This window comes from Durio zibethinus, chromosome 4 (assembly GCF_047325235.1).
Source record: "Durio zibethinus cultivar Kanyao isolate XHJ-2024 chromosome 4, ASM4732523v1, whole genome shotgun sequence".
In the NCBI taxonomy this organism is placed as follows: Eukaryota; Viridiplantae; Streptophyta; class Magnoliopsida; order Malvales; family Malvaceae; genus Durio; species Durio zibethinus.
This window is the reverse complement of record NC_143165.1, coordinates 1,026,844-1,098,932: the sequence shown is the minus strand read 5'-3', so window position 1 is coordinate 1,098,932 and position 72,089 is coordinate 1,026,844. Positions and strand designations below refer to the sequence as shown.

The 72,089-nt window shown below is 29.3% G+C and overlaps 4 protein-coding genes and 2 pseudogenes across 9 annotated transcripts; 2 read left to right on the top strand and 4 right to left on the bottom strand.

Annotated features, from left to right (window-relative positions):
• Window positions 1-7,229: 7,229 nt before the first annotated feature.
• On the bottom strand, window positions 7,230-10,527 carry LOC149519009 (putative disease resistance protein At1g15890 pseudogene; annotated as a pseudogene).
• A 16,182-nt stretch (window positions 10,528-26,709) lies between these two features.
• Window positions 26,710-30,108, bottom strand: LOC111288416 (disease resistance protein SUMM2 pseudogene; annotated as a pseudogene). Its single transcript, XR_016341330.1, has 2 exons — window positions 27,150-30,108; window positions 26,710-27,052 (listed from the first exon to the last, which is right to left on the bottom strand). The product of XR_016341330.1 is annotated as a disease resistance protein SUMM2 pseudogene (transcript).
• Window positions 30,109-35,581: 5,473 nt separating this feature from the next.
• Window positions 35,582-40,380, top strand: LOC111294749 (zinc finger BED domain-containing protein RICESLEEPER 2-like). Its single transcript, XM_089758949.1, has 4 exons — window positions 35,582-36,548; window positions 37,545-39,657; window positions 39,751-39,821; window positions 40,165-40,380. The coding sequence occupies exons 2-3, from the start codon at window positions 37,555-37,557 to the stop codon at window positions 39,790-39,792; spliced, it is 2,145 nt and encodes a 714-aa protein (XP_089615075.1). The 5' UTR covers window positions 35,582-36,548; window positions 37,545-37,554; the 3' UTR covers window positions 39,793-39,821; window positions 40,165-40,380.
• Window positions 40,381-48,661: 8,281 nt separating this feature from the next.
• On the top strand, window positions 48,662-53,603 carry LOC111287122 (transcription factor bHLH153-like). 3 transcript variants are annotated; one of them, XM_022877370.2, is made up of 6 exons: window positions 48,662-49,201; window positions 50,862-50,985; window positions 51,655-51,720; window positions 51,967-52,032; window positions 52,678-52,725; window positions 53,066-53,603. In XM_022877370.2, exons 1-6 carry the CDS (start codon window positions 49,182-49,184, stop codon window positions 53,216-53,218), a joined length of 477 nt encoding a protein of 158 aa, XP_022733105.1. In that variant the 5' UTR covers window positions 48,662-49,181; the 3' UTR covers window positions 53,219-53,603. The 3 variants fall into 3 exon arrangements, with proteins under 3 accessions (XP_022733105.1, XP_022733108.1, XP_022733107.1); XM_022877372.2 differs by having other exon boundaries at window positions 48,664-49,201; window positions 50,867-50,985; XM_022877373.2 differs by lacking the exon at window positions 51,655-51,720.
• Window positions 53,604-54,668: 1,065 nt separating this feature from the next.
• Window positions 54,669-57,793, bottom strand: LOC111287121 (uncharacterized). Its single transcript, XM_022877369.2, has 4 exons — window positions 57,545-57,793; window positions 56,509-56,567; window positions 55,464-55,645; window positions 54,669-54,998 (listed from the first exon to the last, which is right to left on the bottom strand). Exons 1-4 carry the CDS (start codon window positions 57,720-57,722, stop codon window positions 54,923-54,925), a joined length of 495 nt encoding a protein of 164 aa, XP_022733104.2. The 5' UTR covers window positions 57,723-57,793; the 3' UTR covers window positions 54,669-54,922.
• A 1,284-nt stretch (window positions 57,794-59,077) lies between these two features.
• Window positions 59,078-70,788, bottom strand: LOC111287396 (BAG-associated GRAM protein 1-like). Of its 3 annotated transcripts, none has more exons than XM_022877933.2 (18): window positions 70,374-70,788; window positions 69,375-69,425; window positions 69,201-69,298; window positions 67,900-67,975; window positions 66,840-66,968; window positions 66,689-66,735; window positions 66,398-66,521; window positions 66,137-66,253; window positions 65,816-65,845; window positions 65,617-65,716; window positions 63,954-64,060; window positions 62,471-62,614; window positions 62,287-62,391; window positions 61,750-61,896; window positions 61,476-61,529; window positions 60,330-60,393; window positions 59,580-59,641; window positions 59,078-59,475 (listed from the first exon to the last, which is right to left on the bottom strand). In XM_022877933.2, exons 1-18 carry the CDS (start codon window positions 70,590-70,592, stop codon window positions 59,350-59,352), a joined length of 1,800 nt encoding a protein of 599 aa, XP_022733668.2. In that variant the 5' UTR covers window positions 70,593-70,788; the 3' UTR covers window positions 59,078-59,349. The 3 variants fall into 3 exon arrangements, with proteins under 3 accessions (XP_022733668.2, XP_022733670.2, XP_022733669.2); XM_022877935.2 differs by having other exon boundaries at window positions 69,375-69,444; window positions 70,374-70,781; XM_022877934.2 differs by lacking the exon at window positions 66,137-66,253 and having other exon boundaries at window positions 70,374-70,781.
• Window positions 70,789-72,089: the final 1,301 nt, after the last annotated feature.

Genomic DNA, 72,089 nt, shown 5'->3' with positions numbered 1-72,089 from the left:
AGAAATAATGCCCTTTTAATATCATGTAAGATTAAATGACTTATTTATTTCTTTCAATCATAATTTATAATTTTATAAACTACTTTAAATTTCACAATCTTTAAATTAAGATTTATTGACCTTAATCAATGACAAAGCAGGCAATTATCTTTTTTGTTGAAGAAAAAAAGTATTTGGAACCAAATTTAGGATATTTTAGCAAACAATTACTGTCAGCATGCATGAATAATTTAGATAGTATAGTGAATTAGTAATGTAGAAAGAGAAGTTTTTGGCATTTTATAAGTTATATTAATCAACAAAGAAATAAAAACAACTTGTAATTTCAATATTGTCACCAAATTAATATTTGCTATTCTTATAAAGAAAAACTTACCCTAATGAGGAGGGAGCAACCAAGGACCTAATATATAAACAACGTAGGCCATTGGTTAGTTGAACAAGAAACCAGACATGGTTATTTTTGGATTAAATATGGTGCTTATAATGGTTTAAATCGAAAGTCAAGAAAATGAATAATATTTTTTTGTTCCTTTATTGCTTTTTTAGATCAAACGAACTTAATTTTGACAATTATTTTTAATAAAATCATAAAATTAAAATTTTTTAAAACTAAAATTTTATAAATTTTGAATTTTAAAATTTTAAAATTTTGAAACATATAAAATATAAATATATATTTTAATAATAGTTCTAACTTAAATGAAGAGATCAATCTGATCAATTAATTAATCTTCATCCGATTCAATTTATGGATACTTTTGGAAACTATGCATATTGAATTCTTGATCTTGATATATGTTTAAGGGGGGTGGTGCGGGGTTCTTAAGTTAGACCAGATCAAACTAAGTCTAAGCTAGAGCATTGGCATTTAGATTGAATTTCTTGCACAAGACAAAAATCACATGTTGTCTACATAATCTCAATAGTGAACCTACCCTCACAAATCTAGAGGAGAAAATATAAAAAAATTGATAATAATAATAACAACGATAACATTTAGCACATGTTTAGCTTTATCATGAAAAGAAAATGCAACTTGTAACTAATTATGCACCAGCTTACATATAGGAATGGTAATGGGTTGGAGTATTCTTTTGCTATACTTGATTTTGACCCGTCCCTTTAATATTTTTGTTTATATTTGATTTAATATTAAAATATTATTTTTAATATTTAATTTAATTTGAAATTAATTTAATAATTTTAATTTGATATAATATTTATAAAATATTTTTAATATAAATTATATTTTAATTATATATAAATATATCTTTTTTATTAGGTTAATATCTTAAATTAAAATGTTAAATAATAATTTTATTAATATAATATATATAAATATAAATTTTAAAAAAATAATAAAATATTATATATATATATATATATATATATATAGGTTTGATAGGAATAGTGCCACCAAAAACCCAATTTTGATTCAAACTTGACCCAATTTTCGATTTCAAATAAATTCAATCCTATCTTAACAAAATAAGTAAGAATTCATCGAGTATAAATTATTTTATCATCTTTACTTATGTATTATTATCTTTAGTTTTATTCAAATTTTCTTGATTTTAAGATTAAAAAAAGATAAATTGTATTAAAAAAAATTGGTACTATTAATTATTTAGAAAATAAATTATTAAAGACTATTTATTATAAGTTAAAATTTTATAATTGTAATTAAATTACATTAAAATTTCATAATGATTCTAATGAAATCGATAAAAGAGAAATTATTCATCCACTGTTAATAGAATTTTAAAATTTACAAACAAAATTAATAAAATAAAATATATTAAATATATTAAAAATATAAAATTAATTATAAAAATATTATATATAAAAAAGAATTACTAAATAAAAAAATGAAAAGGCAAACTCAATAATTAAGCAAGTACTGAGACGGTAGCACCGGATGGATCGCCGAGCAAAGCAAACAGGACGAGGATCAAACTTCAAAGAGTTAACAGGCAAATATCATAACCGTGTGGGTCCCTCACTTTCTTTTGACTAAATCGTCGTGGACTTTTTGGCTCATGGTTGCCAAACCCTTAACATTTTACCCCATTCTTTCTACAGTGGTCGTGACTCTCACGTCCGTATATTTGCAAGCCACGTGTGGATAATAGGCGGGGAAGTGAGTTAAGCGAGTGTGAGAAACACAGATTGTTGATTTAGGAAGAAATGTGATTGCAGACAAGGGTGGAACCCACCCGAATGCAGAAACTTCTCCGAAAACGATTTCCTGCCAAATTAGAAACTCAACAGAAAAACAGAAAATTTAATACTTTGGTCCCTCGACAATAGGTCTGTTTTTAAAATGATAATTAAACTATTAAAATTTTTTATTTAATCGTTAAAGTTTGAATAAAATTTTGTTGTTTTATCACTCAACCATTATATTTTAATGGGATATTATTGTGATAATTACATATTAATTTTCAAATATCATGCGTTATTATCACGTTCAAAAATTTTATTTTTTTTAAATTTATAATATCACGTTAACGATAACATATAACATATTAAATGATATGATAATTAATATATTAATGCCAAATTAACACATTAATAGAAACTATGATTAACGTGGTAACATGACACAGACTGATATCAACAATGGTAATATCACGCAACATTTACTATTGATGCAGCAATGTCTTGTCAATATTTTGTTGAGATTAACGATTGAAAAATAAAAATAAAAAAATTAATTGAAAATTTAGTAATTAAATTAAAAATTTTAATAATTCTGTGACTATTGAAAAAAATTACTTTACCCAAAATATTAATACTCCTTAAAAAAATAAATTAGTTTTAAATGTTTCTTAAGAAAAAAGGTTCATAATTACTAATACAAATATATATATAAAAAAAGGATAACTTATATAGTATAAAATTTTTTTAATATTATACATTTTTTAGCTCTTGATTTTAATAAATTCAAAAGATGAGAGAGACAAAAAATAATTTAATGTCATCTCTTGAATTTTTTGAAATTAATGGTTAAAAATATATAAAATTAAAAAAATATATTACATTGTCTTAGTTGATCCATCCTCAAATAAAAAATACTATTATAAAAAAATTTATAGACTAGAAACATTTGCTTATATTTTAAGAGGGATATACATTCAATTTTAATATTGAAAAAAATTAATTTAAAAATCTCAAATTAAAATATTAAAATTGAAAAGATGAAACTTATGAAGTAAAAAGTAAGTTTATATTATACATAGTCCAAAATTTCAATTCTCTTTGTTCAATTAAATCAAAATCCTTTTATTAATTAGTAGTTCATCCCATAGCTGCTCAATTGTGTTATTCATCCCATTTTAAACCTTTAAAAGGATCTTTCAAAATTTGTCAAGTATGTACATAAATTAAAAGTAAATAAATAAATAAAATATTTGATTTAACGATAAGTGTATATATTTTGTTCAAAGAAAATGAATTCAATTTTTTTCAAATAAAATAAAAGAATTAAAATTCTAAACTTTTCTTCCATAATCTAACTTATATGAATAAGAGTTAATTACAAATTTTTATCTAAATTTGAAAAAAATATAAATTGGTACTTAAATAAATAAAATATAAAATTTGCACTCAAAACTTTCCATAATGTATTATTTTAATCGAAAATTTAATATTGTTAATTTAACTAGCCTATATATGATATGTAACTATTATAATTTTATCATATGTATATTATTTACTAAATAAAAGTGTTAAATATATTGTAAAAATATTATGTAGATACCACATGATAAATAATAATTGACCTATCCTAAATAATTTTATGGTTTAACTAAAAACATAATTCGAAAAAATTTGTCAAATGCTATGTATATAAGTTAATATAATTAACATATTACTAATAATTGATTGGTTCAATCGGTTAAGGTTGTTCTCTTTGATAAAGAGATATTATGTTTGAGTCTTGTTGGTGGTTATTTGTTGAGGTCATCTCGAATACACGACTTACAGCTACCTGTTTTAGGTTGTCAGATACGACATATCTTATCATGACTTGAGTGACTGAGTAGCTTATCTACCATCGGATTTTTTCTTACAAAAAAAAATAATTAAACATATTAGAGTTGGGATTAAAATAGTACATAATTTGAAAATTAATGGTACAAATTATACATTTTATGAAGTTCAGGGAGCAAATTGTATATTTTATTTTTTGGATACCAATTTATGCAATGTTGTTTTTCTACAATTCATGTACTAAAAATGTAATTAATTTTATAAATAAATAAATCACAAAAATTAATTTAAATTTTTTATTTTTTTATTTGAAGTTTTGGTTAGCTTTGGGATACTAATTATGCGAGGAAAGATTCACCTCTATGTATGTCAACTAATTTCGCATATTTTAACTCATTCAAGACATTCAACCACAGTGCAAAAAGATGGAAATATATACCAACTAAAGCTTGGGTTTAAGTTTTGATGTTGTACTTTGGATGTTTGATTTGCAATATTTCATTGAGGCCAATGGGACATTGTGGTTTGCATAAAGCATTTCTATCTTTTTTATTTATTTATTTATTTATTTTAAATGAAAATTTCAAGAAAATAAAAGTTTGAACTTTGAATTTTTAATCTTATTTTTCTTCAAAATAATATATATTAATATTAATTTAATTACTATATATATGTGATATTTGATTAATATTATTGATCATATCATGTGTACACAACATAAAATAATATCCTTTTAAAAATTAATTTAAAATGTATTTTTTTACATAGATAATAAAAATCTCGTTCAAAATCGGCCAATTGTTAGACGTCGTGTAAAATTTACATGAAGATTTCATAAAATATTTAGCATTTTTCTTTAACACATGGTATGCTCATGACATGATTAAAATGGTCATGTGTTGAAGAAAAAAAATATTGAATTTCAAATTCCTAAATTTTTCTTTAGGTTTTAGTTGTAGAGGGATATATGTTTAGGTCAAATAGCAAGATTTTCTCTTTATTTTGTGAATTTCATTTACAAATTTAATTAATTTTGGTGGGATTGTTTAGAAAACTGGAAAAATGAAAGTAATTTTCAAAGAATTATTAATATGGTGAAAATATGAAATTCCCAAATTGAAACCTTGAAAGGAGATTTTTGAGTTTGTGAGATAAAATAATAATAAATATTTGTATTTGCTGAAAATAAAATTCATGCTTTTTGGGACTTTTGCATTTGAAATTATTCTTTTGATACATTGGATTTGAAATTAATGGTATACAAATAAAAAAATGTCAAATTAAAAGAACTTGTATACTCCCTTTAAAATTTAAAAACTTGCAAGAATATAAAAAAATTGATAACTATTAAGACTTTGTTTCTCTTAATTATTTATTTGATTTTATGATATTTATTTTTCTTAATTAAATTTAATTTAGACATTAAAAGATAAATTCTTCCATTCTTTCACCTAATTCACTTGTTTTAATTTGTTCATAATATTTGGAAGTTTCTTTCTTTTTATAAGAAAAGATAAAACTACCTTCTTAAAGAACATTTTTTTATTTGTATTTTTTATTTTTTTATTTTAAAAAAATTATAGACTAAAAATATAAAAAATATAAAATTTTTAATGTTCAGATTTAAATTTTAAAATAATTAAATAATATATTTAATTATATGAATCAATTGAATTAAATTATTTTATTTTATTTTATTTGTTAATTAAAGAAATAATGTAATTGATGAAAGCCAAGCCAGTTAACAGAAAAAAGAAGAGGTGAGGGTTTCCAATTTCATAGGCCACTTTCAAGTTTCAACCATGGTTAGAAAAATGTTAGAAAAATGGACAATAAATCTAAGGTTAAATCAACTACTCTTATCTCCTTTGGGCTCCATCGTTGGATATTAGCTGTTAAATAAGAACACAAGAGCAACATATTCACAAATATTTTATTTTCAAATTTTTTTTTTTATTTTTTGGTTTTTCCTTGCACAATTTCTTTGTTTTATTGCTTCAAAAACCTTATAAAGACTCTTTCACTAACCCCATTTCTTCTCCTCCTGTTTCCCAAACTTTTTCTTTTCATACACATTTATTCTCAGCTTCCCTGAGCCTTTAGCAGCGTTGGGTTAAGCTTACTTTTGCATTTTAGGATTAAAAAATTTTGATTCTTATTAAAGTTTAAACTTTTAGACGCAAAAACTGGCAAGTTTTGCCAATAAATAAAGTTTCAGTTTTAGACATTTTTTTGTTGAAAAAATGGAAACTGAATCATAAAGACTTAAACTTCGGCCTTAAGAAAAGTTTTTGTTGAATTTGGGTGTTTTCTTGAGTTGGGTCTTGAAGTTTTCAACTTATAGTAAAAGGCTTGACATTTTGCTTTGAGCTTTTTTAGCCATGTGGACTTTATGTTCTCGGTGAGTTGCTTAATTCCTATGTGTTTCATTTTGGTTTCTTTACTTGTTCTTTTGCTTCAAAGCAGCTTTGTTTCATTGTTTGGTAATGTTAATTCAATATATATGTACCCATTAACCTTTTTTCTTTTTCTTTTTCATTTGGAATGCTTCTTTGATTTCCATGAAACTGGAGTTATTGTTTTTTTTTTTTTTTTTTCTTTCTTCCTCCCTTGAGAATGCATCCTTCTGTTGCTTTGTGTTTGGAATGCCCGTAATGTTTCCTTGAAATTATTTGTTTAATCATAATTTTGTTAAGTAAAATAATCTTTGGTTGGTATCATTAAGTTATTCTTTGGTTTGGTTTGTTTTCCTTTGCAAAAAAGCTTGTGCCTTGACAATGATCTTCGAAGCCTTTTTGAGCTCCCAAAAGGAAGGTGTTGATCCCTTTGAATTTATTTAACCAACTACATTAAATCATTTATTTCTGGGTTTCTTTTTAAAATGGATTAAGAGCCTGTAGAATCTGATCATTTTATAAATAAATAAATAAATTCAAAAAATAAATTTTTGTTTAATTTTTCGGTATTAATAATATAGTAGCATTACACTATAATAATTGATTTACATAAATATTTTTAAAAAATAATATTTAATAAATTTAATATTTAAATTTTTATTTATTTATATTTTGATATATAAAAATATACCATTAGTTAGATTAAAAATATTAATTTTATTTGGCTACATTATTTTATTAAAAAATTTTAAAATGATTAAAAAAAATTTTGTATTATTTTAAAATATTACTTAAAAAAAAAAAAGATTGTACTGTATCTTAATTTTGGTCCGTGATAGCATTCATCCCAGAAGAAATAGGAAAATAGAAGTAAATCTGTTTTAAAGACAAATAATCCCAAGGTCTACATCAGAAAAGTAATACTTTAACAAGGAATCCGAATAAGGAACGAGCAATTATAATCTATACCACAATGATCACCAACGACCTTATTTTCTGGTTCAGCAGCTACATTTGATGGGGCACAGAGACGAGCTTTAAAGTCTTTCTCAATCCGCTAAAAAGGAAAAATCAGATCTTCTTAAAAATACTCTCTACAAGCAACATAGTATTTTTAGCAAGCTTCATGATAAATTGACTGACGATTACTAAATTTCTTCAAAAACAGTGAAGCACTGGACGTAGATATTCCCCACAACAGTTCTGCGTAGTATTTTCAACCAAAACAAGTTAGATATGACACAACAAGTTCAAGACAACAGTAACAGAGATGGAGAAAGGTAAATGCAAGATTACATACTTGTCTTGCCTTTCTTTAAGTTGCGATGAAACAAGGAAGAAAAGCATGTCTAGTAGATTCATCCACCCATTGCAGCTCTTTCCACCACTTTTCGTTTCCTTTAATGCTGATTTTGTTTGCCTTTGCACTGTTAGAGTTGAGTGGAAGTCTCCTCAGCTTTGGGCAATGGCGAACATCAATTTTCTTGATACATGGGAAGGGGAGTACATTCCTGTAAATGTCTTTCAATTTTAGGAGATCCTCTAAAACAAGATATTCGAGTGACACAAATGGCGTTAAAGTTCCTACAAGCCCTGCCACCTGACTCAGTTTTACCTCACTGATTATTTCTTCCATTTCATTGCAGTCTGCTACATTAACAGTCCTCAGATTTGGAGCGAGAATAAGCCATGTTATGTCCCTCAATTTTGAGCATCTGTATATGTATACATGGTGAAGGCTTTGGAAGCAATGTTGGGTTGCAATGACAGGTTTGAATGTGGCTCTGTGCTTTTATCATTCTTCCTTCCCCTGCCCACTCCATCTTCACTTCTTCCAAACTTTCACATCGCCCAACTACTAGATTATGTAGAGACTCGATATTTGCTAAAGATAAAATATTCAATTGCTTTGAGTCCTTCAGCATCTCAAGCCCAATTTCTTCAGTGTAGTTGTGTGATCTTTCTGCATTCAAATATCTATCAAGAGCAAAAGCACTTGTTATAGACAAGGACAATGCATTCAAGTAATTCAAGCACTGCAATTCTTCTAACAAGCATTCATTACTTTCTTCTACTGCCTCATCGAAAGGATAAGAGTTAATCATTCTCAATATTCGCAGCTTTAAGAAACTAGATATCAACCCTCTTGGGATTGTGATGCGACGGAATATGTAACTCAAGTTCAAACACTTTAGCTTTTGTAAAGCCTTCAATTCAATTGGTAGCTCTCTTATATTTGTAGCTGATAGGTCGAGATATTCTAGAGATACCAATTTTGCAATCCCCACTGGCAATTCTGTTAAATCATGACTTCCACCAAGGTTTAGAACTTTTAGGCCACACATAAATTGGAAGAAATCATTGTGAATCACCTTCAACTGATGATTATTGTTGAGAAACAAAGTTTGAAGATCGGGACAGTTAGGTGCTTCTGTTAGATTTTCAATCTTGTTTTTCATCAATGACATTCTTCGTGTACCTTTCCATCTTCCACCCTCTGGCATTTGAGTCAAATAATAACCTGCTTGCACAAAAAACTTCCATTTCTCTGCTTCACACGTACATGCTATCCACAAACTCATGTCACGAATCACATCATGCATTTTTATACTCCAATCATCTACTCCTTCCAGTAAACATGCATGAATGAGAGAACCAATGATGTGGTGTCCTTGATTTCTAGCTTGACGTATGGTGTCATGTTCATCCAAAAATCCTTCTCCTATCCACAAATCTATCAGCGATTCTTTAAGAATTTGAAAATCTTCCGGGAACAAGCTACAATATAGGAGGCAAGTTCGAACCATGTCATTTGGCAAACGATCATAACTGAATTTTAGAAGAGGATATACCTCTTCTCCCATGTTTGGAAAAACAAAATTGGCTGATTTCTTCAAGACTTCAATTGTGTATTTCCATTCCTCAAGTGTGTTCTTGCAAGCCATGGCACGACCGATAGTGATGAGTGCAAGAGGCAGTCCTCCACATTCTTTGGCCACTTCTTGAGCTAGCCCACGAATATTTGGATGACTATCAAAGACATCTTTACCAACATGTTCCTCAAACAATTTCCAAGCCTCTTCTTCAGGCAAACATTGCACTTGAATCTTCTTATGAGCTCTCATTTGCCCACACACCTCCTTAGAACGAGTTGTAAAAATTAGTTTGGAATCATTTTCTTGGTTGGGGACAGGTATCCCTACCTTGGATAGGTCAACTCTTTCCCATATATCATCTAACAATAATACAAATTTCTTTTCTCTCAGAATCCCGTAGATGTCTATAGCTTTCTCTTCGGGAGCTTTATCACTCCAATTTCCATTAAAAAGGCCAATCCTCTTTGCAATATCATCTTGGACCTTTCCAATTGAAAATCCTTTAGACACCACAACCCAAATAACCATATCAAATCCACAGGATGAAACACCAATCTTGTTATTGATTTCAGTCAAGAGCCTAGTCTTGCCAACTCCCCCAACGCCATACAAGCCAATAATCCCCACATGCTTTTGTTCAAAGGCACTCCAGACCTTATTGAACATGGATTCCAAGCCTACGGCAGAGTCGCTCGGTCTTGGAACCACCAGAGCTGCAGGTGCCTCCGTAGCTACTACTTCAAAAGCTCCTTTTTCCTTTAGATCCTTAACATCACGAAGGCTTTTGGCCACTCTTTTGCTGAAATTGAGGGTAGATTTGCAATTCTTGGAACAACAGCCTCCCAAGCATAAATTCTTGATTTCTTCAGGACCATCAGTAAGCAGTTCATCAACTTCATGTATCATAGTTTCTGCCCTTGAAAGCCATCCTCCAACTTCATCCATCTGCCTCAAATTTTGTTGTATAGCGATGATGGCTTTCTTCGTCACATCATTCCTTCGCTCCTTTAATTCGTCCAGAGCTGTGTTCAAGTCAATAAGGTTTTCTTCAAGATGGCGTGCGTAGATTACTTGTCCAGCAACACAATCCGAGCAGCTGGAAATTATGGAATCACACGACAATGAGATCGACAAAAAGTTTCCCATAGTTTTGCACAAGATTATAATTCCAAGAAAATGATTAAATTTCCCAAGAAAAAACAACAAAAATTCTAATGACAAGAGAAGAAGACGAGTGTTTAACAACGAGAGGGAGAAAGAGCAATAAGAAACTTGAATCAAAGGGTTTTTATTTTTGCTTGTCTCGGACATCAACAGGAGAAAGGAGCACCATATTGTTGGGATTTACCTTGAATCTCAGAATTTCATAACAAAAGTTAAGTGAGTTTAAATTTATTTAGTATCTCACATCAGAGTTTAGTAAAAGTATAAGAGGTTTCATCCTTATAAATAAAGTATTTTGTTTTTAGTTTGATAATCTCAAAGATTTAGACACTAAAAGAATAGCTAAGTGAGTAGTCTATTAAAAGGGTGTAATTGAGTTTTGGGTTAAGTTTTGAGTAAAGAGTTTTAGAAGACTTTTCTCATTCTAAAAGTTTCACAGTTGTAAAGATTTATTTGTTAGTGGATTAGGTTTGGAGTAGGCCATTTTGAGTTGGACCGAACCAAATGTTTATGTGTTCTTATTTTTTATTTGAGTTTGCTATTGTGTGTGTGGTTGCTATATGTGGGTGTTATTTTTCCCAATAAGTGGTATCAGAGCGAGGTTTGAGGTTCAAGGTTTAAGGTTCGTGGGCCCAAAAGATCGGGAAGTAGTGTTTCAAGATATCTGAAGAAGGTATGTCTGGTATGCCTATGCCTAAGTTTGAGATTTCGTTATTTGATGGAAAGAGTAATTTTATGTTATGGAAAAGTATGATTCAAGATCTATTAGTACAATAAGGGTTGGATCAGGCATTAGAGAGTATTAAGCTTGAGGGAATGTCTGATACTAATTGGAATAAGATTCAGAAGAGGACTGTTAATACTATTAGATTGGCATTAGCTCCAGAAGTAAAGTACAATGTGTTGACTGAGAGTACTCTGAAAAGTTTATGGGATAAGCTTGAAGGTATTTATGTTAGCTCCAGAAATAAAGTACAGTATGTTGACTGAGAGTACTCCGAAAAGTTTATGGGATAAGCTTGAAGGTATTTATGCTTCGAAGTCGTTGACTAATAGATTATGTTTGAAGATGGATTTGTATTCTCTGAAGATGGAAGAAGGTATGAGTCTTCATAATCACCCGAATGAGTTTAATAGATTGGTTTCTCAATTGCTAGCGATTTCTGTTGATGAGTTAAAAGATGAAGAGAATGTTTTAATTTTGCTGTCATCTTTGCCCAAGTCTTATAGGCCTTTAATTCAGACTGTGTTGGTAGGCAGATTTACTTTGAAGTTGGATGATGTAATTGTCTTATTGTGTGAGAATAAAAGGTTTATGAGAGCTCAGAGCTCATCACCTAGGGGAAGTACACTAGCTGTAGAGGGTTTTGATCGAGAGAGGACTCAAAAGAGGATTGATGGATCAAGATGGAGATCTAAGTCAAGAGACAGAGATTACAGTGATGTAGAATGTTGTTATTGTGGTGAGAAGGGACATATTCAAGTGCGCTGCAAGAAGCTGAGAAGGGATATGGCTGCTTTCAAAAGGGCGAATGATGAAAAGAAATCAAATGAAGAAAAGAGTAATACTGTTGTTGTCGTGTCTGATGATGATGATGTTGTTTTGACAACTTGTGTGGATGAGACTTAGACTTTGAAAAGTGATAAAGGTTGGGTTTTAGATTCAACTGCTACAGTTCATGTTTGCAATGATAGGAGTTGCTTTATGGAGTTGAATGAGAATGAAAAGTATGAGGATATTGTGGTTGCCAACAAAGAAAAGGTACAGATTCAAGGCATTGAGAATGTTCGCCTTAGATCACACGATGGTGTTATTAGGACACTTCGTCATGTAAAGTATGTACCAAGTTGTCATTACAATTTGATTGTTTTGGGTGAGTTAGCTTCTTGGGGGTACACATATTATGGTAGTAATGATTAGTTAAAAATATATAAGAATGGTAGTGTGATTCTGTAAGGAAATAGGGTCAATAATCATTTGTACATGTTTGATGGAGGCTCAGTTGCTAGAATGTCTGTGATGAAAAAAACGAAGAAAGGTAAGTATGTTAGCTTTGCAGATACTGTTGAAGTGTTTGGAGATTCAAATCAAAGAAGGATTTGTTGGGATTTACCTTGAATCTCAGAATCCCACATCGAAAGTTAAGTGAGTTTGAATTTGTCTAGTATCTCAAATCGAGAGTTTAGTAAAAGTATAAGGGTTTTCACCCTTATAAATAAAGTATTTTATTTTTAGTGAGTTTGAATTTGTCTAGTATCTCACATCGAGAGTTTAGTAAAAGTATAAGAGTTTTCACCTTTATAAATAAAGTATTTTATTTTTAGTTTGATAATCTTAGAGAGTTAAACACCAAGAGAATAGCTAAGTGAGTAGGCTATTAAAATTGTGTAATTGAATTTTGAGTTAAGTTTTGAGTAAGGAGTTTTAAGAGACTTTTTTCGATCTTAAAAGTCTCATTGTTATAAAGATTTATTTGTTAGTGAATTAGATTTGGAGTAAGTCATTTTGAGTTAAATCGAACCAAATATTTGTGTGTTTTTATTCTTTTGAGTTTGTTATTGTGTGTATAATTACTACGTATGAGTGTTATTTTTCCCAACACATAGCAGGCAAGCACAAAAATGGATAGATCAAGAACAACATGGGTAATTGAGTAATTAAATATTAATTTCTTTGTTAGTGGAATGGGAAATTTTAGTCTAACTTTTGATCAAATTTATTAAAATTTCCATTTCATTCAAAGTGGAACTGTGGAAGTCAACGTGAGGATATTTCCTCTGGTCTTCCTGCAAGTTGTGGTAAATATTCACTTTTGAATGAATTTAAATTTTAAAATATATATGTTTTTACTCGTGAGAACAATTAATTTAAAATATTTAAAATGATTTTATTCAAAATCCATATCAGTTTTTTCACTTTCTAACAATTGACACTAGAATTGGTCCCAAAAAAATGGTATTTTGAAAACGGAAAAATATATTTTGGAAGCGAATAATTGATTAAAAAAAGTGGGTATTTTTCTTAAATAACGAAAAGACATATGTATCATTGATTTTATATTTTTATAATAATTTTATTTTACTTTTATAATTACTAATAATTGATTGAGTTGGTATTAATTTACTCATGACCTCAAATTTAATAAAAATTTTATAGTAATACAGTTACTAGAAAATTCCCCCGGCTACGTCCGATTCACTTTTTTGTTTTATTTTTGATGAAATATAAATCATTTAAATTTTTAATTTAATAATAAGTATATATGTTTTTTATACAAAAATTTGAATTCACACATTCTCAAATAAAATAATAATTAATTAGTAAAATATTTTATAATTTTTAATTATTTAAAATCATAATATTTTAATATAAAATAAAAATATGATTTAAATATAATTAATAGTATGCATATGTGATTTTAATTTATTTTGAATTTTTAGTAATTACTTGAATTTAATTTTTCAAGCTAAAAAAATATGTATGCATATATTATTTTCAAAATATTCTCCATTAAATCAGTTTTCATCTTAAGAATAATTTTGAAAAAAAAAATCACTAAAAACTATACGTTTCTAATTATTGACAACATTTATAATAATATCTTTTATTATTATTATTATCATCATCATCATCAATTTTCTATGTAAATGAATAAAATCATTAATCTTAAATTTAACATTAAAAATATACATATATAACACAATTTATATATGTAATAAATGGTAAAAAATATACTATACAATATTCCCAAACACCTTATTAATTTAACATTTGACAAAAATAAAAAATTTAGATTTAATTGGGTTAAAATTACTTAACCTTTACTTTCTCGTATTTCTTTTTTAATTTTCTAAAATGTTACAATTTATTCTACTATAATAAAAGCGAACTAAACCCTTAGGTTTCATATTCCCTTTTTTTCCTTTTTTCTCACCTTTAGTCGTCATTCACCAACCTTTCTCTTTTTTTTTTTTTTTTTACTTCTATTTTTAAACCCTTTAAGCTTATCCTTCCTCTCACTTTTTTCTTTTTTATTTCTTTTTTTAGTCTTTCTAATCTACCTTTCATTTGTATCCTTCATTTATTTGACGGTGGATTCTAGTGTATGGGTTTGGTGAATGGTTCACAGTGGCAGTTGGTAGAGAGACTAAAGGTTTTTTTAGGTTTTAATCTGTTATACCTGTGCTATTATTTATGAAAAAGATCTTCCAACAAAACAAAACAGAAAAAAACCAAAACAAATTAGCATAATCTTCATGCTAATCTTGTTAGGAGAGAAAAATAATAATATCAAACTTTTCTAATTATTAGTTTTTAATTATTAATAATGATGCTTAAAGCATTTTGGGGGATAGGTATGTTTTCTTTCTTTTTATTTAATAATTTAATATTTTTTAAAATAATTATTTTATTAATGGCATCTTATCACCATTATTTTAATTATTATAGAAAAGAACAAAGGAGTTAGGTTGGTTTGTTTTCCTTGTAAAAAAGCTTGTGCCTTGACAATGATCTTCCACTAATGTTTTTGAGCTTTCAAAAAGAGCGTGTTGACCCTGTCTAACTTTTGAATTTGTTTAATCAACTACGTTAAATCATTTATTTATTGATTTCTTTTTATTTTACAAAATGAAAATTGATTAGGAGCATATAGGTTTTGATATCATTTATAGTTAGTCCTATTTAGCTCATTCACGGAATGGCCTATAAGGATATCTCAGAAACTAGTTTTCGTTAGGCCTTTTGACCTAACAATCTTGTGTGGTGGCCGACCACGGTCGGGACATGTCCAAACAATAGCCAATGCTTCACCACATATCACACTGTGAGAATCTTAGATCATGCACACCTGATTTTCATAATGACCTTTTAGTGAACTAACGTTGATACAAAAAAAAAAGCTTTGATATCATTTACAAAGGTACAAAAAGGATAAAAAATAATAAATATTTAAGTTAATTTATAAAGATTGGAGGATGGTCAGAAAGAGAGAGAAAGGTGAGATAAGAAAAGAAGAGATAAAAGTGATCAAAGAGCTTTCACTCGTTGATTATCTTATATGCTATTTATAAACAAATTTAGAATAGTAACTATATACAGTTATCGTTATAGTATACAGTAAAATCTTATCTATAGTAACTGTTACAACAACTTGTTACAGTATTTTTGATGGCATGTCTCTGTCTTTTAGAATGACTTTCTGTTACAGTGACTACTACATGATTTTTTTATCAAGAACAATAATTGCTACAGTATGGTTGGTCTTTGGCTCCGAACAACTTTGTCTTTTTATGTTAACAGCTTGGATCAGCTGATTCTTGGGCTAATTCTTACTTTGAATGTAGTTTGTTAGGATTGTTTATCCTTCCATAGCATTATTCAAATTTTGTAATTCTACACCATCTTTATCTAGAGTTTGATGAAAATGTGAAGATGCTGATCTAGATTGGTTTAACATTTTTCATCTTCTTGGTATTGAAAAAGTAATTCTTGTAAATGATCAATATCTTCTATCTGAGATAGATTTTGAAAAAGTTTTAGGGCTTCTGGATCGTTATCTCAGATTGGTATGTCATATGGGCTGTAATAGGTATAAGCAATAATTCGTTTTTCATCTGTCCAGACTGTGACTTTAAGAAACCTTGCTCTGGTAGCTAAATTAAATAAATATTGAGATTTCTCTATCATTTCTATTCCTGTTTGAAATTGGTATTGAACATGATTGGAGAATTTGGTAACAATCTTGTTTAGATTTTTTAGGTTTTCTAAATCGTCTATGACTGAATTTAAGTGAGGTCCAGTGAAGCTTTTTAAAATTTTTCAGATTTGGTAAGGTTAAAAAAAAATTTTCTCTTTGAAAGGTTCCAATAAGACTGGTTATAGTAAAATGTATATATTAAAAATGGTTACTATTTTTTACAGTTTGATGGATATGGTGTTTAATAAAGGCAAGTAAATCTTTGATCAAATCAAAAGAAAAATTTTGTATAAGGATTTGACTAACAAAATCAAATTCAATGCTAGTTACATCGAAAGGTTCATGATTGAGATAAAATTTTATTTTTGGAATTTGATCTCCTATAATAGTAGTATGGATATATAGAGAATAATAATATTCAAAAAAAATTTTTACTAACAGTTTTTCTGTAGTTTTTTTAATAAAAAATTTTATTTGTTGAAATAATTCCTTGGTTAAGAATTGAACAACGTTTTCAAAAAAGAGAATCCTCTTAAGCTTGTTTAGCTTAGGAGAGTATTTATTTTCAAAATATTCACATAGTTTCAAGAAATTGTTTATTTCTGAAACTGTATACGCATTTTCTTTCAAAGCGAAGAAATCAATATCTTGCTGTTTTAGCAAGTTAGTTGACAGAAGGCTTTGAAAAGCTGTTTCTTTACATTCTTGAATATCTTTAGCTTGTTTAGCTAGATATTCAGTCAGTTTAGTCATCATTTTACAAAAATAGATTTTATTTTGAGAAAGATGAAATTTTCAGACTGAGTTTAACAAACCATAGACTTATAATTCAAGTTCAGGATTATAAAAATCTTTAATCTCTGGATTAGAGAGTTTAGTTTCTTACAGCAGTTTTTGTTGATGAAACTATTTGAAAATAACTCAAAGGAGTCCACTCATTTAGATCTTGAGCAAACTGAGAGAATTCTGGTTGAATCCTAAAAGGAAAGGACATATAAGGTGGTCTAAAATTTTATGGTTGATAGAAAAATAATCCTTGGTTAGGATCATTGTAAAAATCAAATCCTTAGTTAAGATTTACAAAAAAAAGTAGGAGATTGTGGAGAAAAAATGGTTAAAGAATAAGTGAAAGAAAAAGAAGAACCTTTTTTAGATTGTTTTTTCTTTATCGTTCTCCATTCTTCAGGTTTTTCTTAAGGTGTTTTACCTCGATCCATTTGGTCTGTTAAGAAAATCTACTAAAATATTTTGATCACAGTTAATAAAATTAATAAGAAATTTATATTGATAAAGAAAGTTGTACCACCTGATTCTTCTTGGATTGTTTGAGATTTTTTTGTTTTTGAGAAAATTTTGGATTGCCTAGTTATCTGTTCTTATAACAAAGGTCTCAAGGGCTAAATAAATATAAAATCGCTGTACACCATTTTTTATAGTTAATAATTTTTTTCATAAATAATATAATTTATTTCATTTGGTTTAAACTTTCCTGAATTATAACCACAAATCAATTCATCATTTTGATGAAAATTTTTTGCTTTAAGGATACATCCCCAATGTTCTTCACTGGCATCTATCTCTAATATTAGTAAATCTCTCTATTTAGACAAATAAACTTTAAAAGTGTAGGTTAGCTCTGATTTAATTTGTTTAATAATATCAAAGTCTATTGGTGTCTAGACAAAATCATTATTTTTGCATAATATTTTTAAAAGAAGGCTTTTCTTTTTGGAAAAGTTTTTAAAAAATTATCTGCCATAATTAACAACACTTAAAAATTGTTGAAGTTATTTGATATTATCCAATTCTTTTGGAAACTCCTTGATCATCGAGATAATATGATCCTGTAATGTTAATCCATTAATAGATATATTAAGATCAAGAAATTCTATTTCTGTTTTTTTTAGTTCAACCTTTTTAAGACTAAAAAAATATCATGTAAAATAAATTCTTGAGCAATAATATTCAAATGTTTCTTGTGCTCATCTAATGTATTAGAAAAAAATAAGTATATCATCAATATATACACAGCAAAATTGTTTATGTTTATTGAATATGGTGTCCATCCAACGCTAAAATATTTGTAATGCATTGCATAGACCAAAAGACATAACAGTCTATTGGTAATGGCCTGTTAGTGCACTAAAAGCAGTTAAAGGTTTAGATTCAGTTTTAAACATGATTTACCAAAAACCTAACTTACAATCAAATTTAGAAAAATATTTAGTATTTTTTGCTAAATTTATTAAAACATCTTTATGAGGAATAAAATAGCTATCAAATACAAGATTTTGATTTAATTTCTTATAATTGATAACCATGATGGGTTTACCTTATTTAATCTCTGAATGATTTCTTACCATGAATGTTGGGCTAGAATGTGGACTGGTAGTTGGTTTTATTAGACCTTTGTCTAGTAGTTTTGAGATTTGGATCTAGAATTCATCTATATCTTATTTGATATAGATCATGGGCTTTACTTTTATGATCTCTTTTGAAATGTGAAAATTAAGCTTGCAGTATCTTATACTTCTTTGCCAAAGCTTCAATGGTTATTCACTGAAGTTTTTCTGCAAGATCTTATAAAGCCAATGTTTTTCGTTGATTACTTTGATAACATTTGATAATCTTTCTGGTTGAAATTTTTTATCACAAATATGCTTATATTCTTGCAATAAGGGAATCTTAACTTATTTTTTATCATTTGTAAGAGTAACATGAGTAGTAGAGATAGAAAATAGAACATAAGTATGTAAAAAATTATTTTTTAAAAGTATGTCTCCATGCATATTAGGAAAACATAATATTTTTGGGATTATAAATCTAATATTATTAAAATAAACAAGAATATTTTTTGCTTTATAACCAACAATGGTTTCCTTACCGTCAATACCTATTATGATGATAGGATGTTTTATTAGTTGCCATTTGCTTATGGGTAAAGCATATTTTGACAACTTGAGATTGTTGCTCCAATGTCTAGTAATATATGTAGACTATATGGTTTATAGTCCTGAAATCGAAAGTCACATTTCACAAAAATATAATATCTGTCTTTGTTAGAAAATAAAATTGTGTCAGTTGCAGATAATTTAAAATTATTTATAAAATGCAACATTTTCGTTTCTTCATGTCTACGAGTTATAGAAGAAGAAGTGTAAGAATGTAAACCAAAATTAATAGAATGATAATAAAATTGATTATCACCTATATTTTGTTGAGATAGATTATCTCTGGCAAATATAAGAATTTGAGCATTACATGTATGGCTTATATTGTTTCCTCGTTATAGATTTTTTGCACTATTGGTGCTATGAAATCCTAAAAAAAAAACTTCTATGAGGAGTATTAAAAGATTGATTACTAGTTATACTCTCAATATCATCATCTTTTTTATGATTAAAAACATTAGTGGGGGGTAAAACCAGGTTTGGATTAAAACTAGTTAAAACATAAGGATTTTTAAAATAAAGATTTTTTTCTAATGAGAAAAATTTTAAACTTGGTACCTTCTATTTTTTAGAGGTTTTTTTTAAAATATCTTTGAGACACTATCTTTGTGGGATAAATAAATCTTCGAGTTTGACCATTTTTTATTTGATTTCTAAATCAAAACTATTTAGTTCAAATAGTTCAATAATATTAGAATCTATTTGTTTTATAGACATATTTGTAGTATTAGTAGACTCATAAATGGCAGACCAGTTGATTGAAAAGTCATGCAATTTTTCTTTAATATTAGAATTTGTTATTTTGACATTAAGACATAAACATTTTTTAATGTTTTTATCAAAAATAGAAATAAAATAGTTTGGTTTTACTTTAAATAAAACAACACCAGCAACGAAATTGGATTGGATTCCTCCAATTATAGTATTAGAAGGATTTTTAAAATGATTATACATTAGAACTGTAATTATAGGTATATCTTTGCAAGCAAGAAATAGTGTTTAATGGTAATCAGAATCATACCAATATGTATATATTTAACCTGAGGGTATTTTCATAGAAAATGATTTTTTTTTTTGTAAAAATAAGTATTTTACTGATCCTTTGTTTAGAATTATTAGCAACTGTATCACCAGATAGTTTTTTTATATAGCGTTTAAACCAAGGTTGAAATTTTTTAAACAAACTTGTTTTGTAAACCTCATTTGGTTTGATGAGTTGTAATTCTTTAATTTTTTTTTAGCAATATGATGAGTTTTTCTCATATTTTTAAGTTTAACCATAACTTTTTCTGCTGTAATTATTGTACCTGTAGAAGAAGTAATTGAATTATTTCTTGGTTAGATTCAGTATTCATTATAAAAATAAATTCATATTCATCACCAGAAAAAACTATAATCAGTTTCAGAAAAGATTTCATAAAATATTTCATCATCTGATAACTCATCTGCAAATAAAATTTGAAGATAACATGCTTTAAGTTTTTTAATCATTTTTTGAGCACTTTTCCCTTTGTTAGGGCAGTGATCAGCATGGTGACCTTCTTGATCACAAATAAAATATTTACAAGTTTGTTTAGAAGATTTTTTTCATCTTTTTAATAACAAATTTACCTTTTTTAGGCTTTGTCGATTTATCAATTTTTTCTAGTTTCCATTTTTTCTAAAAATATTTTCGTTTTTTCTTAAAACGAGTTTTTCTGCAAGTAAGTTATTTGTTACAACCAAATTCTAAATCATTTTCTAAAATTATAGTACACTGTTGATAACTAAATTTAGATTTTACTTGTTTGATAGCCTTTTGCTTGAATTTGTAAAATTTTGATTCAGTTTTTAGATATTATTAGAATAGTAACATGTAATAGTAGCATGCATGAAATAATTGATCTAGTAATAATTTATATAGTTATTTTTAAAATGTGGTATTTAATAAATTTAACGTTTAAATCTCAACATCATACTAAAGGTGAAAAAAAAAATTAAAAATTAAATCAAAATCATAGTAGCCAATTTGAGTTGATTTTTTCTTATTTGATTCAAATTAAATTTGAATATTAATATATATATTGTCATCCTTATATAGGTGTCATTATCTTTAGTTCCATTCAAATTTTCTTGATTTTAAGTTCAAAGAAAAATGAATGGTATAAAAAAAGGAAAAAAAAATGAAAATGATACTATTACTTATTTAGAAAATAAATTATTAAAAACTATTTATTGTAAGTTAAAATTTTATAATTGTAATTAAATTACATTAAAATTTCATAATGGTTCTAGTAAAATCGATAAAAGAGAAATTATTCATCTACTGTTAATAAAATTTTTAAAATTTACAAACGAAATTAATAAAATAAAATATATCATATATATTAAAAATAAAAAATTAATTATAAAAATATTATATGTGAAAAAGAATTACTAAATAAAAAAAATGTAAACTCAATAATTAAGCAAGTACTGAGGGAGTAGCACCGGATGAACCGCCCAGCAAAGCAAACGGGAAACTTCAAAGAGTTAACAGACAAATATCATAACCGTGTGGGTCCCTCACTTCCTTTTGACTAAAATATCGTTGACTTTTTGCTGACGGTCTCCAATCCTTTAACATTACCCCACTCTTTCTACAGTGGTCGTTACTCACGTGCGTATGTGTGCAAGCCACGTGTTTGTAATCGACGGGAGAGTCAATTAACCGAGTGAGAGACACAGAGATTGTTGATTTAGGAAGAAATGTGATTGCAGACAAGGGTGGAACCCACCCGAAGGCAGAAACTTCTCCGACAAACAATTTCCCGTCAAATTAGAAACTCAACAGAAAAACAGCAAAATTAATACTTTGGCCCTTCAACAATAGTCTTGTTTTTAAAATGATGATTAAATTATTAAAGTTTGAGTAAAGATTTTTGTTTTATCACCCAACCATTATATTTTAATGGGATGCTAACGTAATAATGACATGTTAATTCTCATATATCATGTGGTATTATCACATTAAAAAATTTTAAATTTTTTAAATTTATAATATTACTTCAATAATAACATGTAACATATCAAATGAGGTGATAATTATTATATCAATGCCAAGTTAATACATTATTACAGATTTCGGTTGACATGATAACAATGACTCCTAAATTGATATCAACAATATCACATCACATATCAAATGATACGGTAATGTCACATGACATCTACCATTTACACAATAATATCATATCAATATGATGTTAAAAACTAACACTGAATAATCAAAAAAAATATTCATTTAAATTTTAATGATTAAATTAAAATTTTTAATAATTTGATGATTATATGAAAAAAAAACTACTTTACCCAAAATATTAATACTCTTTAAAAAATTAGTTTTAAATGTTTCTTAAGAAAAAAAATTCAGAATTACTAATATAAATATAACAAAAGGAAGCATCAATTCACGTAATGTAAAATTTTTTTAATATTACAGATTTTTTAACCCTTGATTTTAATAAATTCAAAAGATGAGAGAGATAAATAAAAAATAATAAAAAATAATTTAATCTTATCTCTTGAATTTTTTAAAATAAATAGTTAAAAAATGTATAAAATTAAAAAAAAAATTACAATGTCTAAATTTATCCCTCCTCAAATAAAAAATATTACTATAAATAAATTTATAGACTAGAAACATTTGCTTATATTTTAAGAGGGATATACATTCAATGTTTAATATCGAACAAAATTAATTAAAAAATCTCAAATTTAAATCTTAAAATTGAAAGATGAAACTTATGAATTAAAAAGTAGTTTTTTAGTATACATAGTCCAAAATTTCAACTCTCTTTGTTCAATTAAATCAAAATCCTTTTACTAATTAGTAATTCATCCCATAGCTGCTTAATTGTGTTATTCATCCCATTTTAAACCTTTATTAGGGTCTTTCAAATTTTGTTAAGTATGTAGATAAATTAAAAATAAATAAATAAAACATTTGATTTAATGATAAATGTATATATTTTGCTCAAAGAGTATGAATTCCATTTTTTTTAAATAAAATAAAATAATTAAAATTCTAAATTTTTCTTCCATAATCCAACTTATATGAATAAAAGTTAATTACAATTTTTTATCTAAACTTTGATATAAATTGGTATTTAAATAAATAAAATATATAATTTGCACTCAAAACTTTCAAATAATGTATTATTTTAATCCAAAATTTAACATTGTTAATTTAGCTAGCCTATATGATATGTAACTATTATAATTTTATTATATGTACGTTATTTATTAAATAAAAATATTAAATATTTTGTAAAAATATTATGTAGATACCACATGATAAATAATAATTGACCTATCCTAAATAATTTTATGGTTTAACTAAAAATATATTTTTTAGATCCTTTTTATTTAAAAAAACATGTTGACAATATGTATAGTAAATACATAATTCAAAAAATTTTGTCAAATGCTATGTATATAAGTTAATATGGTTAACAGATTAGAGTTGGGATTAAAATAGTATATAATTTGAAAATTAATGATACAAATTATACATTTTATGAAGTTCAGGGAGCAAATTGTATATTTTAATTTTTAGATATCAAATTATACATTTTTTTTCTAAAATTCATGTGCCAAAAGTGTAATTAATTTTATAAATAAATATATCACATAAATTCATTTAAACTTTTTATTTTTTTATTTGAAGTTTTCGTTAGCTTTGGGATACTAATTATGCTAGGAGAGATTCACCTCTTTGTATATCAACTAATTTCACATATTTTAACTCATCGAAAACATTCAAGCACAGTGCAAAAAGATGGAAATATATACCAACTAAAACTTGGGTTTAAGTTTTGATATTGTACTTTGGATGTTTGATTAACAATTTTTCATTGAGGCCAATGGGACATTGTGGTTTGCATAAAGCATTTCTATCTTTTTATTTATTTATTTATTTATTTATTTGTTTTAAATGAAAAATTCAAGAAAAGAAAAGTTTGAACTTTGAATTTTAAATCGTATTTTTCTTCAAAATAATAGATAATAAGGCTAATTTAATTGACACAAATATATGTGATATTTGATTAATATTGTTGATCATATCATGTGTACACCACATAAAATCATCAATATCCTTTTTAATGTTAATTTAAAATGTATTTTTTACATAGATAATAAAAATCTCGTCCAAAACTGATCAATTGTTAGATGTCACGTAAATTTACATGAAGATTTCATAAAATATTTAGCATTTTTCTTTAACACATGATATGCTCATGAAATGATTAAAGTGGTCATGTGTTGAAGAAAAAAAAATATTCAATTTCAAATACCCTAAATATTTCTTTGGGTTTTAGTTGTAGAGGGATATATGTTCTGGTCAAATAGCAAGATTTTCTCTTTATTTTGTGAATTTCATTTACAAATTGTAATTAATTTTGGTGGGATTGTTTAGAAAACTGGAAAATGAAAGTAATTTTCAAAGAATTATTAATATGGTGAAAATATGAAATTCCCAAATTGAAATCTTGAAAGGAGATTTTTGAGTTTGTGAGATAAAATAATAATAAATATTTATATTTGTTGAAAATAAAATTCATGCTTTTTGGGACTTTTGCATTTGAAATTATTCTTTTGATACATGGATTTGAAATTAATGGTATATAAATAAAAAAAATGTCAAATTAAAAGAACTTGTATACTCCCTTTAAAATTTAAAAACTTGCAAGAATATAAAAAAATTGATAACTATTAAGACTTTGATTCTCTTAATTATTTATTTGATTTTATGAGATGTATTTTTCTTAATTAAATTTAATTTAGACATTAAAAGATAAATTCTTCCATTCTTTCACCTAGTTCACTTGTTTTAATTTGTTCATATAATTTGGAAGTTTCTTTCTTTTTATAAGAAAAGCTAAAATTACCTTCTTAAAGAACATTTTCTTATTTGTATTTTTTACTTTTTATTTTAAAAAAATTATAGACTAAAAATATAAAAAAAATAAAATTTTAAATGTTCAGATTTAAATTTTAAAATAATTAAATAATATATTTAATTATATGAATAAATTGAATTAAATTATTTTATTTTGTTTGTTTCGTTAATTAAAGAAATAATGCAATTGATGAAAGCCAAGCCAGTTAACAGAAAAAAGAAGAGGTGAGGGTTTCCAATTTCATAAGCCACTTTCAAGTTTCAACCATGGTTAGAAAAATGGACAATAAATCTAAGGTTAAATCAACTACTCTTATCTCCTTTGGGCTCCATCGTTGGATTTTAGCTGTTAAATAAGAACACAAGAGCTACATATTCACAAATATTTTATTTTCAAAATTTTTCTTTTATTTTTTGGTTTTTCCTTTCACAATTTCTTTGTTTTATTGCTTCAAAAACCTTATAAAGACTCTTTCACTATCCCCATTTCTTCTCCTCCTGTTTCCCGAACTTTTTCTTTTCATACACATTCATTCTCAGCTTCCCTGAGCCTTTAGCAGTGTTGGGTTAAGCTTACTTTTGCATTTTAGGATTAAAAAATTTTGATTCTTATTAAAGTTTAAACTTTTAGACGCAAAAACTGGCAAGTTTTGCCAATAAATAAAGTTTCAGTTTTAAGTTCCCCAAAAAAAAAATTGCTGTTTTTTTTTTTTTTTTGGACATTTTTTTGTTGAAAAAATGGAAACTGAATCATAAAGACTTAAACTTCGGCCTTAAGAAAAGTTTTTGTTGAATTTGGGTGTTTTCTTGAGTTGAGTCTTGAAGTTTTCAACTTATAGTAAAAGGCTTGAGATTTTGCTTTGAGCTGTTTTAGCCATGCGGACTTTATGTTCTCGGTGAGTTGCCTAATTCCTATATGTGTTTCCTTTTGGTTTCTTTACTTGTTCTTTTGCTTCAAAGCAGCTTTGTTTCATTGTTTGGTAATGTTAATTCAATATATATGTACCCATTAACCTTTTTTCTTTTTCTTTTTCATTTGGAATGCTTCTTTGATTTCCATGAAACTGGAGTTATTGTTTTTTTTTTTTTCTTTCTTCCTCCCTTGAGAATGCATCCTTCTGTTGCTTTGTGTTTGGAATGCCCGTAATGTTTCCTTGAAATTATTTGTTTAATCATAGTTTTGTTAAGTAAAATAATCTTTGGTTGGTATCATTAAGTTATTCTTTGGTTTGGTTTGTTTTCCTTTGCAAAAAAGCTTGAGCCTTGACAATGATCTTCGAAGCCTTTTTGAGCTCCCAAAAGGAAGGTGTTGATCCCTTTGAATTTATTTAACCAACTACATTAAATCATTTATTTATGAGTTTCTTTTTAAAATGGATTAAGAGCCTGTAGAATCTGATCATTTTATAAATAAATAAATAAATTCAAAAAATAAATTTTTGTTTAATTTTTAGGTATAATAGCATAGTAGCATTACACTATAATAATTGATTCACATAAATATTTTTAAAAAATAATATTTAATAAATTTAATATTTATATTTATATTTATTTATATTTTGATATATAAAAATATACCATTAGTTAGATTAAAAATATTAATTTTATTTGTCTATATTATTTTATTAAAAAATTTTACTTCAAAAAAAAATGATTGTACTGTATCTTAATTTTGGTGCGTGGTAGCATTCATCCCAGAAGAAATAGGAAAATAAAAGTAAATCTGTTTTAAAAACAAATAATCCCAAGGTCTACAACAGAAAAGTAATACTTTAACAAGGAATCCGAATAAGGAACGAGTAATTATAATCTACACCACAATGATCACCAACGACCTTATTTTCTGGTTCAGCAGCTACATTTGATGGGACACGCAGACGAGCTTTAGAGTCTTTCTCAATCCGCTAAAATAGAAAAATCAGATCTTCTTAAAAATACTCTCTACAAGCAACAGCATTTTTAGCAAGCTTCATGATAAATTGACTGACGATAACTAAATTTCTTCAAAAACAGTGAAGCATTGGAGGTAGATATTCCACACAATATTCTGCGTAGTATTTTCAACCAAAACAAGTTAGATATGACACAACAAGTTCAAGACAACAGTAACAGAGATGGAGAAAGGTAAATGTAAGATAACTTACTTGCAATTTCTTGCCTTTCTTTAAGTTGCGATGGCACAAGGAAGAAAAGCATTTCTAGTAGATTCATCCTCCCATTGCAGCTCTTGCCACCACTTTTCGTTTCCTTCAATGCTGATTTTGTTTGCTTTTGCACTGTTAGAGTTGAGTGGAAGTCTCCTCAGCTTAGGGCAATTGTGAACATAAATTTTCTTGATACGTGGGAAGGGTAGTGCATTCCTGTAAATGCCCTTCAATTTTGGGAGATACTCTAAAGTAAGATATTCGAGTGACACAAATGGGGTTAAAGTTCCTACAAGCTCTGCCACCTGACTCAGTTTTACCTCACTGATTATTTCTTCCATTTCATTGCAGTCTACTACTTTAACAGTCCTCAGATTTGGAGCGAGAATAAGCCATGTTACGTCCCTCAATTTTGAGCATGTGTATATCCTTACACAGTGAAGGCTTTGGAAGCAATGTTGGGTTGCAATCACAGAGGTTTGAATGTGGCTCTGTGCTTTTATCATTCTTCCTTCCCCTGCCCACTCCATCTTCACTTCTTCCAAACTTTGACATCGCCCAATTTCTAGAGTATGTAGAGACTTGATATTCGCTAAAGATAAAATATTCAATTGCTTTGAGTCCTTCCACATCTCAAGCCCAATTTCTTCAGTGTAGTTGTGTGATCTTTCTGCATTCAAATATCTATCAAGAGCAAAAGCACTTGTTATAGACGAGGACAACACATTCAAGTGATTCAAGCACTGCAATTCTTCTAACAAGCATTCATTACTTTCTTCTACTGCCTCATCGAAAGAATAAGACCTAATCATTCTCAATATTTGCAGCTTTGAGAAACTAGATATCAACCCTCTTGGGATTGTGATGCGACGTAAAATGTAACTCAAGTTCAAACACTTCAGCTTTTGTAAAGCCTTCAATTCAATTGGTAGCTCTCTTATATTTGTAGATGATAGGTCGAGATATTCTAGAGATACCAATTTTGCAATCCCCAATGGCAATTCTGTTATACCAAGACTTCCTCTAAGGCTTAGAACTTTTAGGCCACACATATATTGGAAGAAATCATTGTGAATCACCTTCAACTGAGGATTATTGTTGAGAAACAAAGTTTGAAGATCGGAACAGTTAGGTGCTTCTGTTAGATTTTCAATCTCGTTTCTCATCAGTGACATTCTTCGCATACCTTTCCATCTTCCACCCTCTGGCATTTGAGTCAAATGATAACCTGCTTGCACAAAAAACCTCCATTTCTCTGCTTCACACGTACATGCTATCCACAAACTCATGTCACGAATCACATCATGCATTTTTATACTCCAATCATCTACTCCTTCCAGTAAACATGCATGAATGAGAGAACCAATGATGTGGTGTCCTTGATTTCTAGCTTGACGTATGGTGTCATGTTCATCCAAAAATCCTTCTCCTATCCACAAATCTATCAGCGATTCTTTAAGAATTTGAAAATCTTCCGGGAACAAGCTACAATATAGGAGGCAAGTTCGAACCATGTCATTTGGCAAACGATCATAACTGAATTTTAGAAGAGGATATACCTCTTCACCCATGTTTGGAAAAACAAAATTGGCTGATTTCTTCAAGACTTCAATTGTGTATTTCCATTCCTCAAGTGTGTTCTTGCAAGCCATCGCACGACCGATAGTGATGAGTGCAAGAGGTAGTCCTCCACATTCTTTGGCCACTTCTTGAGCTAGCCCACGAATATTTGGATGACTATCAAAGACATCTTTACCAACATGTTCCTCAAACAATTTCCAAGCCTCTTCTTCAGGCAAACATTGCACTTGAATCTTCTTATGAGCTCTCATTTGCCCACACACCTCCTTAGAACGAGTTGTAAAAATTAGTTTGGAATCATTTTCTTGGTTGGGGACAGGTATCCCTACCTTGGATAGGTCAACTCTTTCCCATATATCATCTAACAATAATACAAATTTCTTTTCTCTCAGAATCCCGTAGATGTCTATAGCTTTCTCTTCGGCAGCTTTATCACTCCAATTTCCATTAAAAAGGCCAATCCTCTTTGCAATATCATCTTGGACCTTTCCAATTGAAAATCCTTTAGACACCACAACCCAAATAACCATATCAAATCCACAGGATGAAACACCAATCTTGTTATTGATTTCAGTCAAGAGCCTAGTCTTGCCAACTCCCCCAACGCCATACAAGCCAATAATTCCCACATGCTTTTGTTCAAAGGCACTCCAGACCTTATTGAACATGGATTCCAAGCCTACGGCAGAGTCGCTCGGTCTTGGAACCACCAGAGCTGCAGGTGCCTCCGTAGCTACTACTTCAAAAGCTCCTTTTTCCTTTAGATCCTTAACATCACGTAGGCTTTTGGCCACTCTTTTGCTGAAATTGAGGGTAGATTTGCAATTCTTGGAACAACAGCCTCCCAAGCATAAATTCTTGATTTCTTCAGGACCATCAGTAAGCAGTTCATCAACTTCATGTATCATAATTTCTGCCCTTGAAAGCCATCCTCCAACTTCATCCATCCGCCTCAATTTTTGTTGTATAGCGATGATGGCTTTCCTCCTCACATCATTCCTTCGCTCCTTTAATTCGTCCAGAGCTGTGTTCAAGTCAATAAGGTTTTCTTCAAGATGGCGTGCGTAGATTACTTGTCCAGCAACACAATCCGAGCAGCTGGAAATTATGGAATCACACGACAATGAGATCGACAAAAAGTTCCCCATAGTTTTGCACAAGATTATAATTCCAAGAAAATGATTAAATTTCCCAAGAAAAAACAACAAAAATTCTAATGACAAGAGAAAAAGACGAGTGTTTAACAACGAGAGGGAGAAAGAGCAATAAGAAACTTGAATCAAAGGCTGTTGAATCAAAGGGTTTTTATTTTTGCTTGTCTCGGACAACGACGGGAGAAAGGAGCACCATAGCAGGCAAGCACAAAAGCGGATAGATCAAGAGCAACACGGGTAACTGAGTAATTAAATATTAATTTCTTTGTTAGTGGAATGGGAAATTTTAGTCTAACTTTTGATCAGATTTATTAAAATTTCCATTTCATTCAAAGTGGAACTGTGGAAGTCAACGTGAGGATATTTCCTCTGGTCTTCCTGGCAAGTTGTGGTAAATATTCACTTTTCAATGAATTTAAATTTTAAAAAATATATATTTTTACTGGTGAGAACAATTAATTTAAAATATTTAAAATGATTTTATTCAAAATCCATATCAGTTTTTTCACTTTCTAATAATTGGTCCCAAAAAAATGGTATTTTGAAAACGGAAAAATATATTTTGGAAGCGAATAATTGATTAAAAAAAGTGGGTATTTTTCTTAAATAACGAAAAGACATATATATCATTGATTTTATATTTTTATAATAATTTTATTTTACTTTTATAATTACTAATAATTGATTGAGTTGGTATTAATTTACTCATGACCTCAAATTTAATAAAAATTTTATAGTAATACAGATACTAGAAAATTCCCCGGCTACGTCCGATTCACTTTTTTTTTTTTTGATGAAATATAAATCATTTAAATTTTTAATTTAATAATAAGTATATATTTTTTTATACAAAAATTTGAATTCACACATTTTCAAATAAAATAATAATTAATTAGTAAAATATTTTATAATTTTTAATTATTTAAAATCATAATATTTTAATATAAAATAAAAATATGATTTAAATATAATTAATAGTATGCATATGTGATTTTAATTTATTTTGAATTTTTAGTAATTACTTGAATTTAATTTTTCAAGCTAAAAAAATATGTATGCATATATTATTTTCAAAATATTCTCCATTAAATCAGTTTTCATCTTAAGAATAATTTTGAAAAAAAAATATCACTAAAAACTATACGTTTCTAATTATTGACAACATTTATTAATATCTTATTATTATTATTATCATCATCAATTTTCTATGTAAATGAATAAAATCATTAATCTTAAATTTAACATTAAAAATATACATATATAACACAATTTATATATGTAATAAATGGTAAAAAATATACTATACAATATTCCCAAACACCTTATTAATTTAACATTTGACAAAAATAAAAAATTTAGATTTAATTGGGTTAAAATTACTTAACCTTTACTTTCTCATATTTCTTTTTTAATTTTCTAAAATGTTACAATTTATTCTACTATAATAAAAGCGAACTAAACCCTTAGGTTTCATATTCCCTTCTTTTCCTTATTTCTCACCTTTAGTCGTCATTCACCAACCTTTCTCTTCTTTTGTTTTTTTTTTTTTTACTTCTATTTTTAAACCCTTTAAGCTTATCCTTCCTCTCACTTTTTTCTTTTTTATTTCTTTTTTTAGTCTTTCTAATCTACCTTTCATTTGTATCCTTCATTTATTTGACGGTGGATTCTAGTGTATGGGTTTGGTGAATGGTTCACAGTGGCAGTTGGTAGAGAGACTAAAGGTTTTTTTAGGTTTTAATCTGTTATACTTGTGCTATTATTTATGGAAAAGATCTTCCAACAAAACAAAACAGAAAAAAAACCAAAACAAATTAGCATAATCTTCATGCTAATCTTGTTAGGAGAGAAAAATAATAATATCAAACTTTTCTAATTATTAGTTTTTAATTATTAATAATGATGCTTAAAGCATTTTGGGGGATAGGTATGTTTTCTTTCTTTTTATTTAATAATTTAATATTTTTTAAAATAATTATTTTATTAATGGCATCTTATCACCATTATTTTAATTATTATAGAAAAGAACAAATGAGTTAGGTTGGTTTGTTTTCCTTTGTAAAAAGGCTTATGCCTTGACAATGATCTTCCACTAATGTTTTTGAGCTTTCAAAAAGAGCGTGTTGACCCTGTCTAACTTTTGAATTTGTTTAATCAACTACGTTAAATCATTTATTTATTGATTTCTTTTTATTTTACAAAATGAAAATTGATTAGGAGCATATAGGTTTTGATATCATTTATAGTCAGTCCTATTTAGCTCATTCACGGAATGGCCTATAAGGATATCTCATAAACTAGTTTTCGTTAGGCCTCTTGACCTAACAATCTAGTGTGGTGGTCGACCACGATCGGGACATGTCCAAACAATAGTCAATGCTTCACCACATATCAAACTGTGAGAATCTTAGATCATGCACACCTGATTTTCATAATGACCTTTTAGTGAACTAGCGCTGATAAAAAAAAAAAGCTTTGATATCATTTACAAAGGTACAGAAAGGATAAAAAAAATAATAAATATTTAAGTTAATTTATAAAGATTGGAGGATGGTCAGAAAGAGAAAGAAAGGTGAGATAAGAAAAGAAGAGATAAAAGTGATCAAAGAGTTTTCACTCGCTGATTATCTTATATGATATTTATAAACAAATTTGGAATAGTAACTATATACAGTTATCGTTATAGATATAGTAAAATCTTATCTATAGTAACTGTTACAACAACTTGTTACAGTATTTTTGATGGCGTGTCTCTATTTTTTAGAATGACTTTCTGCTACAGTGACTACTACATGATTTTTTTATCAAGAACAATAATTGCTACAGTATGGTTGGTCTTTGGCTCCGAACAACTTTGTCTTTTTGTGTTGGCAGCTTGGATCAGCTGATTCTTGGGCTAATTCCTGCTTTGAATGTAGTTTGTTAGGATTGTTTATCCTTCCATAGCATTATCCAAATTTTGTAATTCTACACCATCTTTATCTAGAGTTTGATGAAAATGTGAAGATGCTGATCTAAATTGGTTTAACATTTTTCATCCTTCTTGGTATTGAAAAAGTAGTTCTTGTACATGATTAATATCTTCTATCTGAGATAGTTTTTGAAGAAGTTTTAGGGCTTCTGGATCGTTATCTCAGATTGGTATGTCATATGGGCCGTAATAGGTATCAACAATAATTTGTCTTCCATCTGTCCAGACTGTGGCTTTAGGAAAACTTACTCTGATAGCTAAATTAAATAAATATTGAGATTTCTCTATCATTTCTATTCCTATTTGAAATTGGTATTGAACATGATTGGAGAATTTGGAAACAATCTTGTTTAGATTTTGTAGGTTTTCTAAATCGTCTATGACTGAATTTAAATGAGGTCCAATGAAGCTTTTTCAAAATTTTCAGATTTGGTAAGGTTAAAAAAAAAATTTCTCTTTGAAAGGTTCCAATAAGACTGGTTATAGTAAAATGTATATATTAAAAATGGTTACTATTTTTTATAGTTTGATAGATATGGTGTTTAATAAAGACAGGGAAGTCTTTGATCAAATAAAAAAAAAATTGTATAAGGATTTGACTAACAAAACCAAATTCAATGCTAGTTACATCGAAAAGTTCATGATTGAGATGAAATTTGATTTTTGAAATTTGGTCTCCTATAATAGTAGTATGGATATATAGAGAATAATAATATTCAAAAAAAAATTTTACTAACAGTTTTTCTGTAGTCTTTTGAATAGAAAAATTTATTTGTTGAAATAATTCCTTGGTTAGGAATTGAATAGCTTTTTCAAAAAAAAAGAATCCTCTTAAGCTTGTTTAGCTTATGAGAGTATTTATTTTCAAAATATTCACATAGTTTCAAGAAATTGTTTATTTATGAAACTGTATATACATTTTTTTTCAAAGCGAAGAAATCAATATCTTACTGTTTTAGCAAGTTAGCTGACAGAAGGTTTTAAAAAGCTGCTTCTTTAAATTCTTGAATATCTTTGGCTTGTTTAGCTAGATATTCAGTCAGTTTAGTCATCCTTTTACAAAATTAGATTTTGTTTTGAGAAAGATAAAATTTTCAGACTGAGTTTAACAAACCATAGACTTGTGGTTCAAGTCCAGGATTATAAAAATCTTTAATCTCTAGATTAGAGAGTTTAGTTTCTTATAGCAGTTTTTCTGCTGATGAAACTATTTGAGAATAACTCAAAGAAGTCCACTCGTTTAAATCTTAAGTAAACTGAGAGAATTCTGGTTGAATCCTAAAAAGAAATGGCATATAAGGTGGTCTAAAATTTTATGGTTGATAGAAAAATAATCCTTGGTTAGGATCATTGTAAAAACCAAATCTTTAGTTAGGATTTACAAAGAAAGCAGGAGATCGTGGAGAAAAAAAGGTTAAAGAAGAAGTGAAAGAGAAAAAAAAACCTTTTTTAGATTGCTTTTTCTTTATCGTTCTCCATTTTTCAGGTTTTTCTTGGGGTGTTTTACCTCGATCCATTTGGTCTGTTAAGAAAATCTACTAAAATATTTTTATCAAAGTTAATAAACTTAATAAAAAAATTATATTGACAAAAAAAGTTGTACCACCTGATTTTTTTTGGATTATTTAAGATTTTTTTGTTTTTGAGAAAATTTTGGATTGCCTGGTTATCTGTTCTTATAACAAACGTCTCAAGGGCTAAATAAATATAAAATCATTGTATACCATTTTTTATAGCTAATAATTTTTTTCATAAATAATATAAGTTATTTCATTTGGTTTAAACTTTCCTGAATTATAACAATAAATCACTTCATCATTTTGATGAAAATTTTTTACTTTAAGGACACATCTCTAATGTTCTTCACTGGCATCTATCTCTAATATCAGTAAATCTCTCTGTTTAGACAAATAAATTGTAGGAATGTAGGTTAGCTCTGATTTAATTTGTTTAATAATATCAAAGTCCGTTGGTGTCCAAACAAAATCATTATTTTTGCATAATATTTTCAAAAGAAGGCTTTCCTTTTTGAAAAAGTTTTTGAAAAATTATATGCCATAATTAACAACACTTAAAAAATTGTTGAAATTATTTGATATTATCCAATATTTCTGAAAACTCCTTGATCATCGAGATAATATGATCCTGTAATATTAATCCATTAACAAATATATTAAGATCAAGAAATTTTATTTCTGTTTTTTTGAGTTCAACCTTTTTAAGACTAAAAAAATACCATGTAAAATAAAATTCTTGAGCAATAATATTCAAATGTTTCTTGTGCTCATCAAATGTATTAAAAAAATAAGTATATCATCAATATATACATAGCAAAATTATTTATGTTTATTGAATATTGTGTCCATCTAAGGTTGAAATATTTGTAATGCATTGCATAGATCGAAAAACATAATAGTCCATTGGTAATGGCCTGTTAGTGCACTAAAAGTAGGGGTGTAAATGATACATTAGTACTCGCAAGCTACTCGGGTTCGATTCGAAGAAAACTCGAATTCGGTTCGATTATTATCGAGTCGAGCTCGAGCTCGAGTAGCTCGACTTATCGATCGAGCCGAATTCGAGTATTCTTATATCCGGCTCGAGTAGCTCGCGAGCCTAATCGAGCTTTTCTATTATATATTTATTTTTATTATTTTATTTATAAAATTACTTTTTTACCCTTAACTTAAAAAACCCTAAAATTTTATTTTCTTTCTTTCTCTCTTCTCCTTCAGTTTTTCTCCCCGTCTCTCTCACTCACCAACAGCCCTACTTGCGGCGGCTTTTCTTCCCGAATCCCACTCCATTGTCTTCCAAGCTTGTTCCACCCTTTCGAAAGCCCTTTCTCCTCTCTCTAAAAGGCTTGAACAGAACCCGATCTTGAACAGAACCCATTCGACGTTTGCAGCAGCTTCAACAGTTTGCAGCAGCTTCAACAGAACCCATTCGACGTTTGCAGCAGCTTCAACAGTTTGCAGATCTTGAACAGAACCCATTCGACGTTTGCAGCTTGCAGCAGCTTCAACAGTTTACAGATCTTGAACAGAACCCATTCGACATTTGCAGCAGCTTCAACAGTTTACAGCAGCTTCAACAGTTTACAGATCTTGAACAGTTTGCAGCAGCTTCAACAGTTTACAGATCTTGAACAAAACCCATTCGACGTTTGCAGCTTGCAGCAGCTTCAACAGTTTACAGATCTTGAACAGAACCCATTGGACGTTTGCAGCAGCTTCAACAGTTTGCAGCAGCTTCAACAGTTTGCAGCAGCTTCAACAGAACCCATTCGACGTTTGCAGCAGCTTCAACAGTTTGCAGATCTTGAACAAAACCCATTCGACGTTTGCAGCTTGCAGCAGCTTCAACAATTTACAGATCTTGAACAAAACCCATTCGACGTTTGCAGCTTGCAGCAGCTTCAACAATTTGCAGATCTTGAACAAAACCCATTGGACGTTTGCAGCAGCTTCAACAGTTTACAGCAGCTTCAACAGTTTGCAGCAGCTTCAACAGTTTGCAGATCTTGAACAGTTTGCAGCAGCTTCAACAGTTTACAGATCTTGAACAGAACCCATTGGACGTTTGCAGCAACTTCAACAGTTTGCAGCAGCTTCAACAGAACCCATTCGACGTTTGCAGCAGCTTCAACAGAACCCGATCCCTCAACGTAGCCCTTTTTCCTCTCTCTAAAAGGTAAGCTCGTTCCACCCATTCGACATTTGCAGTAGCTTGAACAGAACCCGATCCCTCAACGTAGCCTTTTCTCCATGACATACTTTTTGAGTGCCATTTTTTTATTAAATGTTTTTATGTTAGGCTTCCAATTCATGCTAAAAGGTGGTTTAAATAAGAATGCCTTAATTAAATACCTTTATGAATGCCTAAATTAAATACCCTTATGAATATTGTGGGGATGCAGATCGAGAACAACAATGAAATGGGGCAAGGTGTTATAGCTATTTGTTAGTATTGATATTCTCAATTCTGATTTGTTTGTCAAACACTATCATATTATATTTTTATTTTTGTTGCAAACTTGTGAAAAGCAGTATGTTCTTTGTGAAGTTGCATTTAAATACTGAATTTTGTAAACCAAAAGTCTCTATATTATTAGCAAGAAAGTAATTGAATTTGGGCCACTTCAAGACTTGCACAATACGCTTTATCAGTAGAAAAACTTTTGGATGGTTCATATTATTTAACAAAAAAAAAAGGTCATTGGCTCTATTGTTTTTAGTCATAATCATAATTTGAGCTTCCATATAGTTCATCACTAATTTATTGGGGACTGTTTAATGTGAATACTTTTCTTTTTTATGCATATTAGATTTGTTAGAATATAACCTGACACTTATTTCTAATGAGATTGAGTTAATGTTATATAAATACTAAATAGGCATGTATAATTGTAAAAATTAATAAGAAATATTCATTTTAAGAAATTGATTTTAGAAATTGAAATTATTATCGAAGTAGGTAATCTTAAATTTATTAAAATTCCTACAATATTAGTATATTTTTCCAAAGAATAAAATTTTATACTCTTCCAATAATTTGTTCTCGTAACTTGTTTAGCATGTTTCTGGCAATAAAATTTATCGCACATGTTTCTAACAACTTGTTTGCATTATTGTTTGATCCTAAAATTATATTATTGTTTTGATTTGTCTTTTTTGTTTTTTGTTATAGGAAACTAAACATGTCATCAACCACACCAGATATCTCTTCTATACCAGTTCAGCCGACAATAAATTCTTTTACTAGTCGAATTGTGTCAGATGATGGTAATGATTCAATGAATGAAGCTTTAGATGCCACTAATGGTAACACAGATAAAACACCAGTCATTGATGCCAATGATAGAGAATGTGATAATGCTGACCTTGAAGAGTGTGAAGAAAGTAATGAGAAAAAGAGGCAAAAGACATCTGCTGTTTGGTTAGAATTCAAAGAAGTCACTCTTTCTGATGGTTCCAAAAAAGGAGAGTGTGTCCATTGCAAGAAGAAGCTAGCAATAAATACAAGTAAAAGTACAACTCAATTTAAGAGGCATTTGACAACTTGTGTTAAGAGAAAAATTTTTCAGAATCAACAACAAATGATCAACTTTCAGCCAGTAAACACATGTGGTGATGTACAGATACTACATGCTCTCACAGATGGCAAGTTTGATATGGTAAAGATGAGAGAAGCAGCTGCACATTGGATACTTATGCACGAGCATCCTTTTTCGATTATAGAAGAGGAAGGTTTTAACATGATGCAAAAACGTGGGATGCCTGAATGGGAAAAGGTATCACGCAATACTATTAAAAAAGATTGCATGCAAGTTTATGAAGCAGAAAAGAAGAAATTAAAGGCATTGTTGAAGACTGTCAGCAAGATTAGTTTGACAACAGATTTATGGAAATCAAGTAATCAAAAGATTGAGTACATGGTTCTTACAGCACACTTTGTAGATTCTAATTGGAGATTGCAAAAGCGTGTTATTAGCTTTGTTCACATACCTCCTCCTCGTCGCGGTGTTGAGATTGCTGATTGTATTTTTAAGTGTCTAAAGGAATGGGGAATTGAAAACAAGGTGTTTACACTTTCTGTGGACAATGCTTCAAGCAATGATGTGGCGATTAGAATTCTTAAAGACACTTTTTCAAGAAATAGGATGTTGCTTTGTGGAGGAAAATTATTTCATGTTCGGTGTTGTGCACATATCTTAAATCTCATGGTTCAAGATGGCCTTTCTGAGATTAAGAATGTGATTGGTGATGTTCATGAAAGTGTCAGTTTTATTAATCAAAATGAGGCAAGACTTAACTCATTTTCTGATATAGTACAGCAGTTACAGTTACCTGATAGGAAACTCATTCTCGATTGTAAAACACGTTGGAATTCGACATTCGAGATGTTATCGATTGCAATCAAATTCAAAGAAGTGTTTCCGAGACTCAAAGAGCGAGAATCTCATTATGAATGTTGTCCAAGTCATAAAGATTGGGAAAAGGTGGAGAAAGTTTGTGAGATTTTAGAAGTTTTTAATTCAGCCACTAAAATCATCTCTGGAAGTGATTATCCAACTTCAAACCTGTTTCTGAATGAAGTTTATCGTGTGAAAGTGTTGTTGGATAAAAGGATGAATGATGAAAATGAATTTGTTCAAGCAATGGTTCGTAAGATGAAGAGTAAATTTGATAAATATTGGGGAGAATGTAATTTGTTGATGTCTATAGCAGCAATCTTGGATCCAAGGTGCAAAATGAGGGTGATTGAGTTTTGCTTTCCTCGAATGTACCCTGATAGAGAAGCAAAAGAAAATATTGCTAAAGTTCGAGATGCCCTTTATGAGATTTATGATGAATATGCTCGTGAGTATCAATTTGGCAATGAGCATAGTGCTGAAACTCAAGTACATGATAATGGTATTAGTGGTATGAATATAGAAGCTTCTTCTTCTGGTTGGTTTGAATTTGCAAATTATGTAAAATCAGTTGAAACTACTCAACCACAACAGTCTGATTTAGATGTCTACCTAGCTGAGGGCTGTTTTATCTGTGAAGGAGATTCCACTAAGTTTCATGCTTTGGAATGGTGGAAAGCGAGCACTTTGAAGTATCGTATTTTATCCAAGATGGCTCGGGATATACTTGCTATTCCTATCACTACAGTGGCTTCAGAAGCTACCTTTAGTGCAGGAGGTAGAGTTATTGATACTTATCGTGCTTCTTTATCTCCTGACACAGTGCAAGCATTACTTTGTGGAGGAGATTGGTGTCGGAATCTTCATGGAGTGAAGAAGAAGAACAAAGTGAGTTTTTTTTATTATTATTTTGTTATTAGGTGACTATCATTGGTTTAATCTAATTTTTAACTATTATTTTCCTTTACTTTATCTATGTAGAAAGAGAAGAAATCAATTGAGATTGCACTCAAAATTCCCTAAAGTGAGGATATCTAATGTCTTCTATACAGGTATGAAATATTATTATTAAATACTTTTAATTTGTCACAACATTACTAAAGAAAAATAGGTAGTAGCTAGTCTAGATTGAGCTTTTTGCATTATAATTTACGAACCATAGGTTAACTAATGATAGAAACTCATGTTAAGGTAATTGACAAGATATTGTTTATATTTTTTTGCTTTGATTATAAGACAACTGACAAGATAAAATCCATGTTGATGCTAATGTTAAAAATTTAAAGTTATTGATCATTGTAATAATATTACAATCTTTTTCTTGCATGGGTACTTTTATCGTTATTCTTATTGTTAATTATAATTTCTTTGTTTTGTAATTATTCTTTTGTATAGGTTTATTGAAAAGCAATATGAGCCCAATGTTCATTTGAAGACATAATATTGTGAAGGCAGCATATGTATTGTTGTTGGTTTGTTGTAACTTATTTGTGAACTTATTTGCTTGGATATTTACTATCTTTCAATTAGGATTTTAATTTCTAAGTTTCATTATGTCTTATATTTGTGTGTTGTATTTGAATCATTTAATGAGACTTTTATTTGCTTAAATTTGATTGTTGTGTAAGTTATTATTATTATTATTGTTGTTGTTGTTATTGTTGTTGTTATCTTGAAAATATAATATTTATTAGGTTTGATAAAAATTAGTTGTAAAAGATCTCGAGCTCGAATAATCGAGTTTTTTTTTCGAGTATAAAAATCGAGCTTTTTTTTATATATTAATCGAGCTTAATCGAGCGAGCTCGAATAGCTCGAATTCGATCACGAATCGAGTTCGAGCTTGAAAAATGAAACTCGATCGAGCTCGAACCGAGTATCGAGCCCCGAATTATGAGTCGAGCTCGAGCTCGAGCTTCTCATTATTCGGCTCGGCTCGGCTCGTTTACAGCCCTAACTAAAAGTAGTTAAGGGTTTAAATTCAATTTTACGCATGATTTGCCAAAAACCTAACTTACAATCAAATTTTAAAAAATATTTAGTATTTTTTACTAAATTTATTAAAACATCTTTACGAGGAATAATATAGCCATCAAATACAATATTTTGATTTAATTTCTTATAATTGATAACCATGCGAGGTTTACCTCATTTAATCTCTGAATGGTTTCTTACCATGAATGTTGGGCTAGAATGTGGACTAGTAGTTGGTTTTATTAGACCTTTGTCTAGTAGTTCTGAGATTTGGATCTAGAATTCATCTATATCCTATTTGATATAGATCATGGGCTTTACTTTTATAATCTTTTTTGAAATGTGAAAATTAAGCTCGCAGTATCTTGTACTTTTTTGCCAAATCTTGAATGGTTATTCACTGAAGTTTTTCTGCAAGATCTTATAAAGCCAATGTTTTTCATTGATTACTTTGATAACATTTGATAATCTTTCTGGTTGAAAGTTTTTATCACAAATATGCTTATGTTCCTGCAATAAGGGAATCTTAACTGATTTTTTATCATTTGTAAGAGTAACATGAGTAGTAGAGATAGAAAATGGAACATGAGTATGTAAAAAATTATTTTCTAAAAGAATGTCTCCATGCATATTAGGAAAACATAATATTTTTGGGATTATAAATCTAATATTATTAAAATAAACAAGAATATTTTTTGCTTTATAACCAACAATGGTTTTCTTACCATCAATACCTATTATGATGATAGGATGTTTCATTGATTGTCATTTGCTTTTGGGTAAAGCATATTTCGACAACTTGAGATTGTTGCTCTAATGTCTAGTAATATATGTAGACTATATGGTTTACAGTCCTGAAATCGAAAGTCACCTTTCACAAAAATATAAATATTTGTCTTTGTTAGAAAATAAAATTGTGTCAGGTGCAGATAGTTTAAAATTATTTATAAAATGCAACATTTTCGTTTCTTCATGTCTACAAGTTATAGAAGAAAAAGTATGAGAATGGAAAACAAAATTAATAGAATGATAATAAAATTAATTATCACCTGTATTTTGTTGAGATAGATTATCTCTGGCAAATATAAAAATTTGAGCATTACCTGTATGGCTTATACTGTTTGCTCGTTGTAGATTTTTTGCACTATTGGTGCTATGAAATCCTAAAAAAGAACTTCTATGAGGAGTATTAAAAGATTGATCACTAGTTATACTCTCAATATCATCATTTTTTTTATGATTAAAAACATTAGTGGGGGGTAAAATCAGGTTTGGATTAAAACTGGTTAAAACATAAGGATTTTTAAAATAAAGATTTTTTTTTGATGAAAAAAATTCTAAACTTGGTACTTTCTATTTTTCAGAGGTATTTTCTAAAATATCTTTGAGACACTATCTTTGTGGAATAGATAAATCTTCGAGTTTGACCATTTTTTGTTTGATTTCTAAATCAAAACTATTTAATTCAAATAGTTCAATAATATTGGAATCTATCTGTTTGATAGACATATTTGTAGTATTAGTAGACTCATAAATGGTAGACCAGTTGATTGAAAGGTCATGCAATTTTTCTTCAATATTAGAATTTGTTATTTTGACACGAAGATATAAACATTTTTCAATGTTTTTATCAAAAATATAAATAAAATAGTTTGGTTTTACTTTAAATAAAACAATACCAGCAACTAAATTTGATTGGATTTCTCCAATTATAACATTAGAATGGTTTTTTAAATGATTATACATTATAATTGCAATTATAGGTGTATCTTTGCAAGCAAGAAATAGTGTTTAATGGTAATTAAAATCATACTAATATGTATATATTTAACATGAGGGTATTTTTCATAAAAAATGATTTTTTTTTGTAAAAATAAGTATTTTTACTGATCTTTTGTTTAGAATTATTAGCAATTGTATCACCAGATAGTTTTTCTATATAACATTTAAACCAAGGTTGGAATTTTTTAAACAGATTTGTTTTGTGAACCTCATCTGGTTTGATGAGTTGTAATTCTTTAATTTTTTTTTTAGAAATATGATAAGTTTTTCTCATCATATTTTTAAGTTTAACCATAACTTCTTTTGCTGTAATTGTTGTACCTGTAGAAGAAGTAACTGAAATTTTATCTTAGTTAGATTCAGTATTCATCATAAAAATAATTTTAGATTCATCATCAGAAAAACTATAATCAATTTCAGAAAAGATTTCATAAAATATTTCATCATCTGATAACTCATCTACAAATAAAATTTGAAGATAACATGCTTTAAGTTTTTTAATCATTTTTTGAGCACTTTTCCCTTTGTTAAGGCAGTGATCAATATAGTGACCTTCTTGATCACAAATAAAATATTTACAAGTTTGTTTAGAAGATTTTTTCATTTTTTTAATAACAAATTTACCTTTTTTAGGCTTTGTCAATTTATCAATTTTTTCTAGTTTCCATTTTTTTCAAAATTATTTTTGTTTTTTCTTAAAACGAGTTTTTCTGCGAGTAAGTTATTTGTTATAACCAAATTCTAAAACATTTTCTAAAATCTTAGTACACTGTTGATAACTAAATTTAGATTTTATCTGTTGATAGCCTTTTGCTTGAATTTGTAAAATTTTGATTCAGTTTTTAGATATTATTAGGATAGTAACATGTAATAATAGCATACATGAAATAATTGATCTAGTAATATTTTATATACTTATTTTCAAAATGTGATATTTAGTAAATTTAACGTTTAAATCTCAACATCATACTAGAGGTGAAAAAAAAACAAAAAAAAAAATAAAAATTGAATCAAAATCATAGTGACCATTTTGAGTCGATTTTTTTTATTTGATTAAAATTAAATTCGAATATTAATATATATATATATTAGTTTTGATCAAATCAATTAATTAATTCTCATTTGATTCGATCTATGGATATCTTTGAAAACCATGCATATTCAAATCTTGAATTTGATATATGTTTAGGGGGGGGGGGTGGGTGTGGGGTTCTTAAGTTAGACTAGATCAAACTATGTCTAAGCTAGAGCATTGGCATTTAGGTTGAATTTCTTGCATGCAACAAAAATCAAATGTTGTCTACGTAATCTCAATTGTGGACCTACCTTATACCTCACAAATCTAGAGGAGAAAATATAAAATAATAATAATAATAATAATAATAACATTAGCACATGTTTAGCTTTATCATGAAAAGAAAAAGCAAGTTGTGACTAATTATGCACCAGCTTACATATAGGAACGGTAATGGGTTGGGGCATACTTTTGCTGTTCGGGATTTTGACCTGACTCTTTAATATTTTATTTTACATTTGATTTAATATTAAAATATTATTTTTAATATTTAATTTAATCTTAAATTAATTTAATAATTTTAATTTGATATAATATTTATAAAATATTTTTAATATAAATTATATTTTAATTATATATAAATATAATAATTTTAAAATTAATATTTTAAATTAAAATATTAAATAATAATTTTATTAATATAATATATATAAATATAAAATTAAATAAATAATAAAATATTTTTATATATCCGAGTTTGATTGAGATAGTGCCAACCCAAACTCTCGACTCTAAAAAAAAACCCCAATCTAATTTTGAGTTTTAAAATAATCTAATCCTATCATAATAAAATAAGTAAAAATTCATCGAGTATAAGTTATATTGTCATCCTTGTGTCATTATCTTTAGTTTCATTCAAATTTTCTTGATTTTAAGTTCAAAGAAAAATGAATGGTATAAAAAAAAGAAAAAAAATGAAAATGATACTATTACTTATTTAGAAAATAAATTATTAAAAACTATTTATTGTAAGTTAAAATTTTATAATTGTAATTAAATTACATTAAAATTTCATAATGGTTCTAGTAAAATCGATTAAAGACAAATTATTCATCTACTATTAATAAAATTTTTAAAATTTACAAACGAAATTAATAAAATAAAATATATCAAATATATTAAAAATAAAAAATTAATTACAAAAATATTATATATGAAAAAAAATTACTAAATAAAAGAAATGAAAAGGTAAACTCAATAATTAAGCAAGTACTGAGACAGCAGCACCGGATGGACCGCCCAGCAAAGCAAACAGGAAACTCCAAACAGTTAACAGACAAATATCATAACCGTGTGGGTCCCTCACTCCTTTTGACTAAAAGTCGTTGACTTTTTGGTCACGGTCGCCAATCCCTTAACATTACCCCACTCTTTCTACAGTGGTCGTTACTCACGTGCGTATGTGTGCAAGCCACGTGTTTGTAATCGACGGGAGAGTCAATTAACCGAGTGAGAGACACAGAGATTGTTGAGTTAGGAAGAAATGTGATTGCAGACAAGGGTGGGACCCACCCGAAGGCAGAAACTGCTCCGACGAACAATTTCCCGCCAAATTAGAAACTCAACAGAAAAACAGCAAAATTAATACTTTGACCCTTCAACAATAGTCTTGTTTTTAAAATGATGATTAAATTGTTAAAGTTTGAGTAAAGATTTTTGTTTTATCACCCAACCATTATATTTTAATGGGATGCTAACGTAATAATGACATGTTAATTCTCATATATCATGTGGTATTATCACATTAAAAAATTTTAAATTTTTTAAATTTATAATATTATTTCAATAATAACATGTGACATATCAAATGAGGTGATTATTATTATATCAATGCCAAGTTAATACATTATTACAGATTTCGGTTGACATGATAACAATGACTCCTAAATTGATATCAACAATATCACGTCACATATCAAATGATACGGTAATGTCACATGACATTTATCATTTACGCAATAATATCATATCAATATGATGTTAAAAATTAACGACTGAATAATAAAAAAAATATTCATTTAAATTTTAGTGATTAAATTAAAATTTTTAATAATTTGATGACTATATGGAAAAAAAACTACTTTACCCAAAATATTAATACTCTTTAAAAAATTAGTTTTAAATGTTTCTTAAGAAAAAAAATTCAGAATTACTAATATAAATATAACAAAAGGAAGCATCAATTCACGTAATGTAAAATTTTTTTAATATTACAGATTTTTTAACCCTTGATTTTAATAAATTCAAAAGGTGAGAGAGATAAATAAAAAATAATAAAAAATAATTTAATCTTATCTCTTGAATTTTTTAAAATAAATAGTTAAATAATGTATAAAATTAAAAAAAATTACAATGTCTAAATTTATCCCTCCTCAAATAAAAAATATTACTATAAATAAATTTATAGACTAGAAACATTTGCTTATATTTTAAGAGGGATATACATTCAATGTTTAATATTGAACAAAATTAATTAAAAAATCTCAAATTTAAATCTTAAAATTGAAAAGATGAAACTTATGAAGTAAAAAGTAGTTTTTTAGTATACATAGTCCAAAATTTCAACTCTCTTTGTTCAATTAAATCAAAATCCTTTTACTAATTAGTAATTCATCCCATAGCTGCTTAATTGTGTTATTCATCCCATTTTAAACCTTTATTAGGGTCTTTCAAATTTTGTTAAGTATGTAGATAAATTAAAAATAAATAAATAAAACATTTGATTTAATGATAAATGTATATATTTTGCTCAAAGAGTATGAATTCCATTTTTTTGAAATAAAATAAAATAATTAAAATTCTAGATTTTTCTTCCATAATCCAACTTATATGAATAAAAGTTAATTACAATTTTTTTATCTAAACTTTGACAAATATATAAATTGGTATTTAAATAAATAAAATATATAATTTGCACTCAAAACTTTCAAATAATGTATTGTTTTAATCCAAAATTTAACATTGTTAATTTAGCTAGCCTATATGATATGTAACTATTATAATTTTATTATATGTATGTTATTTATTAAATAAAAATATTAAATATTTTGTAAAAATATTATGCAGATACCACATGATAAATAATAATTGACCTATCCTAAATAATTTTATGGTTTAACTAAAAATATATTTTTTAGATCCTTTTTATTTAAAAAAACATGTTGACAATATGTATAGTAAATACATAATTCAAAAAATTTTGTCAAATGCTATGTATATAAGTTAATATAGTTAACAGATTAGAGTTGGGATTAAAATAGTATATAATTTGAAAATTAATGATACAAATTATACATTTTATGAAGTTCAGGGAGCAAATTGTATATTTTAATTTTTAGATATCAAATTATACATTTTTTTCTAAAATTAATGTGCAAAGGTGTAATTAATTTTATAAATAAATATATCACATAAATTCATTTAAACTTTTTATTTTTTTATTTGAAGTTTTCGTTAGCTTTGGGATACTAATTATGCTAGGAGAGATTCACCTCTATGTATATCAACTAATTTCACATATTTTAACTCATTGAAAACATTCAAGCACAGTACAAAAAGATGGAAATATATACCAACTAAAGCTTGGGTTTAAGTTTTGATATTGTACTTTGGATGTTTGATTAACAAATTTTCATTGAGGCCAATGGGACATTGTGGTTTGCATAAAGCATTTCTATCTTTTTATTTATTTATTTATTTGTTTTAAATGAAAAATTCAAGAAAATAAAAGTTTGAACTTTGAATTTTAAATCATATTTTTCTTCAAAATAATAGATAATAAGGCTAATTTAATTGACACAAATATATGTGATATTTGATTAATATTATTGATCATATCATGTGTACAGCACATAAAATCATCAATATCCTTTTTAATGTTAATTTAAAATGTCTTTTTTTTACATAGATAATAAAAATCTCGTCCAAAACTGATCAATTGTTAGATGTCGCGTAAAATTTACATGAAGATTTCATAAAATATTTAGCATTTTTCTTTAACACATGATATGCTCATGACATGATGAAAGTGGTCATGTGTTGAAGAAAAAAAATATTGAATTTCAAATACCTAAATATTTCTTTAGGTTTTAGTTGTAAAGGGATATATGTTCTGGTCAAATAGCAAGATTTTCTCTTTATTTTGTGAATTTCATTTACAAATTTTAATTAATTTTGGTGGGATTGTTTAGAAAATTGGAAAAATGAAAGTAATTTTTCAAAGAATTATTAATATGGTGAAAACAAGAAATTCCTAAATTGAAACCTTAAGAGATCTTTGAGTTTGTGAGATAAAATAATCTAAATATTTATATTTGCTGAAAATAAAATTCATCTTTTTGGGACTTTTGAATTTGAAATTATTCTTTTGATACATTGCATGTGAAATTAATGGTATATAAATAAAAAAAAATTTCAAATTAAAAGAACTTGTATACTCTCTTTAAAATTTAAAAACTTGCAAGAATATAAAAAAATTGATAAATATTAAGACTTTGATTCTCTTAATTATTTATTTGATTTTATGAGATGTATTTTTCTTAATTAAATTTAAGTTAGACATTAAAAGATAAATTATTCCATTCTTTCACCTAATTCACTTGTTTTAATTTGTTCATATAATTTTAAAAGTTTCTTTCTTTTTATAAGAAAAGGTAAAAATACCTTCGTAAAAAAAATTTTCTTATTTGTATTTTTTATTTTTTATTTTAAAAAAATTACAGACAAAATATAAAAAATAAATATAAAATTTTAAATATTCAGATTTAAATTTTAAAATAATTATATATTATATTTAATTATATGAATTAATTGAATTAAATTTTTTATTTTATTTCTTTTTAATCTTCAATTATTGAGTTTTTTTTTTTGTTAATTAAAGAAATAATGTAATTGATGAAAGCCAAGGCAGTTAACAGAAAAAAGAAGAGGTGAAGGTTTTCAATTTCAAAGTCACTTTCAAGTTTCAACCATGGTTAGAAAAATGGCCAATAAATCTAAGGTTAAGTCAACTACTCTTATCTCCTTTGGGCTCCATGGTTGGATATTAGCTGTCAAACAAGAACACAAGAGCAACATATTCGCAAATATTTTATTTTAAAAAATTTTTCTTTTCTTTTTTGGTTTTTCCTTTCACAATTTATTTATTTTATTGCTTCAAAAACCATAAAAGGACTCTTTCACTAACCCCATTTCTTCTCCTACTGTTTCCCAAACTTTTTCTTTTCATACACACTCTTTTTCAGCTTCCCTGAGCCTTCAGCAGTGTTGGGTTAAGCTTACTTTTGCATTTTGGGATTAAAAAATTTTGATTCTTATTAAAGTTTAAACTTTTAGACGCAAAAACTGGCAAGTTTTGGCAATAAATAAAGTTTCAGTTTTGAGTCCCCAAAAAAAATTTTGCTGTTTGTAATTTTTGTGGACTTTTTTTTTTGGTTGAAAAAAATGGAAACTGAATCATAAAGCCTTAAACTTCGGCCTTAAGAAAAGTTTTGGTTCAATTTGGGTGTTTTCTTGAGTTGGGTATTGAAGATTTTCAACTTATAGTAAAAGGCTTGAGATTTTGCTTTGAGCTGTTTTAGCCATGCAGACTTTATGTTCTTGGTGAGTTGCTTAATTCCTATATGTGTTTCCTTTTGGTTTCTTTACTTGTTCTTTTGCTTCAAAGCAGCTTTGTTTCATTGTTTGGTAATGTTAATTCAATAAAATATGTAACCATTAACCTTTTTTTTTTTTTTTTTTCATTTGGAATGCTTCTCTGATTTGCATGAAATTGGATTTACTTTTTTTTTTTTTTTCTTTCTTCCCCCCTTGAGAATGCTTCCTTCTGTTGCTTTGTGTTTGTATGCTTGAATGTTAGTAATATTTCCTTGAAATTATTTGTTTAATCGTAGTTTTGTTAAGTAAAATAATCTTTGGTTGGTATCATTGAGTTATTCTTTGGAATTAAACTGAAGGAATGAGAAGATTGCAATTGCAAATTAGATGTATTTATGGTTCATTCATGCATGATTTTTTCAATCTTTTTTCATCAATTGGGCCCACAAAATATCATTCATTAGTTAATCGCACACACAGAAATGATCACTGTGTTTTTTTCCAAATTCATTTATGTATGTACTATTTTACTGAAGCTTGGAGCTTTTTCCACCGTCCATTTGATGGTACTGGTTTGTAAGTTTATATCTATGACGTATTGCCGGTGTATAGAATTATTCTTATTACATGCATTATTTATTTATTTATTGCTTTTCATTTTTTAGGTAAGTAGGTTACAGTGTTTTCATTGATTCTCGCAACTGTTTATTTCTTAATTATGGTGACATTGTTTTTTAATCATGTTGTTGTGATTACATTAATGAATGGATTGTTTATAAAACTATGTCTCTGGTCTATGAATGAATGATTATCTGCTGACCAAGCAAGATGTTTTTCCGTTTATCATATTCAAACATTGCAATGGTATCCCATGCGGCTTATATAACGTATGATTTTTTTAAGTTTGTACTGGTAATGAGATTATGTCATTTGTATGCCCAAATTGGATGTATTCTACCTTGGATACTTCACTGACCAAAATAAGTTTCATTGATGGTCAACGACTCAAATGCAGTATCGAATTTCTTCTTTGCTCTAAGCCTCTAACTACAGGGGTGGCCTTTTGCCATTTTTATATATACAGATGCTTTTATCCGATGTCCAAAGGCAAAGGACCAATCACCCTTCTCAAGAAGGCCTCAAGCTTTCCTATATTCCTTTTTATGCATTTTGTTTTGCCTTCAATTTCTTCTTGTTTAACTAAGAACTGACAGGAGCAATTGGTAACCTACTAACATTAGATTAGACTTTTTTTTTCCTCTTTATTCATTTGACCAAAACCTTTTTGAATTGGTGTTGACTGTTTTAATTTTGCTCTTGCATTTCTTTTGTTAAACTTGACTGAGCTGAATGTTTATGGAAAATATGGTAGAAAGTTTGAATCATTGATTTAATTATGCTTATATGGATGATTCCATGTCACATTAGTAACATGGCCTTGATTTCAAAGTTGACAATTGTTGATTAGATGATCTTCTACTATTGCAATGAATATTTTACGGTAATCATGGTCCTTCAATCTAGTTAACTTACTGTCTTAGATATTTTTATTATCCTTTTCAAGACTGTTCAGCTGGCTGAACGGAATCACATGGATGAAGATTGGCTATATGTTTGTTGCCTGTTATTGTTTCAGTGAGTGATTTTTTCTTCTGTTTTAAACTAGTGAAGAAGGGATCGATATTGGAAAGATGATGGAAAACAAAAGGATACCTTGCTCGGTTGACCATAGCAGTTTCTCTTCTTTGGCATCCAAACGGCAGAAGGCTGATATGTCTATCTCCGCAAAGGTTTTTAGCCATCTTTACTCCACACTGTATCTCTTCTCAGTGACACATTCTTCCACATTCATTTCATAGCTATACTAAACAAATATCTTGTATCAAGACTCCCAACAGTGATGGGGTACTCAAATCAATTCAGTTTGACTATAGTTTAATCCCCATTAGCAGGGGTTAGCTACATGTAACTTTCTACGTTTTTCCCTTTTATTCCTAGATCAACTCATTTGTTTGGTTCTTCCAATTATCTCTTCTCAAAATATCTAGTAGTTCATCCTATTTGTTGTGCGTTTGTTTTAATCATGTCACTGTCTATGAAATCAATATAATTTTCTGTTTTTATCTTGTGCTGAAAACCTATGCAAACTTTTATTTGAAACTAGTAAGATGATGATCACATGTTCTTTCAAACAAGGTGCCTAGTTTATATACTCTAGGCATAACATACATTCTTTTCGTACTTATTTTAGGGGTCATATGGGAAGGCATTTTCTTCCAAAGATGCTTCCAAATGCATGCTCAGCTATTACTTATTTATTAATCAATGGTGTTAGTTCAGTTTCTAGACATGCAGAGTTTTATCTCTTCATATCTTCACTATGTACTATAGTAAGTGGTATGTATTATGTGATGTGTTTGTTGCTAATATTAATCTTAATTTACACTTTCTGGCAATAGGATAGGAAAGAGAAGCTTGGTGAACATGTTGTCGCTCTGCAGCAGCTTGTTTCACCATATGGAAAGGTAAAATTGGCAATCAATTGTTTACATTGGATTGGCAATACTTTATATAGTGCTAGTACTAGACATCAACATTTAGACTTTAGTCGGTTGTTTCTGGTGGAAATTGCGTTGAAAGTCAAGTATAATATTTTTAATCCACAAAAAACTTGAATGGTGATGCTATAGTTGTATTTTAGCATTTGTTATGACTTTTAATAAAGTTGCCTATCTTGCTAAAACTGTGAAGCTCTTTTTGATTAATCGCAGACAGATACAGCTTCTGTCCTCCTGGAGGCAATGGAATACATACGATTTCTTCATGAACAAGTTAAGGTTTGTTTTTCTTGCCTGTTGTACTTAAATTATCCTTGCATGCATATTAGTTAGTACTAATTACAAATTTTAAATGCTTGCTTCTAAAGATCAGCAATTGCAAATTCCAAACAATATGCATACTGCCTAGAGTTGTCCAGATTGTTGATTAGGCATACTCATAATATCCGCCGATTTGTTTTTTAATTTAAACATGCGACCTGGGAGATTTAACAGTTGCAGACTCAGTACAGCATTGAACTTTGAACAACTTTAGCTTACAATTTTAAGCGATTCAAGCTTTGACCAACTTAAAAATGTCAGGAGGAGCTTTTAAGTGTTAGGTTAGTCTTAGGCAATGTTCAAAGGGGAAACAAAAGTGAATATCAAAGAAAAGAAATGAGGAGAGTGAAAATGAAAGAAAGCATTGTTTTTTCCTTTTAAAGATCATGGAACATTATTAATGGCTATGACCAAGTGTGGAGTGATATGCTTGTGGTATTTAAGTTAGAACTTGAATTTGTATGGAATTCATCTCCATGATGCTTGTAAATACGTGTGCCGTCAGAAACCCTTTTCTTGTCTGTAGAGAAATTTACTTTTATGTATAAATGGCAATTTTAACTTTAAATTTCTTGGCGTTTGTGTTTTTGGGGTTTGTTTCAGGTGTTGAGTGCTCCATATCTCCAAACCACACCAACAAATAATATGCAGGTAAGCATTAAATGGACCCTGGTAAACAAATTGGACATGTAACCTGAAGATGATCCAACTAGCATCTTCCCAGGAAGATAAAAAAGTTTTTATAGAGAATTTTTCGTAATGTCTGAAAACATAACTAGCTCTTTACAATGCCTCTTGAGAACCATGGGGATCAAATCACCTTTAAATTCAGGATAACAATATGAGCTGTTCTTATATGTTCAAACCCTAGTCATCTCTATTTATGGAATTGATTTGGTTTGATTTCTGTGTTGTTGAAACACCGGTTATATTGAAACACTATATAGACATGTTATGGATGGATTTGAAATGGATTTGATTTTTCTTCCAGGATGTAGAGCATTATAGCCTGGGAAACCGAGGTTTATGTCTTGTTCCAATCTCTTATACTGTTGAAGTTGCTCGGAGCAATGGTGCTGATATTTGGGCTCCCATCAAGTCCACATCTGCTAAATTTAACAAGGCTATCTCACAATTCAATTGACATTTTATTTCACAGCAACTGGAAGGCTTTGAAATCCACTAAAGTGGTTTAGAAGGTAACCAACTTATCATTGAATATGCAAAATTTTCCCAGGAAATTTATATAGATGATGTACTAAGATAGGATGATGATAGGCAAAATTATTAGTCTTTGATTGGGAGAATTGTGTATCTAAATGCAGTCCTGGACCTTTCTAGTTTTAAGCAGGTGCCGGGAGCAACCCGCATTCAATCTATTCAAGTATAAAAACTTCTTTCTCTCTCCTGATCATGTGATGTAAAATGTATATCGGTGAACATTAGTTGAATGACTACTTTAAATTGTATCTATTAATATATGAAGGGGAATTCCATGGTTAATGAAGCTGTCCGGTCTTTTTTCCTAAGGAATCATATGGGTTCTAGTCAACCTCATGACTTACTGCCTGAGTTAATTTATGCATTATTGCCTCACTAGTTAAGATTTGTGCTTAAAGAATGTGTGGGTTCCAAATTGTTGCAAATTAACTCTGGGATCTAAATTCCTTAATGATTATCAAAGTCTTTTATTTTGTTTTATTTGGGAAAAGACAATCAAGCATCAATCACTGAATCAAATATTCGAATGTTTTGATCTTTAAATTTTTCATGAAGAGTTTTATCTTTGTAATTCCCAAACTTAAATGACCAGATGGAGGGAAGAATGAGGGTTTTCTGAGCTGCATTTGATGATGTCCAAATGTTCAAGGTACTAGCCAAGTCAACTAATGCGCTAAGCTATGGTCAGTTTAGGGGGTTACCCTTTCTAAGAACCCTTGCCTCTCAAAATAGGGTTAAAACGTAAAACTCATAGTTGGAAAATGGTTTTAAATTTAGAAAGCTCTTTCTTTGAAATGCATTCACATTATCAGAGAAGTGAAAACAATCTGAATTGGCAGTATCTTCAAAAATTCAACAATGGCATTAAGGAACAGTTTGGCCTGCTGCTCTCAAGTCATAGTTTTTTGCTCTGCTGTTAAAAGTTCCTTGCAGGGTGCAGTTTGGTCACTGGCCCAGGCAAGACATGGTTACGTACTGCATAACCTGTGATCCATAAGACTATCTCCACCTAAAATTGCACAAAAGTCTTAAAAGATTTGAGTTCATACTCAACACTTTGTAAAGGCATGGTTTAACTGCCACGCATCTTCGTTAGGTTTTTTTTTTTTTTTTTTTTGCCTGTCTATATTTCCTGATCTTCGAACAAAAGAAAACCACTTCAATCAGGAACTGTTAGAGCTTAATGAGTTCAAGCTTTTTTCTTCCTACCTGCAGAAGTTGGTGCCCCTGGTTCAGCAATTTTCAGAAGTGAAATCTCCATTCTTATTTGAACTCCGTGTTAATGCAGCCTCCTGAAGACATTATACCATATACATATACAAACATAACTGAAGTAAACCTTATCTTAGCCAGTAAAACCTGAAAAGGGGATAGGACAGGAAATGTTATCAACTTTAACCAACCGGCCAAAATACAGCTAATCCAATTCAATTAGAATCCCGTCAAAGGACATGATAGATGAGCCCTTACTAAGGCCTAGCTTAATTCATGTCACTTCATTTTATAGTAGTATCCGAGCAAAAGATGTAAAAATGACTAAGGTTTTACACAAATAAATCCGGCAATCTTGCTGAATTAGAATTTACTTTGCCTTGAAACCACTGGAATGTGAATGAATAAAATCGGTCTATGAGCTTGCTGAATTAGGTTTAACTTTCTCTCGCAGGAATTGCAGCATGTGTTCACGTTTCCAATTGTCGATTCTGCAAAAAAACCATAGAAGGACTAAGTAGGAGACTTATTGTTTCACCAAATGGAAGCAAGAATAATGCAAACTAAAAATGGTGGGAGAGCATTGTTTTCTAAGTCTTAAAAAAAGGCTGAATTTTAAAAGTAATAATAGAGTTGTCATCCTCAATCTCGTGCATTTCTGCATGCTATGCATATCTGAAGGATACCAAGACAAAATTCGTTGCATAAACAAATATCATATTTATTCGAATGCTTTCTTTCTAATTAGTTTGCAGGTGAGCAAAAAGGGAGGAAACCGAAGGGGTAGGGGAAGGATAATCATGCTTAGATGTTGAGTTTAAGTACCAAACTTTAAATTGTGAGCATTATTATGAGTTTGGCCAAAGTAATCTGTCGAAGTAAATTCCTCTTTATTCAATGGATATTGCATCTCAAGATTTCAACATGAGCTAACTGCATTAATAGAAGCACCTAACCTTATAGTTTCCTTATGTTGGCCCTCATCATCCAACATGATCAACTTGGGAGGAGAATTGAAAAGATATTGAACTTTAACAGTTGGAAACTCGTCCTTCTCTTCTTCAATGAAACCAACAATTTCAGGATAGAATACCAGTTTCCTCATGCACACCTCCAATATTGCACCTGAATATGTAATCTGCAATTGCATGAATTTAGAAGTGACTTAAGAAATTAGAAAAAGAAACACCACAGCATGCAATACCAAAATTAAGAAACAACTTATATATTCCCACTAAAAATGAAAAGGTAATTGAGAATAATATAGAAACAATAGATCGTTATCTTTTTATATATCAGTATCTAGAATTAGATTCTTATTGTTCTGCAGTCCCATCACATGGTTCACTTTCCACCTTTCCCCCTTTCTTTTTGGGGATAAATACCATTCTTTTTTTTTTTTTTTTTGAAAGAAAGGAGAAAACCAAAATCAAATGAGTAGCTAAAAAATGCAGGATTATGAACAAGACAGAATTATGGGGATTCCTACACTTCATGATAACTATAGTTGAGGAATTAGTGGTTATATGATCTAGAATACAATTGTTGGTTAAAGGCATTTTGGAAAGAAGATAGAACATCTTACATGTTCTTACATGCAAAGTCCAGTAAGAAACTTGAAACCCTTAATATTTACTAAGGTAAAAAAGAATGTCATTTTATCAGAGGTACCTGCAGTAGTATTATACATGCTAGAGAACATGGCTGCTAAAGGTTCAATAACAATGTGAAAATCCATTAACTCTTTTGCTAGACAGCTACATCCTCCCTTTCACAACTCAATCTAACCTGAGAGTTAACAGACTTCCCCTAGGTGCAATTTAGAAAACATTGCACTGATAAAGGTTATTTTAAAGAAAAAAAAAATTAAAGGAGGATGAAGTGTAAGAGAGATTTAGAGAACATCAAGGGTGGTTGAAAATCTATTAAAGAATAAAATTTTGAACCCCTCCTGCGCCAAAAAAAAAAAACAAAAACCCATCTTCAAAGCATATTTCATACCTTAGTAATAGAATCATCTGAGTCTTCCGTGCAACATTTCAAGCAGTCAGATATCAACTCTGCAATCAAAACATATAGTTACAGCCAGATTGATGCATGTAATGCATTTGTCAATTAACTGCTCTTTAGTGTTGAGTTTAATATGTAGCATAACCACAACAGAACAGCTGTGTTCTTTAAAATCTCTGGTGTCACTCCTTTTTTGTTAATCAAATGCATTGCACTTTGCACACAATGTTCTTGCTACATCACACAAAGTCTTCCCACCTTAAACTATTATGCTATGTTTCAGCATACTCATTGCCCTTTTACATGATAATATTACCACATCAAGGACAGTGACATCATAAAACAGCAGAATCGCAAGGCAGTTTCATTTTGTACAGAAGGCAAGGCAACATATAGTTCTATTTGTAAGGATTTTGATTGCACAAAAGGAGCCAGAGTAAATTTAACAACAATAAAACTGTACCTTCTGCTTAGCTATGATTTTCCTAAAAGTAACAAAAATAGTAAAGCCAAACTTCATTAAACCGAAACAATAGATGTCGTATTAAAATTATAATCACTTTACAAAATTTAAAGTTTTCAATAGAACCAGCGCCACAACTTGAGAAATTTTAAGAAAACTGGATCTTAAGCTGACAAAAATCTAATTTTTTTAACTACTCAAACTGTTGCATCCACCTACAAAGATGCTTGATATAAAGAATTATGATGGTTATTTGTAATTTGACCTTATGACATAGAGCTTCACTATTTTGCACCTAGCAAAAGTATCAAAATCGATGCATCATTGCTCCCAATTTAAGATCAGACAAAGCCGCCTGATATCATAAAATCAAAACCCAGAAAGAAAAAAGGAAACCCAAACATATAACACCAAAAACAATCCAAAGAATTCACTAAACACTCAAAACCTTAAAATTTCCAAAATTTAATCAAACAAGGCGTTTGAACACTAAAACAATGAAAACCCAAGTTAAAAAATTTGACAAAATGGTAAATTTTTTTGAAAAGGGCGTTGATGCAATACCTTTGTCCTTGACATACTCAGAAAAAGTGTTGCAACCAGAACAAAGGGCTAAACCCGTGAAACCCAGATCCTCACATTGCTTTGAGCTTAGCTGTTCTTTTGACGATGATACAATCACGGCGGCTGATGAAATTACAAGAATTATTAATAAAAAATAATATAATATGTTTCTCAACATCTCTATCTCGCTCTCAGAACTTCTTTCCTTCCACGAGTCTTCCTCTTCGGAGTTGAGAGTCTCTTCCTTTCCTTCAAACAGGGAAGAGGTTCTCTTATAAAGCAATCCGTATTGATGAATTTTGATAACAAAAGAAAAACGATGTCGTTCAGCTTAAAGGTTATTTTAACTAAGGTATCCATTATTATCAAATCCGTATACGACATATTCAAATAATTATAATCGAATAATTAATGAATTCATATAAAAATTTATTATTTATGATGAATTTAATTCGAATACAGATAGTTTTTTTTTAAAATTAAATATTTGAATATGTTTAAATTTTAATAAATAATAATAAATATTTAAATTCGTATATGAATTAATTATCTATTTATATATGTCAAATCTATAAAATTTTATAATTAAAGATTTTAAATCTTAAAAATAATTTTTATTTTTAATGAAAAATAATAAATATTCGAATTCGTATCTAAATTAATTATCCTTTTATATATCAAATATATAAAATCTATAAATTTGACTTTTAAATTAGAGTTTTATTTATTTTATATTTTGATAAAAAATTTAAATAAATAAATATTTTAATGAATTCGAATATTTAAATAAATAATACTTATTTAAATGAATTCAGATTTAAATAATGATATTAAACTTAAATAAATATTTAAATAAATTTAGGTATTATAAATATTAAATGAATGCCAATAAAAATATCTCAAAAATAATAAATATTTACTCCATTACATTTCTAATTTTAACAATGTAAATAGTAAATGGTAATTAGGTTTTAAATTTTGAGTCATGTTAGATTGAGACTACAGATTTGGATTCAAAAACAAAGCAAATGAGATTTCAAAGTAAAATTTAATTTGTATTTTAATTCTCGCTTATTTTTAAATTTGTTACTCGAAATATTTTTTAATTCATAATCTTAAAAAAATTTATCTTATATTATATAATTTCAATTAATACTCTCAAAAATTAGTGTTAGTTATGTAATAAAACACATGTAAATTAATAAATATATCGTTTATAATTATTTTTTAAATTTATGAATTCATTGGAAGCTTATTTAATGGTAAATTTGAAATATTTATTTGTGAAGGGTAAATGTTTTATACACGCCGTGGCACACGACCATTTGTCTCGACGATACCTACTAAAAAACGTATGGAATCGAATCCTCGCATCTTCCAAAATCATTAAACAAAAACCATAGACTCCAACATGATGAACATCTAGCTTGGAAGTTAGATATCGTAAGATCATGGCTGTTTGGTAACACTAATTGTATAAGCTTTGCAACAAGCAGCCGGCTGAATCATGCCAATCAAATGCAAAAAATAAAATTGGCTGTCAAATAGTCCTGTATTTTTATTTACATATATAAATTATGAAGAAACAATAGAAATTTGTTGAATATTAAAATTATTGTTGCCATTAGCCCATTAACATGGAAAAATGCATTACAAGAACAACCCCCTTGCTACTTCCCTTCTAAGGAGACCAGATTAAGTTACATTATACACCTAGGCCATTGCTCTATATGAATTTTACATTACATATATTGAAAGAAAGAAGGAATTATATGATAAAAAGTGAGGAAAGAAATTACCCTAGTTCAGTGCTGGCTGATTTCTTGGATGGCCGAGGGCGAGGATGCGGAGTTATTGGTCTCACCACCGGCAGTATGTGACTTGATATATGAACGGGCAACATCCAACATCAACTCCACCTCTTTCTTGTACTACACAGAAAGATGGCAAAAATATTAAATTCAACCTCTTCGAAAAAGTTTTCAGAGAATGGAATTCATGAATATGATCAGTGAAGATGGTCCACTATACTAACCTCATTGATAGCGCCTGACCTAATTTTCGATTGCATCACACACCATTTCTTAAAATGTGCACCTGTATTGAAACACCACCTTAGTATAATTCATTGACGATCAGACAAAGAAAATATAATGTTCCAAACTAGGACACTTTAATGGGAAAGGATCCACTCCAATGTCCGTTACTTTCATCATAGACTGACAAATGTACTTTTATATAACTCGAGGGTCAAACTTTGTTCGCTTTGTTTTCTGTTTTTTAATTAGTTTTCATCTATCTCTAACTCTATTTAAGGCCATTAAAATTCTTAAAATTCTATCATAGACTAACTTCAATGTACACTAATCACCTTAGAATAAAGTAGCGGACGTCTTTATTACTTTAATGAAGACTGTCAAGAGTTAAACTTCATGTTGTGGTATATTGAAAACCATGGATGGGACATAAGTCTCTTCTTTTCTCTTCTTCCTTCATCTTTTGCGGTAAAGGACGGGATTGAAAGACCATTTCTCAATAATAGTTCTATTAGGAGTACAACTAAAGCGGGAAAATGTTGTCAAGAGATGTGTCCAAAGGGACACACCCTAGCAACTAGAACTTAAAGACTCCAATTTGGAGGTCTCAGATTAAATCATGTGAAGGGACGAGTGTGATTTTATGGGATGGGAGAGGGTTACCTCCCTATGTGTGGCCCAAGAACCAATACATCTCGATATGTACTGTAAAAAGGTTGTCAAGAGATAAAAGCCAACAGAAAACTTACCCACTTTTATGTCTAAAATAGAAGAATTTTCACCATTGTTCTCTGCACACCATCGACAATGAACCTGATTCAGCAAAAATAAAATGATGTCACTGATAATCTAGAAGCTAAAAATAAATAATAGCACAAAAACATGAGATATAATCATCCTCAACACACACACACACACACACACATGTATATAATTCTTCCTAGAGGTTAGAAATGTTACTCAAACTGAACCCAAATTTCTTAAAACACCAAACTGTTCATACCATATGGTATATACAGCATATTATGATATAATATCCAAGAATATAAGCCATCAATACTATTTTGGTCCAAACTTCATTGTACATAATGGCAAGAAAATGACCTGCAATATGGGTTTCCTTGTAGCTGAAAGATCTGGCCACTCATTTAAATATCTGATGCTATAACAGACTACATAGCACATATAGTCGTGGGAGAGCCTTTGCCCCTTGGTTTGCCTTCTTTTATTCCCCGCTTTATATCAGCTAGGGAATAACAGGCAATGCTAGAAGGTAGGTAACAGAGTATGACCAATACCACTAAGGGTGATATGCAGGCAAGTAGATGAACAAAAACATGCAAGAAAAGCCAGCAAGTGGACTAATGTCCCAATTCAAAAGGAAAATGCCTTCCGCAATGAGCTGCAATTTCCCTCTTGATAGAACTTAGGTGATGATATGTTTTGGGCTTTTCATTTGGGGCAGCTGAGCTGATGAGCATCCATAATTCTGATGTTAGTTATGATTGCAGTACATATCTCTGTTGATACAGATACAAAATACATATGGTAGTACCAATGATTTCAGCAAGAGGTTAATCTGTTCCTATCAGAGCCAAACATCAATTTCTTTTCCTCAAATTACAGGACAATAAATGGAGGAGGATGTTGTAATAAATAACCATCCATAGTTATCTGTGATGTTTGTTAGGGTCAGAGGTTAATTTATTTATTCATTGCAGTGAGAGGAATTTTATCAACCAGAAAACAATAAGAGAGAAGCAAAATATTAATTGCAGAACCCCTGACAAGACCACAGCCGACAGGGGCCCTGCACAGTGCACACAACAAAGTGCCTGTGGGATCTATAACAATATATTTCAAACCCAGAAGCAATATGTCCGGCTGTTACATACCTCAAAGTTGGACCCAAATGGAACATCATGTGCCTGTTGTACAGTTTCAAAAACCTACATGAAGAGAGAAATTGACTTAATTCAATTAAATGAAACAAACATAGAATCTGCAATAGAATCTGAAGAAAGATGCAAAAAAGGCATATCTATCACAAGCAATGAATTTTTTGACGAAGAAAGTGAGGCAACTTTATACTAAAAAGAATAGTAAAAGCTACTACCAATGTTATTATTGAATAAGAATTGACAGAATGGATGAGCAAAGAGGTCATACAAGCTTTTTCTTATCTGCTGATAAAACAGAATGCTGATACTCTGTCATGGCAGTGTCTGGAGGGCACATGGGACTGTTACAAATGGATCTGAATGTTATCTCTCTCACCTGACCATCATATTCATCTGCAGCATGCCACTGTCCCATCTGAAAGTAGCATAGGAGAGTGAGTACAAACTTCCAATTCATCCAACTAGAGAGGAAAAAAATCTTGGGAAGATTAACACTAATTTCTATGAGTGAAAAGAGGTCAAGTGCATACCATCCAAAATTTTGGAGATGTTTAACCAATTTCTATGAGTGAAAAGAGGTCAAGTTCATAGCATCCAAAATTTTGGAGATGTTTAAAGCGAGTAACAGTTATTTGAATTTTTCAGCCTTTTGTATCCATTCCCAGTTAAAACTCAACAATCACATTTTACAAATAAATACCAATGCTTTTAAGACTTGAGCATATAAGCATAAAATGCACAATAAAACAAAAGGCATATTTAACAGAATAAGCATGGAGGAATACTAAAATGATCTTAGGCTTACTGTAAGATTTGTATCCTTCCGTGCTGACCGATATTCATTTGTGAAACTAGAGTCATCACTTAATAATAAATTCAAAAACTGCTCGGCGGTGCATGGAAATACATCCTGCAGGAAACATTTGTGAATCACGTATATACCAATTCACAATATAATAAACGAAGGCAGGAAAAGGGATGATGTATACATTGTAGATACCAACAAGAACCTCTTCTTTGATAAAAACTTGTAGTTTTTCACTTTTAGATGCATTATCTTCGGGAGCCTTAGCTTGCCTTCTACTACCTCTAATAGAGCTACTATGTGCACGCAATGCTGATTCTTCTCTCTCCTACATATCATCCAAATATAGCAAATAAAAAGTTGCTTCATTTGATCAATCAGTTCAGAGGGAAAAAAAGTTAAGAATAAATACAAGCAAGCAAGGCTAACACCAGAAACAAAGGTATTATTATGGATCAAATGGTGCACTTCTTCTCCTAGAAGTATAGCATCAACGATTATCCACGCTAATATTTTATATTTGCTAAATAATGCAATATTTTGAAAAAAATTCCCTACATTTATATTAAGTTAGATAAAAGAAAGGAGGTGAGTCAACATTACTTCAAACAAATTAACAAGGGTTTCCACTACATGTTGGCATGCCCTACGAAAAGGATCTTTCTCTGTTGGTCATCCATGAATAATTACAGTCAAAATAAACCAATTCAACCAAAAAATTATCAGTTAAAACCATAATTGACAAAGTTCAGCAATTCTTTGAGTTCCTTGAAGTACAAAATCTTCAAATCTTCACATAGGTTTCCTTTACATAATTGAATAATTTTTCTAGCTTTTACTTGAAGGAAACAATTTGAGGACACAAAAGCAAGTGGCAAAAGCAACAAATAAAGGAGCTTTTGTTTTATTTGCATTCACAACCAATTATATCCACCCATCACATTCTCATTAATACGCCTATATAACCTCTATTCCTGAGTAGTTGAAACACATAATTGAGGCATCTCACAGGTTGGACAGTGCCCCCTAGACACTATATTACATCATTCAGTTAAGGACTTCTTTTTACCATTCAGCTTTCACAATCTCTACAGCCATATATTCCCAGCATGTTTTTGCCTCTTTTACATTTTTCAACCTACTCCTCACAGTACAGTCCAGCATTTCCCTACTCCTTAGCCTATAAATAATTATATACTGCACTAACATTTTCCAATTTCCTATCTTCTTTACCACCTTACTTTCTTGAGCTCCCAGAGTACAGCAAACTTCTCCTCTCCAACCCACTCTACTGCACAACTCTTCAGTTTTCACCCAATTTTCAATCAAGTACCTATTACAGAATAAAGTACCTATATATGGCTTCTTCAAAATGTATTGGCGACTAAATTCTCTTCTCTCTCTCTCTCTCAGCAGATGGTGAAAACAATGTGAATAAGATTGTTTCAAATTCAATACTAAATGAATATTAAATGCCCCTTGTTTGGGCAGTAAGAAAAGCTTTTGCCTATAAATTTTGCTGTTTCTTAGGATGAGAAGAGAACTAATGTTTCTTGCCATATCAAAATGATAATCAAATAATCCAGACTAAAGTTCAGCAATAAGTTAACAATAAAACAAAAGAACCAAAGAGTAATTGACATATCACAGAGCACAAGCAAGAAAACCTTCTTCTCAGCTTCCAACATTGCATGGTAGGTCTTTTCTGCACGCTGTAATGCTCTTAGTGCATGGTTCCTGTTCCAAAATGATGCAAATTTATACCTGACTCTACCTGAAATCGGCAAAAGAAAAATACCAGCAACATAAACACGCCTTTACTCAATTCATTCTAAAACCATAATCTTACTCTTGCAAAATGGGATTCTTCCTAATGATGTACTAAACTAACTTGATCTTTGAAAGAAAAGATCTCTGAATCCATAACTGAATAAAGAGGGGAAAAAACCCCTAGTGTATAAGACATCAATCTGTATAAATGACCTTAAGCACCAGTAATTTAAATGATAAAGAAGAGTGTTCCTTCAGAATGTAAAATCAGTGCATCTTTCTTTAATGCAACCAAAAGAAAGAAAAAAGTATTTTTTTTATTCTGGAAAATAATATTGAGCAGAAAATGCAAAACAACCATCAAAATCAGATTTATAAGAAATAATAAAGAAAAAAAAATGTTGTTATTTATATTCAGCAGTAGTATCTTTTAACCACATTTAAGTATTTTTCATCTGCCAAGAAACCACCCCGTGATTGGTAGACAAACCATTTTGACAGCACTTCAACACCAAAGTGGTACACAAACTTGCAGCAAAGGCAGGAGAGAAATAAGCATTGGTTAAGTATTTTGTCAAACAACTAGCCACGACAACAAATTGTTGGAAAGTGGGAAATTATGGCATTTCATGATACACATGAACCTTGCATGTAATCAAGGTTCTAACTGAAGGAGAAACTTTTCAGAAGCTTCAAGCTTCTGAGGTCTAGAGAATCTTATATTTATTCTTCATTATTACTTAGAAGCTAAAATAAGAAATATTAAAAACCAGGATCAAAATTTTTTATTAGAAATGCAAATAGGAAGAGAAAACTCTTGTCCTGAAAAATGTAGACCTAATATAAACTTAGGTTAAACTGCAAGCACCAAATGTCAGAAAGGATGCAGTAATAAATAACAGATGAAGTTTTCAAAAACACAATGAAAGATCTCTAAATGCCACTATAGAAACTAAATATAAACAGGTTGTACCAAACATGATTGCATGATAAGCACATAACCTACTACACCACCAAGAAAAACTGCTGTACAAACCAAAGACCTGTATTCCCCTTATAATACGACAGTGGATGAGCTCCACACATAAATTCAATCATTCCATGTTCTAACACACTCACTTTCATAGTGCAGAATGTTTTCCATATGATACATTTTCTATCAGATTCAATCTTTCCAAAAGTAAGAAACACCAAAGAATCCCAGTTCAGTGAGCCCAAGGGTGAGCCAAAACTATATTTGGTTGCAGGTATGAGGTATGCATAAGTATTGCCATGGTTGAAAAGTAAAGTCCACAAAGGCTTAGACAAGTAGAAGCCGGACGGGTTAAACATCCAACCTAAAACTAATAGATAAAGGTGGAGAGGTCCAACCTGAATATAAAGCCATAGCACACTTTAAAGAGCCAATGTGAGATAACACCACTTAATAGCTATTAGTTGAATAAACTAAAGGATGTATTACTAGCCCACATTTTGTACCATGTTGATGGTAAAAAAGCAATACCAAAGGTATAATGCTCAAGCTTCCAAGCATTTAGGATAAAGAATTTAGTCACTCACCATCAGGGCTCCCTAATGGAGGTACGCCATGCCCACCAGCACCCATCCGAAGAATAATTGTTATTGCAGGATTAATGAATGCATGCTGACTCCTACGAATCTGCATAAAACAAAAACACATGTAATCATTTCAAATAATTCTTTTTATGTCACGAAACTAACTTTAAGAAGTTCTGATCAGAAGAAGAACAAAGTATACCTCATCTATATCACCGAATGGTATTACCACCTGTTATGTAAACAAAAACTGTTAAGATTTGAAACACTGAACCTATATTTTCATTTTGTAATACCATAAGAGGTGTCAAATCTATACAATTTCTTTTACCATCTTTGTATAGTTTACTCTTTTTTTCCCCTTAAGAAGGAGGATAAGGAGATTTTTATGTGTAAAAGTCTACATATCTCTGGATAGAGCTGTTAGTAAACTCACTATTAATTTAAGCATATCTTATGAAGAGGTTACCAAAATTTAATAGAATAAACCTTGGTAAAGTATGCACCAAAATGGCAAGCTAACCTTCATTTGTTTGGAGAACACATTAGAATGGAAACAGATGTGCCATGCAGAAACATACATACGACCATGGTACAAGAATGACCTCTCAAGTGCACATGAATAACTATGTGCCACAACCTGAAAGAAATCATCTATTTGTTAACCTGCTGCTCGAAGTGATGAAATGGGGTGGCCAAGAACTCCTATTTGTTACTCTAACCGTATGATGCCTAATTTATTTATAAATAGTTCTTGCTAGAAATACATTTTTATGAGACTTACCTCATCAGGAAGGAGGTTAAATATTGTCTGTAAAGGCCCTGGCTTTTGATGAACCACGGTAGGCCCTCGTTTATCTAAAGTAATCCTTCTTCGAGCATTAGCTCCAGCATATCCATTTATACCCCTGTCAATAAAAGCTTTCAAACGATTCAATGATATATAGGTACAATAAACATAATTCCCCCAGTATTTTTCATTAACTGGATTAACACAGGAAACAAAAACTAGAATAATTTAACACAATTATTTTTGTTTTAAGTGTGTGTGTGTATCAGAAGCTGCAAGTTATACCTGGAAGAATTCAGAGGGAGTTTTATTGTTTTAATATGTAGACAAACCTGAAAAGCAGTAAAGCCTTTTATTCATCTTGATAAGAAGTAAGAAATAATATAAAGAATCCAGAAAAATAAGATAAATACAGAACTTAGGAATAAAAGATCACCTGTCCAGATGGGCTATCTAATGTATGCCATACTGCGGTACTTTGACCTTCACTTTCAACTGGAACAGAAACTGAACCAAGAACAGCACTCTTCCAAATAATATCCCAGTCATATATTGTCACATTTATCTGCAAGAGAGTAAGAAGATTCTGTTAGACAAACCATGCCACATAGGAAAATAAAAAGGATTGTTAATGGAGGTGTCTTCATTTCTTTATCTTTTATAAATGCATCCTTCATTGAATTACTCTATCTCACTCTTTTTCTTATAATTATGCCATTCGCTACTCAAATTACAATAAATAAAGTTCCCTTTGATTACAATGCCAAGAATTAGGGAGAGGAATACTGACAAATAAATTATTAGGGACATTCATGTTAAATGGCTTTGAACAGCTACGATATAATCACAATATGTTGCAGCAACTTGGTAAAAACAAGCGAATGTAAAATTGGTAACCCAGGGATCTAAGTCTGATAGAAAATAGCTCCTTTAAAGCACAAATGATCCATAAAGAAATTTCGAACAATTTACATTAAAGCATGGTTGATATTCTTTATGTAAAAGCTCCATTAAGACAGAAATAAAAAGGTTTAAAGGGTGTTACATGTAGAGAAAGACAAAATAACAAAAGAGACCTGGTTTCTCACCACCAGGATGAGACTAGGCACATGAGCTTCTGCATAAAATGCATATCAAAGAATCTAAAAGAATGAAGAGTGCATTTTTTTAACAAGGCCCTAGTCTCTCTCCAACCCTTAGAAGAAAAAATTATTCAAACCATCATACATCTATGGGTTAAAACCATACTTCAAAAGCTGATAAGCATCTGGCAGTCCAAAAATACAATCAGTTTGCCTCAAGAATGACAACAAAATGTATATCAAAATAAGAAGACAAGAAAAATGCTGCTTGTTGGTGATAAAATAATTTGATTTAAATCAAAAGCACATGAAGTTAAGCTAAGCCAATGTGGGTGGCATACATGTTCCACAAAGAATGTAAACTGAAAATTGTCTGAATGCCTGTCTATAACAAGAATAAACTATAATGAAAACCTGAACAGGAAGCTCATCTACAGAGAAATTGAACTCCTCTCCCCACATTGGGTTTCTTGAACCAGGGATCATTGAACTGCAACAGGAACACAAGTAAATTCTTAAGAAAGAGGTATTGTTTATTTCTTATAAAAATACTTAAAAATAAGAGGACTTATGCGGAAGTACAAAGGTCTATATCTGGCCATTTCTGACTTCTCCAGATACAGCATGTTGGAAAGAACTGGAATGGTTATTCCTTCCAACTATATAATTTCAATAATTTAAGGCTCATACATGTATCACATATAAAGCTTCTCCGGTTCACCTAAACATCTATGAATATCACAGTCCCAAAGACCAAAGGATCCAAACAACAAAAACAACTCCGTCTTTTAGCCCTCAGTCCTTAACTCTTTCACTAGTTTTACTTCATATGCATTCCCTATCTCTGTTCTTAAGCCTAAAGATTTCAGACGAATTTCCATGCACCATAGTTGAAATTTCATCAACCCAATTTGAATGAGGAAAATCATGCACGCATGTATAATGCAGAAGGCTAAGGACTTTACTTGTTCCCAAATTTGAACTATTATTAAGTACTACAGGCCACTTTCTTTTTTGTTGGAAGATCGCCCTTGTTGTTTACGTATAAATACCACATAAGCGTTTTCAAGAATTTAGTAACCATGTCAATCTGCAAGCAAGAATGCCATTGCCATGGAATATCCTTTACCAAAAGCCTTAGACTCTTAATCATAACCTACCATACATGCAAAATCTAAATAAACACTACAAACATAAAAGTGCCACAATTTGAAAGAAGAATCATGAGCCTTTATGATATAAAGGTTACCCCCCCCCCCAAAAAAAAAAAAAAAAAACTCTAGCTATCTATTTTCCTTTATAACACTAACCTCAAATACAAATGTCGCTGTTCCCTTAAAGAACTAAAAATGTAACTATAAACCTAAAAATCTTGAACAAACAAAAATTCTGAAAGGTAAAGTTAAAAAATAAATTCAAAAAATCCTCATGATCCAGTAACCGGTAAGTGGCAACCATAAGTGCTCTAAAGCCAAAATAAACCAAAGTACCCTTATGATGGTAATAACCATAAGAAGGAAAAAAAAAGGTACTATGTTATTATTATGCAAGCAAAATGTTACTTTTCCCAGTAAGTGCTTCTCATGTATGCTACTTGTAGAGCTTACTTATAATCATAAAAAACTAAAACTTAAAATGAACAAATATTGCTAAAAAAGTCAGAAGTCATCAACCTTAAGAAACTCACAATGAAAAAAAAAAAAAAAACAACTAACCTGAATCTCTTTTCAGAAACACAAGTAATGATGGCATAAGGATCTGATGTGCCATTCAAGTTTGCACCAATGAGATTCTTAGCTGCCAGCAATTCCACCTTAAAAAGAAAACAAACAGAATCTCATTTCAGATTCAAAACATGACTCATTACATGAAATAAAATCCCAAATTACCTTGATTAGATATGGAGAATTGGTCTGAAGATCTCCCTTCAACTGGACCATCTACAAAATAAGTGCACAACTGCATGTCAAAGAAGTGGAAAATTACTCCGTGAAGAGACCACACACAACATTTTGTACTACAATAGAATAAGATAGAAAATGTTCATGTTTACATATGGCATTGAGTTAAACAGCTATAGCAGTGCATTTAATGGATGGCACCAAAATTACATCATATATATTTTTAACGGACAGTATCATATAAACCAAAAAGTGTGTGGTGCCAAGCAGAGAGATTGTTTTGTCCTTCATTAGAGAAAACTCCAACAACCATCAATTTCTCATCTTGTTGGAAATTTTACCAGCAATAAATAACAGCCAACATAACAAGAAGAAACTAAGCAATTTTCTGGTATATAGGGATCATATTGCACAAATTTACTCTATTCAACACCATATTGCCTAAAAAAAATCTATAAAATTCCACATAAACAGAGACTAATAAAAAAACAATTCACAGAAAAGGACCCTTTTATTCTAAAAAATGTGCACACAATATATATTCCATTAATAATCAAATAAAACCCCCCAGCAAAAAAAAAAGAAAAAGAAAAAAGAAAACCCACTGAGAAAATTATCACAAAATAAGGAAAATGAATTGAACTTCATTTAAAAAATCTAACAGCAAGGGCTTAAAATTTACATTAATAAAAAGGGAAGAATTCAAGATAAATAGGAAAAAAAAAAGTTCAATTCTTACTTATCAAGGAAAAAAGATTAAAAAAACTTCACTCAGAAACCAAAACTAACAAAATTAAGGAATAAGTAAATAAATTGACGTTGACTAATGCCATTAGTAACACCCAAAAAAACCAAAACACAAACCCTAAAAAAAGGACGCGAATTTGCCTTCACTCAATGCCATCATCTACAAGAAAAATTCACAAACAAATAAAATTCACAAAAATAAAACCACAACAACCTAAAAACAAAAGTCAAAGGATTGACCTTGTCTTTATCGTCAAGAATTCCGTCCCCAGAATTCTCCACAAGCTGCGACCGATCACCACCATCGCCGCCGCCATCTCCGCCTCGGAATGTAAAAAGCCAATAAGAAACGATCACGAACACCGACGCGGCCACCGCCACTTTGATCTCCCACCACGACGGAACCAAATATTCCACCACCGCCTCCGCCGCCGCCGCCGACGACATTTCAATCATCATATATATATTTGCTTAAAATTTCCGCTTTGTTTATTGCCGTAATTATTATTTATATGAAATTACATTAAAAGAATTTAATCAACATTTTGGTTAGACATTGAAAGGGCTTTATATTAGGGTTCTTTGATTTGCAATTTTGTACAGACAAAAAAAAAAGTTAGAAAAAAGCATTTTTTTGGGACAGAGTCAAAGGTGAAGACCGTTGGAGGGTCGAAAGACTTGACATTTAACACCTGCAAAAAATCGTTATTAGATTTCGTAATGACGTAAATACCCTTACGTTTTTCCTAATTAAACAGAATGTATACCTGTTTGTTTTGTGGTTTTGGTGAGTTTGAGGGGTATTTTTGTTCGGTGAGTTTGAAAAATATAACATAGAAAAGTTAGTTTTCGCGTGAAATGGAGAGGAAGAGTTGATAGTTACGACTTTGATTATTAAAATGGATTTGATCGATTGATTTAATTTGGTTCGATTCATTTGATATGAATAATAATTACTTAAAAAATAATTTAATCAATTAATTTGATTATTTTTATATTTAAAATCAACAACAAAATCAATTAAATTAATAAAATTTTTAATATATTAAATAAATAATATATTTTTATTTATATCTATAATAATGATAAATATAAAATTGGTGGCAAATTTATAGGATGAGTCTTATTTGGTAAAAACTATTATAAAATTATTGTTCAAAATTAAAGATCATAAAAGAAATTTAGTTTTTTTTCAATCAAATTGATTGAATCAACTGACTTATTTTAATTCTATTATTTTTGATTAATTTTTATTAATTTTTAAGGAAGTCGATTAGTTTGGTTTATAATTTTTTTAAGATCGAATCAATTTTTATTCTGTATTGTTGGTTTTTAAAATCATTATTATAAGTTTTAAATTCTAATCATAAATGTAACTTATTTAATTGGCATGTGATTTAAGAAGCATTATATTTATCATTTGAACAATAATTTTTAGTATGAGTTATTTTATTTAAGTGTCCTTTTAATTTTACAACACAAATATATTTTAAATTTCCCACAACTTCTTAAATTTATTTGTACTAACAACAAAGAAAAAAAATATTGAATTTGAAGCTCTTGCAAACAAATGAAATCAAAAGTTTAAACAATTTTAAGAATCTTATTTGTTTTATTGTTATAGTAGAAAAGAAAATACAAATATGGACAATATCTAGAATATTATATGTGTATTCAAAGTTATAAATAAAATTAACAATGCTCACAAAGATTAGTACAATTGATAAGGATATGAGTTTTTTCTATATCAATTAAGATTAGAATTTTATAAAATGTTTTTCAAGAATAAAATTTTTATTCTTAACCTCATAATTTAAAATACGATATGGTAACATGAACACAATATAAAACTAAGATATGAAAATAATATGATTTAAAATTTTAATAATAATTATATATAAATTTAATATAATTAAAAAATATATTTCATATTTTCGTGTTAATATGAATTATGAT

Bases quoted from the DNA above. Each gene is read 5' to 3' on its own strand.
- LOC111294749 (XM_089758949.1), top strand. From the start codon at position 37,555: ATGTCATCAACCACACCAGATATCTCTTCTATACCAGTTCAGCCGACA. The intron at 39,658-39,750 runs GTGAGTTTTTTT...TTATCTATGTAG, and splicing joins GAGTGAAGAAGAAGAACAAA to AAAGAGAAGAAATCAATTGA.
- LOC111287396 (XM_022877933.2), bottom strand. From the start codon at position 70,592: ATGATGATTGAAATGTCGTCGGCGGCGGCGGCGGAGGCGGTGGTGGAA. The intron at 66,254-66,397 runs GTAAGTCTCATA...GATTTCTTTCAG, and splicing joins TTAACCTCCTTCCTGATGAG to GTTGTGGCACATAGTTATTC. The intron at 62,392-62,470 runs GTATACATCATC...TGTTTCCTGCAG, and splicing joins TTCTTGTTGGTATCTACAAT to GATGTATTTCCATGCACCGC.
- LOC111287122 (XM_022877370.2), top strand. From the start codon at position 49,182: ATGCAGACTTTATGTTCTTG. The intron at 51,721-51,966 runs GTAAAATTGGCA...GATTAATCGCAG, and splicing joins TTGTTTCACCATATGGAAAG to ACAGATACAGCTTCTGTCCT. The intron at 52,033-52,677 runs GTTTGTTTTTCT...GGTTTGTTTCAG, and splicing joins TTCTTCATGAACAAGTTAAG to GTGTTGAGTGCTCCATATCT.
- LOC111287121 (XM_022877369.2), bottom strand. From the start codon at position 57,722: ATGTTGAGAAACATATTATATTATTTTTTATTAATAATTCTTGTAATT. The intron at 56,568-57,544 runs GTATTGCATCAA...TTTTGATTGCAG, and splicing joins TGAGTATGTCAAGGACAAAG to AGTTGATATCTGACTGCTTG. The intron at 55,646-56,508 runs GTATGAAATATG...ATGCAATTGCAG, and splicing joins CAGATGATTCTATTACTAAG to ATTACATATTCAGGTGCAAT.